Source organism: Strongylocentrotus purpuratus, unplaced genomic scaffold (genome assembly GCF_000002235.5).
Source record: "Strongylocentrotus purpuratus isolate Spur 01 unplaced genomic scaffold, Spur_5.0 spur5_scaffold_13, whole genome shotgun sequence".
Taxonomy (NCBI): Eukaryota; Metazoa; Echinodermata; class Echinoidea; order Camarodonta; family Strongylocentrotidae; genus Strongylocentrotus; species Strongylocentrotus purpuratus.
Genome location: NW_022145598.1, coordinates 26,265,410 through 26,326,357, shown reverse-complemented (window position 1 = coordinate 26,326,357; position 60,948 = coordinate 26,265,410). Strand labels below are relative to the sequence as shown.

The 60,948-nt window shown below is 37.5% G+C and overlaps 3 protein-coding genes and 1 long non-coding RNA gene across 4 annotated transcripts; all 4 read right to left on the bottom strand.

Moving 5' to 3' along the window:
* Positions 1–5,021: 5,021 nt before the first annotated feature.
* Positions 5,022–29,156, bottom strand: LOC593974 (deleted in malignant brain tumors 1 protein). Its single transcript, XM_030983655.1, has 8 exons — positions 29,024–29,156; positions 28,126–28,284; positions 23,585–23,908; positions 15,787–16,079; positions 10,222–10,435; positions 7,698–8,018; positions 6,590–6,664; positions 5,022–5,056 (listed from the first exon to the last, which is right to left on the bottom strand). The coding sequence occupies exons 1-8, from the start codon at positions 29,154–29,156 to the stop codon at positions 5,022–5,024; spliced, it is 1,554 nt and encodes a 517-aa protein (XP_030839515.1).
* A 283-nt stretch (positions 29,157–29,439) lies between these two features.
* LOC115923243 (deleted in malignant brain tumors 1 protein-like) lies at positions 29,440–45,079 on the bottom strand. The gene is made up of 4 exons (XM_030983654.1): positions 45,049–45,079; positions 44,389–44,709; positions 31,982–32,302; positions 29,440–29,582 (listed from the first exon to the last, which is right to left on the bottom strand). Exons 1-4 carry the CDS (start codon positions 45,077–45,079, stop codon positions 29,440–29,442), a joined length of 816 nt encoding a protein of 271 aa, XP_030839514.1.
* Positions 38,303–40,102, bottom strand: LOC115923069. Its single transcript, XM_030983253.1, has 3 exons — positions 39,794–40,102; positions 39,370–39,455; positions 38,303–38,821 (listed from the first exon to the last, which is right to left on the bottom strand). The coding sequence occupies exons 1-3, from the start codon at positions 39,982–39,984 to the stop codon at positions 38,763–38,765; spliced, it is 336 nt and encodes a 111-aa protein (XP_030839113.1). The 5' UTR covers positions 39,985–40,102; the 3' UTR covers positions 38,303–38,762.
* Positions 45,080–51,535: 6,456 nt separating the features above from the next.
* Positions 51,536–57,127, bottom strand: LOC115923070. Its single transcript, XR_004063757.1, has 2 exons — positions 57,059–57,127; positions 51,536–51,624 (listed from the first exon to the last, which is right to left on the bottom strand). It is a non-coding gene; the product is annotated as an uncharacterized LOC115923070 (long non-coding RNA).
* Positions 57,128–60,948: the final 3,821 nt, after the last annotated feature.

The following is a 60,948-nucleotide window of genomic DNA, read 5'->3' as shown; positions in this document are numbered from 1 at the left end:
GCACGACCAGCCGGCCCATGTACTGTTATTTTTAATTAAATAATTAATTAACGGTCAGCGTGTTTTTTCTTAAATGGAGCTGAATTGGTATGCTCGTATTGGCTAAATTTCTCACATTTTGGGGTCTAAAATTACCTTCATAGCAATTTTAGGTTCTAAAAGGGCACTAGAAAATGTCATAGATAAGAATAAAAGCAATAACCATGCACTTTGAAGGCATTTGCGGTCTGAAAACAGAACTCAACTATCCCTTTAAATACCAGTGAAATATTATGAAATTACATTGAATCATAATTACACATAACAAACATCTTTATGATTACTTTTAAACAAAAAATCAAGATGTTTTTGATGGTTACAGTATGAGCTAAATAGAAGGAATACAAAGTATGCCTTACATATGGCGGTTATGCTATGTGATTGATTGTGTACATCTAACCGAGGGTCCATCTTTTCTCACCATTTCAAAAAGCATTTGTACATGTATAGCTGCTGTATATACAAGTTTCATCATAAAGTATACTACCTACATTTCATTTTGTGTTCGTTTAAAATCTTTAACGACAAGACGTATCTACAGTAACTGGGAAACGAAGACTGAAGTAATACCTTTTTAAAATAATCTTTCATAATCTTTTACAATCTTCAACGAAAGGACGTTTCTAGAGAAAATCATGAATATATGTTCTATTGAACGCAATTATACTGAGTTCTTAATGCAACCTTTAATACAAAACTCAAGATATATATATTTTTTTATATAAGAGAACGAACAAGCGAACATGGTATTAACAAAAACGCACACCATCGTTTAGATTAAATTTAAAAAATCTAGAGTAATAATCACACATGCTCCAAATACAATAATTCTCTGCGAGAATTGCGGAATTACAGAATTACGTACAATGTAAATAAAAAAATTGTAAATAATAATTTAACATGTTCAAATTGAACATTAAAAAAATGCAATAAATCAGAGATATAATGCATTGAACTGAAGTTAAATCTTGCAGGTTCAGATAAATAAACATAAAAAGTGAATTACAAAGCAAATGAAAAATATAAGGAACGATTAACATGATCAAAAAATTACGTTGTTTTTCAGAAATGATATCTATTTTCAGAACAGAGAAAGATAACTAAAAGACAGAAAAAATGAAGTAAACATGAAAAGCAGACGGTAGAAAGGTAGAAAGAGTGGATAAGAGTACAGAAATGGAAAGGGGAGAGGTAAAGAGAGGAAAGAAGAGCAAGAGTAGATTTATTACAAGATTTTGTTTCAATTTTTAGATCTGAAGATTTTCGTAAACATCTTCATCGTCGGCATGTCGTGGCGTGTCGTATACTTCATCATGATCTAGTGAAGATCCCTCTGGTAGCTTGGGAGGGACAACGTTAAGTTCCATGCAACCTTCCTCACCATGTTGTGATCCGTTGTAACAGTTCTGATTGCCTGTCCGATGATACCCCTCTTGCTGCTGACTACTAGCCTCATTTGCTGATCTCCTGTAGATGTAGAAACGCAATTACAAATGGAAAATCGATGTGCAGTTCTGGCTTATAATCGGAAATTGTTGTTCCGTGTACTGTATTTTATTTTGAAAACATGTTGATATATTAGATAGAGTTTATAGTTGGATTGGTTGTGATTTAAAATCCCGTTCCCCCTATTCCCTCATACTATTCCAGAGTTACAACACACAGGGTTTATAAAGATCATGGCATTCTGGCATTTATAAGGTCATAGGTGTGTGCGAAAGTCTGCGAATCAGTAATAATACATTTCATATCACCACAATCGTCTGCTTTTCAACTTTGCTGCTCCCCATTGAGGATGCTTTTATTGAAGACACACTCTTACAGAGCACACCATCCAAACAAAACCCAAGTGAGGGAAACTGCTCCCTTGTCAATGACCGAAAATTCTTACGCAGTCGTTATTGTTAAAACAGCTGAATGTTCTCATTAAGATGCACATAATCAGAAGGCGGCGACTAATATTGGATCAAAAAAAGAATCACGTTGAATGTCCATCCGTATTAGGTCCATGGTACAACGAATCGTCTACTTTCTCTAATAATTTAAGAAAACGTCAAAGCTTCCGCGCCACGCGCGGGAAGGGGGAACTAAATTTAGACAATTTGAGTTAAGACTCAAGAACGGTACAACGAATCGTCTTCTTTCTCTAATAATTTGATGAAACGTCAAAGCTTCAGCGCTTCGCGCCGGATGGGTAAACTAAATTCAGACAAGGATTCAGAGTCGAGAACGGTACAACGAATCGTCTTTATTCTTTAATGATTTAATGAAACGTCAAAGCTCCCGTGCTTCGCGCGGGAGGGGTGAACTGATTTCAGACTAGGATTAAGAGTCGAGAACGGTACAACGAAACGTCTTCTTTCTCTAATAACTAAATAAAACGTCATAGCTTCTGCGCTACGCGCGGGAGGGGCGAAACAAGAATTAAGAGTCGGGAACGGTACAACGAATCGTCTTATATACACTGTCGCTCATATAGGTGGAATATTTTTGTTTAACCCCAATTTACGGCATTATTTTAAAAATTATTTAAAAATAATAGATCTAGATAAAAGTATACATTCTCAGATTTTATTGAATAATAATTTGCTAATGTGTGTTTTGCGTGACTGCTAAAGCATGTGTATGCTTTTATGCTTATCAAATAGGGGACATACGCCCTAATAAGTCATAAATGACAGTTATAAGGATTAATGCCCCATAAAAGGGCACTAATATAGCACATCGACACGCTTTTGATCCTGGGACCTCACAGTTACGAGGCCATTGCTTTGTCACTGAACCATGACTGTAAACAGCGGGGGCTAGGGTAGGGGCAGTTTCCATAAATAAAAAAAACACATAAAATGCAATAATTTTTCAATAATTTATTGCATTTTACCCCAGTTCCCAACATAAACAAATCTTCTGTGTGCGTATGCCTTGAGCCATAATGCATGGCCATCCAGAGGATTTGTCTATGTTGGAAACCGGGGTAAAATGCAATAAATTATTGAAAATTTATTGCACTTTCTGTTTTTTATTTTATTTATGGAAACTGCCCCCTACCCTAGCCCCCGCTGCGTGCAGTCATGGTTCAGTGACAAAGCAATGACCTCGTAACTGTGAGGCCCCAGGATCAAAACCGTGTCGATGTGCTATATTAGTGCCCTTTTGTGGGGCATTAATCCTCATTAGTGTCATTTATGACTTAAAGTGACTTGGTAACATTGTTGAAGGTTGATGAAAAAATTGCTTAAATTTTGTATAAAATGTTACTTACTATATTCTTTCTACTGTACTTACCCTCTGACATGCAAAAAATCCTGAAAAAAATTCTCAAACCACGAAGATATCTATGGTTTTCTTTGAAGGCGTCGATGTACGACACCCAACCATTTTTTGAATTTTCCCAACCGTTTGTTCATGAAAAAAAGACATAAAACAGGCTTTAAATAATCTGTCAACACTTAAATGTCTGGAATGGATTGTAGAGCCATTTTTATTGCTTTGCGAGATTTCCATTCACCTAGAATGTAATTAAATTTGAATAATATAGTTGGGAGAATTAGGGAATCGATCAGATCAGTTTTTCCCAATTTGTACCATTCAAACTTTTCAGATTATCTTTAATTGTACATCTAGCATTGAAGTCACTACCTTGGCACCACTATCTCTCATCTGAACAATGTTACCAAGTCCCTTTAAGGGCGTAGGTCCCCTATTTGGTAAGCATAGTAGCATACACATGCTTTAGCAGTCACGCAAAACACACATTGTCAAATTATTATTCAATAACATCTGAGAATGCATATTATTATCTAGATCTATTATTTTTAAATTATTTTAAAAATAATTCTATAAATTGAGGTAAAACAAAAATAGTCCACCTTTATGAGCGACAGTGTATCTAATAATGAAATGAAATGTCAAAGCTTCCGCGCTTCGCGGGGAGGGGGGAACAAAACAATATTTTAGCTCCCGGCCCCGGGTTCATAGGGTAAAATATGTACACATGGGGACATTGGCATTAATATATTTGTCGGTAACTGGTGGCTAGTTTTGTCGGTAATCGGTGGCCTCTTCACCCCCCCCCCCCCCCAATGAAAAATGTCTAGCGACGCCCCTGTTAAGCACATGGTGACGGGCCTACTTACAGTATTTGATTTCCGTATTTCTCTATGCTCATTACTTTAATAGTCCCTATACATTTTCTCTACAAAGATCGTTTGGCTCCGGTCATTTCATTGTTATTTTGAACCTTCACTGTAGGTTTTGTTAGATTCTGTGAAGAAAAAAAAACTTATTTGTATTTATTATCATTACCAGATGTCAAGCTTATCTTAGAGAAAAATGTCTGAGAAGATTTCTCGTTTTGTTTCTAAAATGAGACTTAAGAGTAATTAAAGGGGCAATCTCTTTCCGGTGACATACCTCCGTTGATATTTTTCCAACCTGACATTTAAAAAAATTAGCAAAGCTCACACGTCAATTGTTACCATTTCCAAATCTCAACCTTCTCTTTCAGTCTACAAATTAAAAGCTAAATTAAATCTTAATGTAACGTGTTTTGCTGTGAGGCATACCTGTACTTCAGCATGAATACTGTCATGATGATACAACCCAAAAGGCTACCAAAAAATGCAACGGAGAGGAATCCAATCAAACCTGGGTGAGGAATATGAATGGCATTGATTACATTTAAAAAAACAGTCGCAAAACATCAATTTAAAGAGCATATCAATGTGTACCAAATAAAGTAAGGTTCGTTACTAAGGTTAGGAATGTTTGGGAACCGTACGCAACCCCATTTCTGATAGACCTACAATAATGTGAACATCGTACATGTATGCATTCATTGTATTTGGATCAATAAATAACATTTACATCGTTACAAAATTTACAACTGACTAGTTTCGGATAACTATAATAATAATTGATCCTAAATAATTAAACAAAACTAAAACAGACTGTGTACCTATAAAAAGATAGCTCACTTTTGACTAATTCTCTTCATAGAGACATAATCTATCAATGTCTGAAATGTCAAAAAACAATGTGTTTCAATAAACTACACAAAAATGTTTCCTTGGAACTCTCTCCTTTTTCCCTCTGTATGTTTTCTTACTTTGAAGTTTATATAATGCACCTTTTTAAAAACAAGCACAGTTAACACAATATTATCGAAAAAATAAATAGGTCTTAAATACAAGCTTCTATTCATAAATTAACGAAATCAGACCTCACCATCGACAAAAGACGGCAAAATGGCAACTCTGTCACGAGTTTGTGGTGTCATTCCCTTAGTATTGAAACAAATCTCGTATACTTATATTTTTTATATCTAGAAAGTCCCAATTAAACCTTGTCAAGTGAACGTTCACTATTTCTGTCACTGACCGGTGTCAATAATACACTGGCCATGATGGGAGAAACCTACATGAAATCACTTCGAGGAGAAGTTTATTACCTCAACCTCGTATTTTCAATAGCAATCAAATTCAGATTACGCAATACGTGGTTTTCATGCACGCACGCTCATCATGAAGTAACGCACTAGGCATTAAACAAAGGTTGTTTTGGCAACCCGAAAGCTTGCCCGATGCTTACCCGACATAGCAACAATTCGTCCTTGTTTTCACGAAGTGACGGTAGTGAGGAAAATCGTAACGCAAAGTGAATGCAATTTTTTTCACTACCGTCACTTCGTGAAAACAGTGACGAATTAGTATAAACAGACTGGATTTCGAGTATCGTCCATTCATTAACAACATGTTAAAGGGATAGTTGAGAAGTTGTTTAAGACCGCAAATGCCTTCAAAGTACATAGTTATTGCTCTTCTTATTTATGACATTTCTAGTGCCCTTTTAGAACCTCAAAGTGCTATGAAGGTAGTTTTTAATAAACCCCAAAATGTGTGAATTTAGATTGAATACGATCATACCAATTCAGCTCCACTTTCAAAATATTACGGTGACCGTTTAATTCAATAATTAATTAATAATGACAATACACGGGCCGGCTGGTTGTGCGTTTCCTAACCAACACGAAAAAGCCAATATTGACATTGGCTGGAATAAAACGTATAAAACATCTCGTTTTTCAACGGCTGGTTCAAAATCACCTATTGTTGGGCACCACAAATATTAGAAATGGTTATATTTATGGATATTTCAGCCGTCTCTAAATCGATTTTTATCAAATAAAGATGATTATGTCATTAAAACTGTATATTCTTTCGAATTTGACACTCAGGTTTTCATTATCTCACAGAAGATTATTGTGTGTAGCGCCCTCTGCAGCAAAACTCAACTATTCCTTTAATTAAAGGAATAACTCGTCACTAGGTAAACAGGAAGGAAACATCCATCAATTTGAATATCTTGGTATAAAACTTGTCTATTAATTATCTTGGGGTGATTAATCTGGAGTAATAACGATCGTGTTTCTGACATATAACTTAATACATTACTCTGTCCAAGAAAATGAAAATCAACGGAAATTTAGTATACAATTATATCTACAAAATAAACATTTTGAAGGCTAATAGTAACTTGCAATTAAACTTACCATGTCTGGCAGGCCGGGATTGACCCATTTTACTGCCGTCAGTTGTCAATTTCGTAGATGATTCCTGGTCCACTTCTGTTAATTGAATGAATTCAATGAATTAATATAAACTAGGCATGACTGATTAGGCCTATAAGGAGACCAAAAAGCATTTCCATAATATGATTTAAACAGTTCGTTTTCACTGGCTGCCTGCCGTAGCAATAAGCAGAATTGACAAAAGACTTAACTACGTTTCATTGACAATCAGCCATAGACGAAAGACTTAATGCATGGCGGATTGTCAATGAAACGGAGTTAAGTCCTTTGTCAATTCTGATTGTTGCTACGGCAGGCAGCCAGTGAAAACGAACTATTTAAATCAAATTATGGAAATTCAAGCATCACTTTAAACAAACAGAACTTTGTTATTCCTTGCTCATTTTTTCGGCTTGTGAAAGTCATGGGGTTCATGTTTGACCTAAATGTTTGTAATTATCATTGCAGCATGAGCTAAATCAAGGATTTGTTAAGGAATCTTAGAAAAATATACCCAATGTCTTTAAATACGATAGATGTATATAGCTCGAACTCGAGGGCGGATAGATCGTAAAATGAACTAATTCGTGTGCATCATTATGTGTATACTATTATATCAGTTACAGACCATTTCTTGTTCATGTATTAGTCGAGCTCGTTATGCGACCGTTCATAATTCAACTAGAATGATAATTCACTCGCCGGGGGGGGGGGGGTGGAAATAGATGTAACGTTTAACCGTAACACGGAATGAAGCACGGATGGTGGCCCATATGCGGTTCGGCAGCCCACTAGGGCCCTGAATTAAAGAGAACCAAAAAAAAGTGTCGTTTTCTCTTTTTTTTTGGGGGGGGGGGGGGTTTAGCAATCTTGCCGAAAGATCCACAAACTCTTTTTAATAATACGTACACGGTGTTTCCTTAAAAATTATAAACCTTCAATTTTGAATGCAGGATTGTCTTTAAGAAGTCATTAGCATTACGGAAACTGATTTATCTCCTCAGAAAATTTAACTTCAATATTAAAGGGAAATGTATTGCTAGTAATATATTCATGTTGCTGTTTTGTGCTGTGTTTAAACCACCATTACCATATTCGATGCATGAGACACCAACGTCCTGCAAGTGATCACAGTCATGGTTTTCATAGCCACTTCTTCGACAATGGACTATGTTTGGTTCAGTGCCCTCGCATTTCACTTCATCAAGGACAATAGGTCCTTGTCCTAGTCCAAAGGCGGCGCAGCAGGAGAAGTTCTCCGCCCGTTCGTAACCGAGCATTCTGCAAACGACGTTGGCGTCATTTAGGTCCCAGTTGTCATCACACACTGTCCCCCAAGTACCAAGGTATAGAATCTCGACGCGGCCTTCTTTGTCAGATCTTCCACCGACCAAACGAACCTGAAGATCATCTGAAATCACGTGACAACAATATCAAGATACCTACGTAAAAGGGACTAGCGACACTTTTACTGATTCTATTAATATTGGTTGTATGAAAGAAAGAAAATAAAAAAACTTTTTCTTTCTTAAGAACTACTAACTCCTTGAGAGATTTTCATCATCCACAACAGGTACATCTTAGTGGCTTTGTGGTGAATTTTTACAACAAGTAGACAAGATGAAACATTGGAGGGTATAAATATGTTTGAAACATTGTTCGTTGAATGTTTTAGACACTGTAAACTATGTTAATCGTTGACGTTAGAACTTGATCGAGTTATGGTAAGATACATTTGGATCCATTGGAAAACATGTTGGAAACCTCAATACAGAGTAAGTAAAGGTGAGTTATTCTGTTTGGTTATAAATTTGTGATTTGGGATATAATAATAAATACACCCTGCCTTCCTCTCGAGGTACTGGTTACTATGGACCTCGGTGACTCCAATATTGATATCGGAGTCACCTTTTGCCAATAGTTTTGAAGTATTAAACCCTTCAACCAAAATGTAAGTTAATTTAAATGGAAAGCTGTTGACCTCAATAATTTTTTAGAAAATATTTTTCTAGATTGTTGTTATACTTACCTAAGTCGTAACAACCAAGAAATCATGAATTAGTAATCAATCATTTTCTCACCAAAATTACACAAATAAACAAACAAAAGCTCGTACTATACATGGAGTCTAAGGTTCTTACCGTATAATTTTGTTGCATGTTTAGATTGTTTTGCATGTATGTTCCTTGAATAAAATAAAGATAAAATAAAAAGAAAGAAAGTCTAATGTTGCTTATTACATACAACCGACGAAAGAAAATACACAGATTATAGAAGTCAATGAAAATTAACAGAATATGTAAGTAATAACTATATATTGCCGGTAATCATTCGTACTCAAATCACACTGACCTACAAAACCACCCCAATCGCCTACGTCACCATCGAAGCCGCCCAATTTGGATGATTTCGGTTTCGTTTTGGGGGGTACTATTCCCAGAATCAATGTTAAATGTCTGATTGTGGTCACATATGTGTTTTTAGGGAAAATATATGACACTTTTCACTTTCTTTAGACCATGAGCTTTCATTTGACATACAATATCTATTTGAATCAATGTCTACTTCAACCAAAACATCTCAAGACAGTGTATATGTGTATACTAAAACACCATATCTGTAATGGTTCTAGAGATTGCACCAAACCGAAGTTGATAGCTGGAATTCCAGAAGTTGCTTTGAATCTGTTTACTCCAAAATCTAATTAGATTATATTCCTAATTGATTCATACTGTTATCAAGTTTTAAGTTCATATCTCAAGTAGTTCTTGTGATATCGCGATAATGAAAAAAGGGACAAACAAATCGAACCAAAACCTTCATACTTTGTTACTTGTATTGTGTTGTTGAAAAAATTCTATAAAATAAGTGCAATTTAAAAAAAAATGGGCAAGGAATAAGGTAGATAAAATGTTGAACTTTAACGATTGTCCTCTTTCTCTTTTTGCTGAGTGTACAAGTTTTGTTTTAATACGTTTTTGTTGAAATGCAAGTTCACTTTGAGTACTCAAAGTTGGCTATAATTTTGTTGTCAAGTGAATTCTGAAAAAAGGTGTAACAAACTTGTTGTTGTCGAATGGGAGCTATATTCGTTTCGATCATTAATTGCAGAGCATGGGTTTTGTAGGTTCGCATGGTGAAACAGGTACGTTTAAGGAACTATATTGCAATGAGTACTTAAAAGGAATGTAAGTTATGGACTAAGAGAAGGGTCATTACGTTTCGAACACCATGCTCAGTTGGGAACATTTAAATTCGTATTTCCTAAATGAAATCTTTCCCAGAAAAAAACACAAAAATGCTGTTTAGGACAACGTACACGATGTTTTATATAACGTGCATACGCCTTTAGTTTCAAATACAGTACATAATTATTTAGAAGAAGTCCTTTGCATTAAAGAAACTTATTTATCTCTTTCGAAAATATAAACTTTGATATAATCAAAGAAACAATGATCGCTAGTAACATATTTATATTGTTGTGATTTTGTTGTTTTGTGTTGTGTTACAACCATTACCATATTCGATGCATGAGACACCAACGTCCTGCGAGTGATCACAGTCATGGTTTTCATATCCACTTCTTCGACAATGGCCTATGTTTGGTTCCGTACCCTCACATTCCACTTCATCAAGGACAATAGGCCCAGGTCCTAGTCCAAAGGCAGCGCAACAGGAGAAGTTCTCCGCCCGTTCGTAGCCGAGCATTCTGCAAACGACGTTGGCGTCATTTAGGTCCCAGTTGTCATCACACACTGTCCCCCAAGTACCAAGGTAAAGAATCTCAACGCGGCCTTCTTTGTCAGATCTTCCACCGACCAAACGAACCTGAAGATCATCTTAAATCAATTGACAACAAGTTGACAATAAGTTGCCCATGTAAGAGGGACTGGCGACTTTATTACTGCTACTATAAATATTTCTTGTGCAAAAATCCCCAAGCTGCTATTTGAATAATTAGTAACTCTTTGCGAGATTTTCTTCCTGCAAGAGCAGTAACAAAATATCTTTCCACTTTTGTTTATACACCCTTGAGTTGTAAAACAAGACAAATGCAACTGCGTCTCTAGTATGCCTACACCCTTTATTCATTGTAGGAATTGAATGAAATTATCTGTGACATATCGAGATGAAAACAAAAAGCCTACATTAAATGTCAAATTACGACTTTAATCTTGACCTACTAACCCCAAAATTTAATTTGATCGTCTTTAACTATAGTGTTAATCTCACCATGTGAGGAGGCGCGATTGCTCAGTGAGGAGGCGCGATAGCACAGTCGGGAGAGCAGTGGTCTCGTAATCCGGCGACCCGCGTTCGAAACCAAGTCGATGCGCTAGTGTCCGGAGAGGAGAGGATTTAAAGCCGTCGGCCGTCTGGTTGCTTACTAACAAGCATTAATGCTTTCTTAGCAGTCAGGTAAAATAACCACCACCAACATACATTTAAAGCTTTTATATAACTCAAGAAATTCACGACATATTGTGATAAGGGTAACAACTTTAATTTCCAAAATTGGTCCGTTTGACCTTTGAAAATTGACCTACTTACCAACAATTTAATCAGATTGTCTCCCAATGGTAATACATATCATATACGTCATTCATATATTTTTTTCCATTGATTGGTTAAAAATGTGTCACATGATCACAAATAAACACATTATTTTGCATGAAAACTATTTACAGCTCCCCTAGCCGTAAATAGTACGCCTATTTACGGCTCGATTAACGATGGCTCAAAAATCGATCAAAAATTAACGATCAATATTGCAAAGGTCATTTCCCACGAACGACAATCAGAACAACAGCAGAGTATAAACCTTTTAATCAATCAATAAACAATGAATATGTCAATGGAGTATATTAAACAAAACTATTCTGTTTTTGTTCGAGTCTCTGGATCAAAATTATGGGACCTGAGTCCGTGACTACAAAGCTGCTGGCGCGCGCATGCGCCCCTCAGCAAAATAGCGTCATTGGAGTGGTCACCTTGAGCCCATAGTTTTTACCAGACCCTCTTGAAATCAGTGTATATTTGTATTTTTGTATTGGTATTTGCAGTTTTTAACCTCATATCCCAAGTGGTTCTAGAGATTGCGCGATAAAGAGGTTAATAGCCGGAATTCCAAAAGTTGACCTCTGTGACATTGGACCTCTGATCTACACTGTTGGTCTTAATGGTGGAATAATTATTTTAAGCCCCAATTTATGGAATGATTTTCACAATGATTTATTGCTAACATATAGCTTCGTTTAGTCTCATTTGACAACGCCCCCTATCGTCAGAGTCCAGCAGCCTGTAAACATGTAAGCCTTTGGACTTTTACCCGAAAAATCGTTCAAAAATCTTCTTCTTTTTTTTAACGAAAAGCACATCCACCCCGACGTCCGTTATCACTAGCTCTTTCATTGTAACCCCCATGTCCCATTGACTTTTGAAAGTTTACCCACCGTAATTTGGTCAAAATAGGTCGCCAGCTCGCCATTGCATATATAACACATGTGCAACAAGTCGAACTTTGGACGCAATTTACCAATTGTTAGGTATAAGTCAAGCACACGAAGGATAACAAGCATGAATTATCATAGATCAGTTCTGCTTGGTTCATTATGTCCATTTTAGCCAACCCCCCACCGTACTTTTCCATTTAGTATAGACAAGCATTTTGCCGAGGTAAGCAAAAAAATGAATATTAATGAACACCATAGACTATTCGATTATTAAGTGAGGGGTCCATTTGTGCACCACATCAAACTCCCCTACTTTCAATCAAGTATTTCATTGTATTATGTAGTTTGGTAGGTTTATTTTACTAACTGTTTAATTATCAGATATCAATGATAGTTTAAAGATATGGAAAAGGTTCTTGTATTTTATATTTAGCAAAGCAATCTCACATACAAAATCACAATCAAGTGTCGTCTGATCCGCCGATTGCCGTCTGCTATATACGCAAACTAGCTACGTTTGTGCTGGCGAAAATGAGACAACCGGAGCAATATGTAGATCTAGATAATAGTATACATTCTCAGATTTTATTGAAAAATAATTTGAGAGTGTTTATTTTGGGAGACTGTTACAGCATGTGTAGGCTACTATGCTAATCAACTAGGAGACTTACGCCCTTGAGTCATAACTGACAGTTATGAGGATTAATGCCGCATAAAGGGGCACTAATATAGCACATCGACACGGTTTTGATCCTGGGTGCTAGATCTTTAAGGAATAAATCATTGTCAAAATCATTCCACGCATTGGGGTAAAAATATTAATTCCACCTTCATGACCAACAGTGTATTTATTCCGAAATTTATTCAGTTATCTTCCTATAGTGATTCATACTATTATCAAGTTCTCAAGACGACCCGAAAACATAATGCCTCCATCGGTGGGCGGAGGCATAAATATGTGATCTAACAGAAGTTGTAGTTCAATTGTGGACGGTAAGGGATTATTAGATGTGGTATTCACATATGTACAGGGCATATCCTATCGATTAATGTTTCTCATTGTTTGCATGTCAAATAAAGTGTTCAAATAAGAGTCAAATTGCGTCCCGGAGATCCGATGGCAGATGTGAGGCAAATGATGGATTTTTGGCATGCGAATTGCCAGTGTCGGATGGTAGTTGGTGGCTCTATGCTTAAGTCAAACTCAACCTAGGAAAACGAGTACTGCCGGCAAATGGTCGGAAAACAGCGAACAATGCAAATTCAATTTTCAACAATTCACCGAAAATTTGATGGAAAATTCACTTAACCCTAAAAAGGCCGGGCTATTTTAGGTCTTAATACGACCGGGGGGGGGGGGCATTATGGCCCCCCTAAAGATCTCGGCCGTAAAACGGCCGATCTCCGTAAAAATTTGCACGCATGTCAAGTGAAGTGTATGGAACAAAACAGTTATTTCAATTTTTTGAAAAATTCACGCATTTGCATATTTATAGTAATTTATGCAAATAAGGTCATAAAATCATATTTTTACCCATAAATCATATATTATTCATATTTAAGCATTCTTTTTCACTACATATATTCATTAGACCATTTATAATAATAATACGACAAACAAAAATTGGAAGAGCCAGCTTATTTCTTTTTTTATCTCTTGTTTTGATAATTTCTTATGTATTTCATTGTTTTTCTTTAACTTTTGTATTTTAATGTGTTTGTTATTTTATTTCATTTCTTACTAAAATTCAACTAATTTGACTCCCAAAAAATTCACCTAAATATTAAACAAGACCCAATAACCAATGTTTGATCTATTTTTAGGAAAAATGACATTTCCATTTGTTTTGTACACAAATCACGAAAATGATCGATTTTCGGGCTGACATGCAAATACAAAAGGTCACGTGACCTTGTTACTGTGAGGTCCGATTTTCATTTTTTTTAAAGATGCGCAAGACTCGAAAGAAAAAAACTCAGCGACCGGCGGGGCGCCATCCATATGCGTTCCCGAACAATCAGAAAAATCGTGGAGGGGGGCCATATTGCCCCCCTCCACGGTAAAGGTACTTTGTCCCATTTGCAGGTCAAAAAAATGTGAAGGTTAATTTCCAACGGCATTTAAAAGACAATACATATTTAGATCTTCCCTCAAAACAAAATGGTTGTAAAATGGCTTTTTTGTGGGAAAATAACGACCATTAGCAATCACCTAAGTAATAGTCTGATTTACAGACACTTCTACCGAATGGTCGTAGGTTATATACTGCAAAAAGATTCAGTTTAATATTGGCCATTACAAGTAGTGAGTTATTGATGTAGACAAATGCTCATATACCTGTTACAGCTCAGTTTATATGTGTTATTACCAAAGAAAGAAAAGGGCAGCTAGTCACTCAGTGGTGTCTGACAGGGAAGTCTAGCAAGTAAACGGGTTTCCTTGCATAATTTAAATAATGGGACACTGCTAAAGTTTACATTTCACAGATAGGACATACGTGAAATATTCATAATGCCTGGAAAGTTCTACAGAATTTGATGTTGGCTGCAAACGGGACATATAACCTTTAAATTGTATCATTATGTGATAGAGGATGTCATTTATGACGAAATTCTGCAAAGATTTCCCACCAAAAATCTATTTCAAAAAAAAATATTGATTATTAAAAAGAATACATATTTTGGGGGTTCTCTGTTGTACGCAGAAAACCTAAATTTGGAATTCTTTCATCAATATTCGACTTCAAACACAATCGTTTTGAAAATCCTTGCAGACATGTGTCTCAAATTACATCCTCTTTCACATTATGCTACAATTGAACATCCACAATAAAATGTAACCCAGATCATAACTTGGATCATTCTTAAGAAGACTCGATTATTTTCCAGAGCATCTCCGCTAACGAAAGAAATCACTGCCCCTGTCGTTTGAATATGCTACCTCCCCCCCCCCCCCACACACACATACAAATCCTGTCATTCTGCATACCACTTCCGAGTCCAATAGAAGTCGGTAGGCACCGTATTAGGTCAGCACAAGTTTCTTTCATTCGAGATATATGCATAAACTGTGTAGTCTCTGCATATGCGCCAGAACATCTTTATCTTTGTTTAGGGCATTTTGTTATAAAAGCCTAGCTGCACTACATAACATCTGTATCAAAATGGATGATCATTATTGGTGCAGCTGCCTTCTTTGGACAAGTATTATATCTCGGTCTCTACAAGTAACTCGACGTAAACTCTCTTAAAATGTATTTGTTGATGTTTGCTAAATGAATTGAACGTGCATGTAGATGCATTTTCATACTTTATAAAAGTCTTGATTATTTCACGAAATGGTTAAATTTATGGCTGGCCGTTAACGAATAGGGCGTATGCATATGTGAGGACCTTCACAAGACATGCATGAAGCAGTGGTCCATATTCACTACTGAGGGAGCAGAGTAACATGTAAAACAAGCCATTATGATTAAATAAGAATTATTAACGCGTGAACTAAACACTTCAAAGTATAAAATGATAAATGTCGTGCAGTCAAACTAAAATGACATGATTCATAGGCATATTTTTTTGAGTGGGCTCTAGGTCGTCACCTGTATTACAGTGCCAGTGGAGATTTTAAAATGCACGTCTGTACTAAATTACTTCCAATATTGTTTTGTGGTATTCGTATAATTTTCGGAATTGTATCGGTCTCTTAAATTTACCTTCTTCTCTGCATACCACACCAACGTCTTCGGAATGCCCACAGTTATGAATCTCATAGCCGTCATGTGTGCAATGTGCGATGTGCGTTTCTGACCCATCACATCCGACGTTGTCGAGAATGATATCACCTGTGGCTTCTCCGAAGCTCACCAATGCAGAAGAGACTCCAGGATAACCCAGCATTCGACAAACAACGGTAGCGTCGTTGATATCCCACGAGTCATTACAGATTGTACCCCATGATCCTTGGTAGTTCACCTCGACTCGCCCTTCATTGGCTGAAGCCCCGTCAACAAGACGCACAGGAACTGATACAAAGGAAATAATGTTATAAATGTGGTCTGAATGTATGCCAGAATGATCAGAAATCGATGTAGAACGACACGAAATTAAAGAGAAAAAAAGGTAGACAAATAATTTTTGAAAAAAGTTGTTATCACGTATATAAGCACTTGAAATTGGTTGAATCGGTAACGTAACTTTACATACATACATACATTGCGTTGTGAAGCGATCAGTCTTATCCGCAAGACCACTTTGCCTCACTGCTACTAAGTGGCTCACTTCTTGGTCTTATAGCACTTTCTGCATGTTAACGACTTTAATATGTTGATTTATACGTAGCGTAAGACAATTTCCCATTCGTAAAATGTCAGTTTCTCAACATGTACGTCTCAGAAGGTCTTTTCTTTTTAGAGAACCTAAAATAAAAGGCTGTTCTTAAAGGTAAAGACCAGTTTTGGAAACGCCCCCCCCCCCCCCTCTCCAAAAATAATCTGGAGGCCCTTATTACCAATCATGTGAAAGAATATGTTTTGACTAATACGTAATGATACATTTTGCCGAGAAACCGCCTACTAATTGATATATTAGATAGAATATTATATCTATTTTGACCTGACAGATATTGCGCACGTGTCGCGTAGTCCAATAATATCTGTCTGTGTACAGTGCTTGTAACTTTACCAAGACTGGGTCAAATTTCTTATCATTTCGATGATTCCGGAACCTTGCAGTACACACCAATACTTATATGCTAGATGGTCAACCTTTTCTGATCGATTCCACAACGTTTCTTTCACAATGCAATCACATGACTAGAACTGGTCTTTATCTTTAATACATTTTGAGTAGAGCCTCGAGGGAAAAGGCACCGAGGAGAAATACAAAATTAATGACCACGGACTACGTCACAAACCGCTGACCAAATTGCCAATTAGAGATTTGCCTGTTTAGTGATCTCAGTTTTCAAACAGCCATAATCTCCCTTACTATTGGTCCAATTTATTTCAAACTTTCACAATTCTGGGTTTTTTGTTTCCGACTTTCATACAACTAAGCTTATTTCAAAGGATAGTTTTGCCCTTTAAGCCTAAGCCATACGAGACATACAACTGGTTGTCGACTTCTGACAACGCCCATGCCCCCCCCCCCAAAAAAAAGGCAAAACTATTGACAAGTAATTTGCAAGACTCTATAGTAAGCGATCAGTGGGTTGCCGAATGTCGTACGAAAATCATCCAATCCTCAAATATTTCCGTAAATTAAGTTGCGACCGCTTGTAGAAATGGTTGCCAGTTGATAGGCGAATGACTGCCGATAAAAACGGGTTGGGGATCAATGGCCGATGTTCTTACGACGATCGGCAAGCTTTACGCAGAGAGAGGCGTAGAATCGCTAACGCAACAATGCATAAGAAAATTACATTTCTAGACCTCAACCCGACTTACTCTGCTGCTGATCCCGTCTCGCAAATAGGCGAAAAAAATTGCAGGCAAAAGAAAAATGGAAAGCGATTAGGCAAATGAAGAAATGAGAGAGGGAAGAAGGAATATGGAGTATTGTAAAGCAACACAAAGGCTACCATACAAAGTAGAGTTCAGAGGCGATGCTGTGGGGGTGGGGGTACTTTTTCAGGTTCTGCCAAAGTGCCTCTTTTTACATATGAAAAGTCCCCATTTCCCTTTGTAAGTACTGCCCCTTCCCCCTTCTAAGAAGTGCCCCTTTCCTTGTTCATAAGATCCCTATCACTTGTTCCCTTTTCAGGTCCCTTTTCACCTCTGATAAATGTCCCTATTAATATGTGATAATTGCCCCTTTTCCTGCGACAACTGGCCCTGTACATTAGTAATACGTGTTCCTTTTCGATTCTTATCAATGCCTTTTTTTCATCTCTGGTAGGTGCCGCTTTTCCTTTTCCCTTTACAACGTCTGATAAGTGCCCTCTCATCTTTTGTAAATGCCACTATTCAAATCTGAGAGGAACACATTTTACTCAGACAAGTGCCCCTTTTTACTTTGTAATAATTGCCCCCTACCCTTTCTGATAATTACTCTTTTTCTTCTTTGATTAGTGCCCCTGTTCACCTCTGATAAGTGCCTCTTTTATTTTGACACCTACCCTCTTTCCTTTCTAAAAAGTGCCATTTTTCCTTCTCATAAGTGTCCCTTTTCCTTCTCATAAATGCACGTTTTTTTACCCACAAAAATTGCCGCTAACAAAATCTGACTTGTTCCCCTTTTCTTGAATAAACCTCTTTTCCTGTTTAACTTTGATAATTTGCCATTTTGTTTGTACTTTGCTCCTTCTCCTTTATAAAAAATGCACTCTTTCATTCTGTATAAGTGCCCTTTTCCCTTTGTAATACGAATCACTTCCTTTCTCTTAAATTTGACTTTTCACCTCTAATAAGTGCTCCTTTATGTTGATACGCGCCCCTTTTCCTTTTCTAAATGCCCACTTTTACATCTGATGAGTGTCCCTATTAAAATCCGATTTGTGCCATTTGTCTTTAACAAAAGCCCCATTTCCATTCTCACAAGTTTCCTTCTGATAAGTGGATAAGTGCCCATTTACGTTTTTTTATAAGAGCCCCGTTCCCTCTAGTTTTAAATGCCAAATTTTTACAAGAGATAAATGCCCCTATTAGAATTTGATAGGTGCCCTTTACCTTCAACACGTCCTTTCTATTCTCACAAAGTGCCCTTTTTTATCTGTTGAGTGTCCCTTTTCAGGTGCAAGAAGAGGCCCACTTTCACCTCTCATAATTGCCCTCTTTATTTTGACACCTGCACCTTTCCTTTTCAAATAATTGTCCTTTTCCCTTTTGATAAGTGCCAAATTTTCCTTTGTCCATTCATGCAACCCTAATTTAAAGCGACTTATGCCCCCTTTTTTAAATTTTCCTAGACATCGCTCGCTACAGTGGAAAATGTGCACACATTGTGTGCGGGTAAGCCTGAATCCGATGACCGGGGTAATAATATATCTGTAAAGCGCTTAGGTACATCGTTGGATCGGTGTGATGAGCGCTATATAAAAAACCGGATTATTATTATTATTATTATCAGGTTTTTTTTTTGTCCTGTTTATAAGATGTTTTTTTTTCGCAGTGTGAACTCACAAATCTTTATTTTGTTTTAGCTCGCTCGCTTCGCTCACTCGAATATCAATAATCAAACCATCACACCCGACTAGAAAGTATGGTGCTTAAGCAATATCTTGTGCCAATTAAAAAGAGAATCAAATATTGATGTCATCCTTGGTAGTGTAATCACATCCATGCCGATTTAGGGGTATTTACCAATGTCTAAAAATGGTGTATATTCACTGTGAGGTTTCCCTTTAAAGGTGCCCCTTTTTCCAGAAAGTGTCCTTTTTTGCTGCCCCCCTTCCCCACATACACACAACTTTGGAAGAAGCTCCTGCCGCCCCTGGTACGCTTTGTTAATACTTTTGAATTCTAATAAAGGTCTAATTATCTGTTGGCCAATCGAAACATATTAGCTAATTGCACTTCGCAAAGTTGTGTACATGTACTTTGTTTAAAAAAAACCCTAGTATTGTTTAAAACTAGCTTCCCGCATTTTTCTCATTGTATGTGCTTGGTTAAGGTATTGTTTACATTAGAGTACGGAAGCTGTGACATCATAAAAATCTATTTTTGGACTTTCTCAATCTTTTTCTTTATTTTCCAAAAGAGCATCAAGAATATTTCCGAATGCCGAAAACCAATTGAATATGTTAAGTATTGGCCGAGATATGACCATCTGAATAAATAGATGTCCTATAGGAACTCAAGGTTAATTGCTCTGGCTCGTAATATTTAACCAGAGCAATATAACACTGAGTTCCTATAGGGATTTTTTTTTGATGACGTCACGCTTCACCACTCTATAAAGACATATGGCCAGGGTGGTAGACCAAGAGAGTAAACCTCGCGTCGAGCTATAAACAGAATTTCACGAGCCGGCATCACAAGCAAAATATTGCCAAAGCAAGTGCTAGTTCCCCTATGTAAGGTCTAGGGTTTTAGGCATTTAATTACGGTCAGATGAGCATCCAGGGCCCCGCCTTAGGGCCCTTAATTGGTGGGGTCCAAGGGGCAGAGCCCCCGAAGCTCAGGGGTTTTAGTTATTTAATAACGGTCAGATGAGCATACAGGGGACTGCCTTAAGGCACTTGATGGGGTCCGGGGGCGGAGCCCCCGTAAGCTCTGAGGTTTTAGGCATTTAATTACGGTCAGATTAGCATCCAGGCCCCCCCCCCCTTTGGGCCCTTAATTGGTGGGGTCCAGGGGACAGAGTACCCGGAAGCTCAGGGGTTTTAGGTATTTAATAACGGTCAGATGAGCATACAGGGGACCGCCTTAGGGCCCTTGGTTGGGTGCGGGGGCGGAGCCCCCGTAAGCTCTGGGGTTTTCGGCATTTAATTACGGTCAGATGAGCATATTTTGATACCTCATTTGTGACTTTGGCAGGTCACCCATTTTTTCTTTCTCTCTTTCTTTCTTTTTCTCTGTAACAAACTTTTTCAAAAAGTGAGGTCGAGCCCCCGAGCCCGGCTGTTCTGCATACTCTGACATAAAGGCTTCTAAATAAGCATATTTTTCGCCCGACTGTTAATTGGGGAATTTCAAATTTTCCAACAAACGCATAAAAAGGTATGACTTACAACAAAATTGAAAAAAAATACCGGAAATCATGTCATTTCAATCTTGTAAATCACTGGTATCGAATAAAAATTACCCCCCCCCCCTCCCCGCATCAGTACGCCAGCGTTCAGGGGCTCATGAGCTTCTCACCCCTATAACAAAAAATAGACACGCTTTCCCATTCTCTCACAATATGTCCACGATATGCGCGTATCGCTATTATTGAAACCTCCATTGATAAATATAGGTAGCATGCGCAATGTTTAGGAAATTTAATTCCTGTCAACTTTCCTTTTCTTTGAATAGAATTTTATACGTCATTTAAGTCAGGTTTTTATTATTGTTATGTTTTTGGGGGTTAAAAATATAAAATACAAACCATCTTAACTCTTTTACTCCTTTTTTTTTGAGGGGGTGGGGGCGTTTTTTTTTTTTTGGTTTTTTTTTTTTTTTTTTTTTTTTTTTTTTTTTTTTTTTTTTTTTTTTTTTTTTTTGGGGGGGGGGGGGGGGGGGGGGGGGGGGGGGCAAAAATGCGTTTTGCCCCCCCCCCCACTTTTTTGACTGGGGGGAAACTGCCCCCCTGCCCCCCCCCCCCCCCCCCCAACCCCCCCCCCCCCCCCCCCCCCCCCCCCCCCCCCCCCCCCCCCCCCCCCCCCCCCCCACTTTCGGCGCCTATGTAGATAGTAGTACTATCTACACAGGGCAACGCACTTTCACTGAAGATGGAAGTCTTATCTACACAGGGCAACGCACTTTAATTGTATACGCTGCGTATTGCTCTCCTCTTTACGCGCTTTTAGTGTTAGTACATGAACTTTCGTCACGCGCGAACAATAATATGGTCACACCACTATACTGCATACACTGTACGTATCGTAAACTGTTTGCTAGCTTTTAATTGATGACTTGTTGCTCTAAAATGACGGAAAAAGTGCCAAATGTTTCCGATGTAGAATATAAAGCAAATAATCACCTTTTGGTTTCAGGCGATGGCAAACTATCACTTCCTCGGCAATCAAAATGTATATGCTATCTTTACTCAGCTTCGCTTCGGAAAGATAGCTACATCCAGATCGCCTCGGAAGTGATAGTTTGTCCCACGACTCCAATTTCGACCAATAAGATGGCTGGATTCCTTAAGTGAGGTATATAATGTTATTTATATCCTGCATACAAAAATTATTGGTTTTTGATTGGTTGAGAGCTCGTCACGTGACTAGAAATATGTTAACTATTTCAATGGTGCTTTGAAAAACTTGAGTATTATTTGGAAGTACTATTTGGGAGTTCAATTTTTTTTTTTTTTCATTCTTTTTTTAATAAAGAATATTATTTTTCTAATTTTTAAATTTTGATAAGAATTTTCCCCAAAATTGTATTTTTTTTTTGATGTAGGATATAAAAACAAATATACCATGCCTTCTTTCCGAGGTACTGGTTACAACTATAGGCCTTGGTGACTCCAATAGTATACAAATATACACTGTCTTGAAAGCTGTTCTGGTTAAAAATATGTGCAAGAGGTGACTCCAATAGTACTATTTGCTTGAGGGGCGTAGCCTCGAAGCAAATGGTACCGACGGAGTCACCAAGGCCCATAGTTTTAACCAGTACCTCGAAATGAAGACATGGTAAATTTTTTTTTATATCCTGCATCAAAAATTTATCTGGAAACAAAAATGAAAAATTACAATTGTTATAAAAAAAAACTATTGAAAATTAAAACAATTATTAGTATTTTTTTTTTTAAATATAGGATTTCCCGGCCAAATTCGCGAGTTTGTCATTCGAATTCATTTACTTTGCATTTAAGTTAGCGCAGATCAGCTTTGCCATGCCAATTATCATTCAATTTTCCCGATTTTGTATTTAATTTAGGATTTTGGTCGAAGGATTTCTTTAAGTGCACAAACTGCTAATTTGAATGCTACAAATGAATTAGAATAGTAAAAGTACACCGTCGCGATGTCAGAAAATCGTGTTGCGCTAAATCGAATGACCAAATAGCGAAAGAAGCAATTTGTTCATTAATTGGAATGAAACATACATAGATTCTAACGAAAACTTCATAGATTTAAAATCTAGAAAAAGGAATATAAACCCGAGATATACCCGACAGCACTAAAACCGTCGAATTTGAACGCAAGACAAATGAATTTGAATGGTCGGGAAATCCTATATAAGAATAAAATAAAATAATAATACTATCATATAGTACTTCTACTCCCAAATATTACTCCCAAATTGTACTTTTTCAGAGCAACCTTAAAATAGTTGAAATATTTCTGGTCACGTGACGAGCTCTCAACCAATCAAATTTGTTGCAGGATATAATACCCTTAGCTTCGGGGCTGCGTCCTTCAGCAAATAGTACTATAGGAGTCACCTCTTGCGCATAGTTTTAACCAGAACCGCTCTCAAGACATTGCATATTTGTATATTACATGCAGTTTTTGAGCATAAATGCCCCACAAAAGGGCACTCAGCACATCGACACGGTTTTGATCCTGGGGCCTCACAGTTACGAAGCCATTGCTTACATGAAAATATATTGGCATGTGGTACAGTGAACATATCCATTGTTAACTTCACGCGCAACCACTCCGTCCTCGTGTTGCATAATGCGCGCATGTAGAGCTATGCCAAATAGATATATTTTGTTATATCCTGCCTCAAAAATGTATTGAAATTTTGATGAGTTAAAAGTTTGTCACATGATCAAAAATAAACACACTTTTTCCCCAAGGCGTAGTTTAGACCAATACGAGACCTAGAATCTTCATATGGGTACAAAGAATGACAAGTTTCACTCAGAATCAATACCATCCCCTTCCTCCGACATAGTCAAACACCCTCGAAAATGAAATTTATTGAGTTACCGGTGCCGACACACGTGACCCCGGCATCTGCAGCATGCCCACAGTTGTGAGTAAGGTAACCTCTGTGGTGACAGAAAGCGATGTTCGACTCAGATCCCTCGCAATTCACATCATCCAGGATAATTTCCCCTGTGCCTTCGCCAAAGTTTGCGCCGTGGTAATAAGCCGAAGCACGTGGATATCCCAGTGTGTGACAAACGACGTGGGCGTCATCTAAATCCCAGCCGTCGTCACAAACTGTACCCCATGCACCTTGGTAGTAAACCTCAACTCTCCCTTCAAAGGATCCACTAATTCCTCCAACCAAACGGGTCCTCAGAGGTTCTGTATTGATTAAACAATAAACATTAACATTAGCGTGTGCAGCATCAAATGATCATCTTTAAAGATACCCCAGTCTCACCAACGAAACCTACACCAGGCCGAAAAAGGAGTAAACTTCACTCACAAGAAATTGCAAAGCCTCAAATGGCCAAGAATCTGTTGATTTGGAATCGGTCTGGCCGTGTGACTATAGTATCCAGTAGGGTCACTTTCTAGCTTGACGTCGTATGGTCAATTATGCATTATCGGACTCGTGAGTCAAAAGCAGAATTTTAAACATTGAAAGTATGAGTTGTCCTGAAATAAATAAATAATAATAATAATAATTGTGATTTTATAGCGCATAATAATCATCGAAGGTAATAGTCTCCGCGCTTTACATTTTTACATTCATACAATTTTCAATTATCACACACAAATTACATATAAGGCCTAAATTATTACATACAAATTATCGATAATTGCATTATTACATACAAATTACAAATTAAATTACATCAAATGATATTCCGCTACAACAAATAATAATTACTTTTAAAATAGATAAGTTTTGAGAGCATTCTTAAACATTGGAAGTGAGTCAATTTTTCTTAATTCTAAAGGTAGATAATTCCAGAGTACAGGAGCGGAGAATGAAAATGCTCTGTTGTCATATGTCTGTGTGTTAGTAGGCTGAACAGAAAGAAGATATCGTGAGGAGGATCTGAGGTTGCGTCTTGGTGTGTACGGATGAACAAGTTCTGATATGTAGTGTGGAGAGATGTAATTCTGAGCTTTAAAACATATGCGCTTATAAAACATAATTTAACCCTTATTGCACAGCATGCCTATATAGCGACAAATGCGTACATTTTGTACGCATTATTTAACCAGTCGAAGAGACAAGTTTCTTTATATATCCTCTAATATACCTAAACACTAACCCTTGGGGCGCAGCAGTAAGTATCTTTGCATAACGGGCTAAGACCTATTATCGCTGGCCTTGAAATATTCCTGAGTAGTATTTGTTTTTCTTCCAATTGAAGCAATGGTCATGGATTTCGTAGAATCAATATCATTAATAAGTATGTTCAAGTTTATCTCCCAGCTGGAATGTATTCCAATTTGAAGTGTCGGTGGATATTCTGTTTTGAAACCTAGTCATTTTAACAGGAGATTTACATTGCGAACAAATTTTCATATCATCGCTCACATATGTGTAACAATTGCTAAGGCAGGAGGCGCGGTGTGTCAGTGGTAGAGCAGTGGTCTTGTAACAGGGAGGTCCAGGGTTCGAAACTAAATCAATACGTTTGTGCACTTTGGTAAGGCATTAATCCTCTTTAACAAGTCCCTCGGAGAGGACCTAGAGCCATCGGTCCCTTGGTTGTTTATTAACAAATATACACATGCTTTCTTAGCAGTCAGGGAGAAAAAAAAGATAAATCAACAATTATAAGCAAGTCTTTTTGCAATGTTCTTGTTGATTTAGAGCGCCCCCTTGATTGTTTCAATGGAATACCTTCTAAATTTCGGACATTAACTTTTTTAAAGACTTCACTGTTTATGTTTCGTCTTTACCACGGCGAATCTCCTCCAGCCCTTACTAACCCTTTTTAAATAATACAAATACGTACATTTTTATCCAATTAGACCATCAAATATATTTCTCCAATCCAATTCCAAAACTGATACGGCACATAAATCAATTATACATAGTGGCCAAGACGTATGGATTATTCCCTGCCTTTGGATCAAACGAATATTCCCTCAGAGTTTTCATTCAAAGCAGCTGTGAAAAGAAACCTGCTCTCCCATATTTTGTTCTATCGTGAATGCGTATGTCTTCTTTAATATCAACAATATGTACAATCACCTGTAACTCCTTCTCACTTCATTCCCCCCCCCCCTCCTGAGGACAATTAGCCAAACCCTTTCGAATTACCCCCCCCCCCCATTAAATTTATTAAAGGCATCGTTTAACAATGTTAAATCTGAGATGCATGGCCCTACCCCTACGTGTTATCAGTGTCTGTGATATGGTGTAATATTGAAGCCCTAAAATAATTGCGCTTCAAAATTATAATGAAGTGCTTCAAAAAAGTAAAAAACTTTGACGGACCAGTTTTACCATAATCATTTTCCCCAATAGACTGTAGTGTTATAAAAACCATTAAAGGGCAAGTTCACTCCAGAAATAACTTACTTTCAATAGAAGCCGATAATATAAATGTCCTGTTTTCCCCCTAAGAATCTTATTTCTTCACACCAGCATCAAAGCTAGATTGATAGTATAGGTTTTCCCGGCCAATTTCGTAAAAGCAGCAATCCATTTCATTAACGTGCATTCATGTTCGAGCAAATTTTTCTCCACTCGTTGCTCCCCTGTTTCATTTTTAAACTTGTTGCTTTCAATTTCGTTTCGAGTCACTGAATTTTCTAAACATTCAAATTCAAGCTTGGTTCAATCAATTTGGAAATGCGTAAGGGTCATTCAATTTCGCCAATGTTGAGTGGGAGGTGAATTCTTTGGCGAATTGCGGTTTTATTTTCGTCTATGGGCAACCTCTTTCGCAATCGGGTCATTCAAATTAAAACTAGACCTCATAATCATAATATGAGGGGATTAGATCTCTTGCGCACCAACGATGATGTGACTAAAGTCAGCGCCTTAGACCGCTCGGCTATCGCGCACTGTTACCATATTTAGTAGTTTTCTCTGATTTATACATTAAAATGGATTGAAAACGGCTTCGCGTGCTGGATACTTCGCGGCAGCTCCATTAAACGGGCCCTTCTTTTACTTTTTCGATGCATTGGCACGAACTTAGATCAAAATCTATCGGCAGATGTTGTTTTAGGAAGTTTATTTTCGTCTTCATGTCAACAATGCAAGAAAAAATTGTCGGTAAGATCGATCGAGATTCAATTGTATTGAAATTACCGACCAATTCATCGCACACGTACGGTATCCTCGCTCGCTCAGACCATTTTTTAACATGTCAACCTATGGGTATTTCACCAAGACTGAACTATTTTCCCGGTAACCATGGTTACTGGGATTTTAGAACTATTTTTTAGAATTATTACATGGGTTTGGAATTTTAAAGGAATAGTTAAAGTTTATGAATGCAATTTCGACCAATCAGATGGCTGGATTTCTTTAATGAGGTATACATGTATAATATTAGGCCAAGATCATTAGTTTTAACATGGAAATTTTTGGTAACAAGCTGATTTTTTCAGGATAGGTCCAGGAATATGTCTAGAATAACATACTAAAAGTCCTCATAAATCCTCCTTGAGCGTTTTCCGCAATCCAAGATGGCGTCCAAAATGGCCGCCATGTCCTGAATTTCTTCTAACTTTGCAACGAGAAAACCCAAATACCAAATTTAAATGTCTAAATATATGTTTTTCAGCATAAGGAACTCAACCAAATAGTTATTAACAAATTTTGAAACACAAGGAGCAGTAAAACCACTTGAGCCCTTCCCGAAATCCAAAATGGCACCCAAAATGGCCATTATTTCCAAATTTATCTCATTGTAAGTAGATACGTAATGAATATAATCAAATGTCTAGACTAGAAAAGCACCATTGAAATACATATCAGTGCAACAATCTTTTAATTAAAAAATACTTCTTATGCATAAAGTACACACACACACACACCCACATACACATATGGCTGCTTCCATCATCCTCAACGATATCAGACTGACAGTGTGCAACCGTGAAGAGTACTCAACATTAGATGGAACTGAAAATGTAGACACATTAGTACCAAGGTCGCTAAAGCTTTTTATACATAATGACTGTGAGAGGTGCGGTATGGATTTTTTAACTTTTTAACTGAAAGAACTGCGACCAATTGCCCGTTTAATTGTATGCTGTGACGGTAGTCATCAAGAACTGCTGGCCCCATAAAGGCTTTCCCGGCTCTTTTTTTACCTCGTCATGGGTGCTTCCACTGCGAATGTATCAAGCAAGCCATAGTCAAGTTTCTTGTGGACCATATTGAAAGTTTTACGACTGCCCTGACGGTAGATTGCAGAGACCGTATCACACCCTGTCACAGCTTAAAGAAACATCAGGCAATTTCTAGTGTCCCCTATGGCGTGCTGAATTTCATGAATGTTGAAGAACGTGACAGGATTCTGCGGCATAGCATGTGCATATCTGTGGAAGTGGTTGCCGAAGCAACTATAGCATGACCAGTAAATCTGTGTCCTTACCAACGACAACAACGGGCACCTGTTCTGACTCTGCTACTGCTTGTGCTGCAGAGACAATCAGGTTAGTGGCATCCGTTTCTGTCTGCTCGATACCGGTACGTATTTTGTCACGTAGAGTTTGTATAAGTCTCATCTTATTGTTGCTGTTGGCAAGGAAAGCTGTTTTGGGTTGTGCTTGTTGGCATATAATATATTATCATCAAATAAAGAGGTACATCTTTGGGCTATTCGTCTCTGCTCAGCTACCTTTGTCGAAGTTGCACTTCCATATCCATCGAACACCACCTTCAAATGAGCTCCATAATGCTTAAGGGTGCAGTAGGCGACCACCATCTTAAACAAAGAGACCATTTCTGGCACGTTGGCTTCTTTGTTGGCTTCCGCATCACCCCACCTTTGAAAGGGAATGTGCGTGGGAATATATTCATAAGCAAAGACCGATTCCATCTCAGTGTTGTTATTCAGGACACATGTTATTCTGTTAAACAGTAGTGTTGGGTTGACTTATGTGCTTTGTCCCCTGATTTTCACTCTCTTACTCTTGGCACCAATGGTCTTCACCTTGTCCTTACGATGTACGTAGCTTGAATTCTGTAAACCATGCATTCGTTTCGGATGCCGCTACTAGGCCAATTTATACAGGTTAATCACAATTAACAGATAAGCCAGTGACGATGCCAGTTGACAAGGAGACCAGGCAATTGGTTTCGTATCAAGCAAATGGTGATGTGCCTGCAGCCATCCAACAAAGATACATTTTTCTTTATTGTCTCTTGACCTGCTGTATGTCTTTATGCTGCTCTGGTGTACAAGTGTGTACTCCGGTGAACTGTTCCAGTTCATCACAGGTAGGAACACAGTGAGGAAGTGCATGAACCCACTTTAATAGCCAATGTACTGTCTGTGATTCCACGTCCACGAGTCATATCTCTAGATGTTTTCAGCTGCCGCATCAGGAACTTTTCAATGGTCTGATCAGAGAAGTTTCCACCCCAGAATGAATCCACACGGCGGATGGTGAAGTATCCCATTTCTGCAAATTGTGTATATTCATTTCCTGGCATGGTTCGCTCCCGAGCTACCAACTGTTGTAAAAACAACCTGGCATATTTGAACTAGGGAAGATTTCCTGCAGCATGGAAATGTTGTATCATTTCCCTCACACAGCTGAGATGGAGCTTCCAGTCCCCTGTCCTTTCAGCTGGAATGAAACCTTGCAGAAGAGACACATAAATGTCGGATTTACTGCAACCAAAATTTCCCTGTCCTACTGTGTCCTGCTGCCCGGTCAACGAGTTGTGAAATGATCTGACTTTAACTGTTTGACACACTCTTCTCAGGTACAGCAGTCACCTTCTTGTCCTGGTTGAGGAGTGCACGATACAGATTCGCCAAGTGGTCCTTATATATGCTGTCTAAGACGCCAGGTTTACCCATCAACACGCCAATGAGGGCAGCTGATGTAAGAATGTGAGCACGAAGAGAAGGGGAAATGCATGACCAGTTATTGCATATGTATGACAGACCCTTTGGCGTACACTGTCTCCCATAGCTCTACAAGCATACTTCTGCCCATGACGTGGACTATTATGCTGCCGAGATATGACATGAGGAGGTGAAATCCACCAAAACGGACGATTACTTTTCCTAGGTCTTGAGAAGAAGCTAAAATCTCTGCTGCCTTGATGTACGAGGGCTGGTTAAATGTTACTGCACATATTCTTAAGTTATATGTTTTTCACATTTATGACTGTGCAAAGTATAGTGCCGTGTAGATAGTACTCGGATTGGAGGGGTCTAAATTTATGATGGGCAGAGTTTCAATTCTCGTACTGGTCACTCTGCATGGCCACTTTCATGAAACCAATCCATGAAGGACAAAGCTCATATTGCTCAGCTCAAGATGTATATCTGTTCACGTGAGCCACACTTCGGTGTTTATACGAAGCCATTCCAACAATATTGGCGACAGAAATGACCTGGTCTACTAGCAGAGATGACATGGCTATTGAGGTGCATTTCCTGTTTGAAACCTTTTGACTTTTGCCTTTGCGACAGTAATTGGTACTAATGTGTCTCCATTTTCAGTTCCATCTAACATTGAGTACTCTTCACGGTTTGCACACTGTCAGTCTGATGGAAGCAGCCATATGTGTGCATGTGTGTGTGGGTGGGTGGGTGGGTGTGTATACATTATGTATAAGAAATATTTAATTATTTAATGAAAGGTTTATTTGTACTGACATGTATTACAATAGTGCTTTTCTAGTACAGACATTTGATTGTATTCATAACACACCTACTTTAATACAGTGAGATAAATTCGAAATAATGGCTATTTTGGACGCCATTTTGGATTTCGGAAAGGGCTCAAGTGGTTTTACTGCCACTTGTGTGTTTCAAAATTTATTGATAAGTATTTTGTTGAGTTGCTTATGCTGAAAAACATATATTTAGAAATTTAAATTTGGTATTTGGGTTATCTAGTTGCACAGTTATAAGAAATTCAGGAAATGGCAGCAATTTTGGGCGCCATTTTGGATTTCGGGAAGGGCTAAAGTGGTTTATAGCTACTTGTGTGTTTCAAAATTTATCAACAAGTATTTTATTGAGTTCCTTATGCTAAAAAACATATATTTAGACATTTAAATTTTGTATTTGGGTTATCTAGTTGCAAAGTTATTAAAAAATCAGGAAATGGCGGCCATTTTGGACGCCATCTTGGATTACGGAAAACGCTCAAGGAGGATATACGAGGACTTTTAGTATGTTATTCTAGACATATTCCTGGAGCTATACTGAAAAAATCAGCTTGTTACCAAAAATTTCCAGGTTTAAGCCTATTTTGACCTAATGCTCTTGGCCTATATACAATATTCAGAATATAGTATCAATTCTTCAAAGTTCATAAAAGATTTTGTGAAATATAATGCACGCAATATTATACAAATCATATAACCTGCGCAAAGGCATGGGGAAATAATAATAATAATTATAATAGCTCGTTCTTATATAGCGTTTTTCAGGACCGGAAGCCCTCACAAAGCGCTTTACTGATAAGTATATTATTACCCCGGTCATTGGATTCAGGCTTACCTGCACACAATGTATGCACACCAAGTTTTGGGGATAAAAAGTGAAAGTAATGTAATTAAAATACATAAAGCAATTGATAAATAGGAGGTCATGACGTCACCAACTGATATTCAAATTCGCAATTTGTGTAGTGATTTCTATTGTTCCATGGTTTTACATACTTTTTCAAAAATCCATAACTTTCTTATTAATTATCCGATTTGGCTAAAACTTTTTTTTATTAAGTTGTCTGATTTTTCTGCTTCTATAGTAAGTAAGTTATTTATGGAGTGGACTTGCCCTTAAAGAAAACGAAAAACAACATTTTGATGTCCAATCCTTAATATCTTGATAATCAGAAAGGTGATCGGCTTGTAAAAGCCATGGGATCCCTGACTGACCTAAAGGTTTATAATTATGATTATAGCATGTGCTAAATCCAGATTTTTTTTCTTCAGAATCTGAGGCAATGTTACTGAGTCACTTTATTAAAGGGGAAGTCTACCGTGACTCTAGGTTGGTTTTGATAAAGCATAATATTTTATCCAGGGGGGGGGGGGGGTAATTGTCCTCGGAAGGGGATGAGGTTGTCCAAGGGAGTAATTTCTAGGGAGGGATAACTGTCCTCGGAGGTCGGGGCTACTTTTCTGAGGATAATTTTCCAGGTGTCGATTATCCAGGGCGTAATTGTCCCGATACGTTCCTATGGGTATATAGAATCAATACCATCCCCACCCCCAATATACACACATACCCTCGAAAAAGAAATGTATACAGTTACCAATGCCGTCACACGTGACCCCGGCATCTTCAGCATGCCCACAGTTGTGGGTTAGGTAAGCTCTGTGTTGACAGAAAGCGATGTTTGACTCAGATCCCTCGCAAGTCACATCATCCAGCATAATTTCCCCTGTGCCTTCGCCAAAGTTTGCGTTGGTGTTATAAGCAGAAGCACGTGGATATCCCAGTGTGTGACAAACGACGTGGGCGTCATCTAAATCCCAACCGTCGTCACAAACTGTACCCCATGCACCTTGGTAGTAAACCTCAACTCTCCCTTCAAAGGATCCACTTCCACCAACCAAACGGGTCCTCAGAGGTTCTGTATTGATTAAACAATAAACATTAACATTAGCATTTCATTCAAATGATCATCTTTAAAAATACCCCAGTCTCACCAACGAAACCTACGCCAGGCCGAAAAAGGAGTAAACTTCACTCACAAGAAATTGCAAAGCCTCAAATGGCCAAGAATCTGTTGATTTGGAATCGGTTTGGCCGTGTGACTATAGTATCCAGTAGGGTCACATTCAAGCTTGACGTCGTATGGTCACTTGATATGCATTATCGGACTCGTGAGTCAAAAGCAGGATTTTAAACATTGAAAGTATGAGTTGTCCTGTAATAAATAATAAATAACAATAATAATTGTGATTTATATAGCGCATAATAATCATCGAAGGTAATAGTCTCCGCGCTTTACATTTTTACATTCATACAATTTTCAATTATCACACACAAATTACATATAAGGCCTAAATTATTACATACAAATTATCGATAATTGCATTATTACATACAAATTACAAATTAAATTACATCAAATGATATTCCGCTACAACAAATAATAATTACTTTTAAAATAGATAAGTTTTGAGAGCAGTCTTAAACATTGGAAGTGAGTCAATTTTTCTTAATTCTAAAGGTAGATAATTCCAGAGTACAGGAGCGGAGAATGAAAATGCTCTGTTGTCATATGTCTGTGTGTTAGTAGGCTGAACAGAAAGAAGATATTGTGAGGAGGATCTGAGGTTGCGTCTTGGTGTGTACGGATGAACAAGTTCTGATATGTAGTGTAGAGAGATGTAATTCTGAGCTTTAAAACATATGTGCTTATAAAACATAATTTAACCCTTATTGCACAGCATGCCTATATAGCGACAAAGGCGTACATTTTGTACGCATTATTTAACCAGTCGAAGAGACAAGTTTCTTAATACAGCCTCTAATATACCTAAACCCTAACCTTAGGGGCACAGCAGTAAGCATCCATGCATAACGGGCGAAAACCTATTATCGCTGCCCTTGAAATATTCCTGAGTATTTGTTTTTCTTCCAATTGAAGCAATGGTCATGGATTTTCGTAGAATCAATATCATTAATAAGTATGTTCATATTTATCTCCCAGCTGGAATGAATCACAATTTGAAGTGTCGGTGGATATTCTGTTTTCAAACCTAATCATTTTAACAGGAGATTTACATTGCGAACAAATGTTCATATCATCGCTCACATATTTGTAACAATTGCTAAGGCAGGAGGCGCGGTGTGTCAGTGGTAGAGCAGTGGTCTTGTAACAGGGAGGTCCAGGGTTCGAAACTAAATTAATGCATTTGTGCACTTTGGTAAGGCATTAATCCTCTTTAACAAGTCCCTCGGAGAGGACCTAAAGCCATCGGTCCCTTGGTTGCTTATTAACAAGCATACACATGCTTTCTTAGCAGTCAGGGAAAGTAAAAAACTTTAACGGACCAGTTTTTCTATACTCATTTTCCCCAATAGACTGTAGTGTTATAAAAACCATTAAAGGGCAAGTCCACTCCAAAAATAACTTACTCTCAATAGAAGCCGATAATATAAAGGTCCTGTTTTCCCCATAAGAATCTTATTTCTTCACACCAGCATCCAAGTTAGATGACAGTAATATGTTTTTGTGTGGATGCACTAATATTAAGTAATTTCTGTCAGTTCATGAAAAATGTGAATTTTGTATAAAAATCAATAATCATTAATAAACAATATTCAGAATTGGTGTCAATTCTTCAAATTTCATAAAAGATTTTGTGAAATATAATGCACGCAATATTATACAAATCATATAACCTGCGCAAAGGCATGGGGAAATCGAGTTTTGGGGGATAAAAAGTGAAAGTAATGTAATTAAAATACATTAAGCAATTGATAAATAGGAGGTCATGACGTCACAAACTGATATTCAAATTGGCAATTTGTGTAGTGATTTATATTGTTCCCATGGTTTTACATCCTTCTTCAAAAATCCATAGCTTTCTTATTAAGTTATTTATGGAGTAGACTTGCCCTTAAAGAAAGCGAAAAACAAAATGTTGATGTCCAATTCTAAATATCTTGATAATCAGAAAGGTGATCGGCTTGTAAAAGCCATGGGATCCCTGACTGACCTAAAGGTTTATAATTATGATTATAGCATGTGCTATAAAATCCAGATTTTTTTCTTCTTCAGAATCTAAGGCAATGTTACTTAGTCACTTTATTAAAGCGGAAGTGTACCGTGACTCTAGGTAGGTTTTGATAAAGCATAATATTTTTTCCAGGGGGAGGGGTAATTGTCCTCGGAAGATGGTGAGGTTGTCCAAGGGAGTAATTTCCAGGGAGGGGTAATTGTCCTCGGAGGTCGGGGCTACTTTTCTGAGGATAATTTTCCAGGTGTCGATTATCCAGGGCGTAATTGTCCCGATACGTTCCTATGGGTATATAGAATCAATACCATCCCCACCCCCAATATACACACATACCCTCGAAAACGAAATAAATACAGTTACCAATGACGCCACACGTGACCCCGGCATCTTCAGCATGCCCACAGTTGTGGGTTAGGTAACCTCTGTGATGACAGAAAGCGATGTTCGACTCAGATCCCTCGCAATTCACATCATCCAGGATAATTTCCCCTGTGCCTTCGCCAAAGTTTGCGTTGGTGTTATAAGCAGAAGCACGTGGATATCCCAGTGTGTGACAAACGACGTGGGCGTCATCTAAATCCCAACCGTCGTCACAAACTGTACCCCATGCACCTTGGTAGTAAACCTCAACTCTCCCTTCAAAGGATCCACTAATTCCTCCAACCAAACGGGTCCTCAGAGGTTCTGTTAAACAATAAACATTAACATTAGCGTGTGCAGCATCAAATGGTCATCTTTAAAAATACCCCAGTCTCACCAACGAAACCTACACCACACCGAAAAAAAGGAACGAACAAGAACTCAACGCAACGTCTTTTGTATGGTCAGATGTGAATTTATGTGATTAATTTTCGATTTTTAATTCAAATCTCTAGAGATCAACGATACAATCATTTACAATAACACAATTAGTATATTCTGCTTTGATTTTGGAGATTTACTAAAGGAATAAAGTGGGAAAGTGTTAACATTGTTGTGACTGGTCTGGTGGTCATTGTATGTGTCAGGTCATTACAGTCCCATACTTTCATCTACGGCTGGTGAAGTATACTTGAACTTATCAACTTTTGGGAGTTTCACTCCCATAAATAACATTCTACACCCATTCATGGCTTCTACTTTTGTGCATGTATATCATTATCTTACTGTATATTCACCATTCATCAACCTCATTTAAACTGATTTAGATTCTACATATTTGACTACAACTTTCAAAATGGCGCCTGGTCCAGACAAAATGGTGCCATTCATCGACGAGAGCTGATGTTACAGGCAAGATTACAACCAACCAAACCTTCCGAAGATCTATTCAGGAAAGTTCAGAAAGAGCTTGCTTCTTTGAATGACACAATTGAACAACAAGAGGGGCGTATTCTTGACCTTGAAAAGACAGTCGAGACAAAATCCAAGGAGATTGTCGCACTGTCTTCAGAGCTGTAGAATCTGAAAGGGGAGATAATGGATATGTAGAGGACGGGAAACGAGCTTGAACGATACTCAAGGTGGAATTGCATCCGGCCCTTCGGCGATCCTGAGAAGCAGGAACAGAATACGACTGATATTTCATGCGCTCTTTTATCTGACCACCTGGTCAACAGTTACAGATTAGCGCATAACTTTTTGGCGGCTCGGAGAATGGGGTCAAAGGAGAAGGGGCTTAATTCCACTCCTTCTCTATCACATCCCTGCAACAACCAACGGAAAGACAATAACGCGAGGAATCACGGAACTGTTATTAAACATGGGTTTTAGACACTTCTCAGAAAAGTGTTAGGGTGCAATAACTTATGTGTGCCTTTTTTTTCTGACATATTTTTCCCCTTCATATTCACATCAATGTTCGTTTAAGTTGGTGTTGTTGTTGCTGTTTTTTATGAGAATATGCAATGTCCCAATGTTTATTTTGTAATTTACCGTTTAGGGATAAGAGTCTTGTAGCTATCAAGATGGAGATGAAGAAGTTAGTAAAATATATGATGTTAATTCTATTAATAATATTTCTGATATTCATGTTCCAGATTTTCCAAAAACAAAAAGGAATTAAAATAGCCCATTTGAATATAAGAAGTTTGAAATATAAAGTGATAGATTTGCATGGATTCCTTTCTGATAACCCGTATGATTTGTTAAGTTTGTCAGAAAATGGGTAGATGAGAATGTTTCAGACCTAATAATACCTGTACGTGGCTAAAAAATTAAAAAGAAAGGATAGAGGAGATAAAGGTGGTGGTGTAGATTGTTATATAAAAGATAACATGAAATACATTAGAATGTCAGATTTACCCCAGTCGTAAAAAAATAGGAAAAAAATAGGGGAAAAACAGGGAAAAAATAGTCCCGAAAATATATTTTTTTTCTATTTTTTCCCTATTTTTTTAAAAGGAAAAAATAGGGAAAAAATAGTTTTGGAAATAGGAAAAAAATAGGTTTGAAACAATTTTTTCTATTTTTTTCCTATTTTTTTCCTATTTTTCAGACGTGAAAATAGGAAATAAATAGGAAAAAAATAGTGTAGAAAAAAGTGAAGAAAATAGTAAAAAAAATAGTGATAACTAGGTGCTTAGTGAACAGTGAAAAATAGTGAGGAAATAGGAAAAAAATAGTGAGAAAATAGGAAAAAAAATAGTAAGAAAATAGTAAGAAAATAGGGAAAAATAGTAAGAAAATAGGAAAAAAATAGTAAGAAAATAGGAAAAAAATAGTAAGAAAAAAGTAAGAAAATAGTAAGAAAATAGGAAAAAATAGTAAGGAAATAGGAAAAAAATAGTAAGAAAATAGGAAAAAAATAGTAAGAAAATAGGGGAAAATAGTAAGAAAATAGGAAAAAAAATAGTGAGGAAATAGGGGGGGGGGGATCACTCATCCTTTACTTTCATGGATTTCTCAAGCACTACCATCTCACACATCCAGTCAATGACTCTGTACATTCAACTAAATCATACAGTGCAAACTTGATATAAAGAGATCAGTTATACCTGAAATGACAAGGTAATTTACCAGCTTTTGGGGGTTAAGATTTCTTGGTTGCACATGACCTCATTGTCAAAAGTTTCCACTGTAGAATAGTCACCCTACTCCTACATCTCTTTTCTCTGCATCAATGCACCTACTCAGTTTGCCAAATTCACTTCATCCTTTCAGTCCAATCCATTCAGTAGAACATTTAAAATAGTCAATGGGTATATGGAAAATGTTATACAGTCCACTCCTATTATAACAAACATGGATACACCAAGATTTTATTATCAGGCAATTCTCATCAATCCCAATTTTAAACAAACCAATGTGTTCAGTAACTTGAGTATAACATGATTTCATTTTAACAAGGAAATTGGCTTGGTCCCGAGCACCTCGTTATAATGGCAGTGGACTGTAACAAACAAAAAGAATAAAAGGGAATGTGTCAAATAAAATACATGTACTTTATTTTCGAGAGGTAAACACAATGACATGAGTTTAGTATAGTATGTGTGTTCATATAAGCAAATAAATAAAAGAACTTAACTGATATTTACAATCTTTGGTTAAGTACTGTAGTGTACTGTTGTAGTAATAGAGTTATTCATGGTTTGCTATGATTATACTCTAAAAAAAAAGAAGACAAAGGCGACTGCGTCTCCTATATGCCTCCGCCTTAAAACAAATATCATCCACCTAGAATGTAGCTTTCTTTTTTTGTTCAAATAAAGTATTCAGGTGAGTTTCAGGACTATTACTGAGCCGATGCGGATATGCCAGGCGATCACAAGCTCTCTCCCTCACTAGTAACCAAATAAAGCAGTATTCTGGACATGAGAGTGTTGTTTTCTGTCTCTTTTATTACAATTTAATATTACAAAGTGCTCTTAATAATGTAATAACATTTTAAAACGTCAAGAAAATCATGACAAATAATAATTTTTTCTCGTTTTTTACAAAGATAACAAAATAAAATAAATCATAAAACAGATTTTTCAACAATGCATGCATGCTTTATAGTACAGTTGACATGTTACATAATTTTCTCAATCTCAATTGAACTGTCAAAATCTTAATACAATCATCATAATCTAGAAACACTTACTACAAAATCAATGACATGTCATGTCATTGAGATATATATAAACAAGAAAATGACAGACTTACATGCTACTATTTTCAAATAGTATACCATCATTACCATGTATCATAAGTAATGGTCTTATGGTCCTTTATCTTCACAAAATGCAGGCACTCATTGTGTACACACACATGTTGTACTTGCCTATGAATCTCAATGATTAGACATAAGAATTACATAATAAAATGGAAACAAATACTAATGTAAAGGATACAGATGTTGGTCTTGCTGTTCACAGGCATCTAATCAAATGGTGGTTGTACGTTACATGTACATTGTAGCTTGATTAGTTTCAATGGACCTGTAAAGATATAAATGAAATGTGAGTTAGGGGTTAGAATAATCATGCATTGGTACATTTATGAACATGCAATTAATACTTAGTACAAGTATTTATGTATTTCATAATGAAAAATTCAAAGGCACAGAACATGTGTGTACAAAAGTATGATAGCAAAAAAGATGCCAGGCTGACGACGAACGGATGGTGAAACAACGGAGTCATCAAAGAGCTGTCAAGGTGCATGAAATGTAAACCACTCAGGTAGGCAATTAATTAGAGTTATTTTATTCTTAGATATATCGGGTGAACATACATAAAATAAAACATAAAACACAGAAAAGAAAATAGTAAAGAAACAATTTTTTGAAGAAAAAAATTAAAAGGAAAGAGAAAAATAATGTAGATCTAGGTAGAACTTGTGCCACCTGCAAATTATTGTTCTAGCATAATGATGAGGTAAACTACTCTAATATTTTGATGTCAGATCTTAACTAACAAACATGAAATAAATATACCCAAACAAATTATCAACAATAGATTTAGATTTCTACTTAGTAAGGACATACCTCGCAGACGTGCAGACACACTCTCGGACTTGGAAGACTTGCTCTTCTTCTTGCGTGGTGCTTTAGCAGGTTGTGTTTTCCGATTCCTAGAAAAAAAATTTGAGATACAATTTAGCCTAAAACCACATCAAAACATTATATCATGCAAGGCAATATAATTGACAGACGTAGTAATGGTAAAAAATCTGAAATTTCTACGTGAATTTATTGTAATCACGTTTGTTTACATTCACTCATTCACTAACAGACACTACGTACTGCACTTGGGGATTCACTACACTTCACTCAGCAGTACATGGGAATATTGATACGTAAAATAACATTCTATAAGCCTACTATGTCTATGAAGTAGCATTATATTCAACAACAGACACAATAAAAATATATATATCATAATATAAGTAAGTTTCAGAAATAAACGTACCTTTTCAGCTGTTTTCTGGGGCCAGTTCCGCTCGTCGATGATCCGTCATTCGACAACAAACACGTTTCTCTACGAGTGGGACTAGTAATATTTTGAAAATTTGTCGGGCTCATTTTCTTGGGAAGAATAACTAAAATGGGATAAGGAGGCATCGGAGTATGAGGAGTCACTATCTCTTGATGAAATTTCATCGCTAGAATAATTGCTAGAAGACATTTTGGTGTGATTTGGAGACGTTTGATGAACGAAAATCAGTAAAAGTCCGATGCGCACAGCTGTGCCAGTGGGGACAAAAAAATAACGGGTAATTTTCAAACTACTATATTTTTGTAAATAAAATCAAGAATATTAATAAAGGAACAAAATTGAAATTTCGTACATTTTCTTTTTACACATTGTTTATTTATGGTTATCTTTGAGCTCATTGCACTATTCAATATGTGACCCCACAGCTAAAAACCACCAATAAGTCGCAAAATGAACAACAGAGATAATGGCAGGAGAAGCGGGCTTTTTTAATAGGATGACAGTCATAAACAATGAAATATGCAAGTTTAGAAAATAGACAAAACATAGTTTACAAATTTGTATCATGTCATAAAAAATGTAAGTGCAAAAAATAGGAAGAAAATAGTACTCGCAAATAGGTAAAAAGAAGTCTGAAAAAGATAAAGGTGAAAAAATAGGGAAAAAATAGTCTGAAAAAGATTAAGGTGAAAAAATAGGGAAAAAATAGTCTGAAAAAGATTAAGATGAAAAAATAGGGAAAAAATAGTCCTATTTTTTCCATATTTTTTTGGAGAAAATAGGTAAAAAATAGTCTGGAAAAAGATGAAGGTGAAAAAATAGTTTGGTACTCGAAAATAGGAAAAAATATAACTATTTTTTTCCTATTTTTTAAAAAAAATAGGAATAAAATAGTCCACAAAAGTTGAAGGTGAAAAAAAATAGTTTGTGCTTGAAAATAGGAAAAAAATAGGACTATTTTTTTCCTGTTTTCTTATAGGAAATAGGAAAAAATAGTCTGAAAAAAAATATAGTTGAAACAAAATAGGGAAAAAATAGTTTGTACTTAAAAATAGGAAAAAAATAGCCCTATTTTTCCCCTATTTTCTTGAAGGAAATAGGAAAAAAATAGTCTGACAAAAAATAAAAGTTAAAAAAATAGGGAAAAAATAGTTTTTACTTAAAAATAGGAAAAAAATAGCCCTATTTTTTTCCTATTTTCTTGAAGGAAATAGAAAAAAAATAGTCTGAATTTCCAGAAAATAGGGAAAAAATAGGGAAAAAATTTATTTTCGCAACACAAAAAACTACTAGGGTATGTAAGGATTTCGAGTTAACGTGGCTTGAAATAAATAGTATAAATTCTTCTTCACTTTTTGTAGGTATCTTATATATCAAATTCCAAGACTGCGCTTGTAAAATGGCGACTGGCTGGAATGCTCCCCAGTGAATGGCAAATGTGCATATATTGTCTGCGGGTAAGCCTGAATCCGATGATCGGGGTAATAATATATCTGTAAAGCGCTTAGGCTCATCGTTGTATCGATGTATTATGCGCTATACAAAAGAATTTACATGTTTCAATTCAATTCAATTCAATTTAATATTTTTTTAAAAACCGGAATATACTCAACATTTCATATTACATGAATATATAGAAACACACATAGTTAAAATGTTTACCCAGAATATAGCATACAACAAATTAAAATATTTAAAAAAAGTCCCATTTCTTGTTCCAAGAGTCAAGTCTATCAAAACCAAGAGCAATTTGTTTTTTAATAGCACAACTTATTTGTAATTTTATGATAAAGTGATAGATTTCAGGCAATATATATATTATTACATCGGCAGCAAAAGAGATAATATTTGGCATGAAGAATTACAAAATTAATTATGACTAAAGCGGGATCCTTGATACCAGAATTCCATCTTTATTGGTAATAATGAAACTGTAATGCATTTCCTTGTGCAGTATATTTTTCTGCGCTTCTGATCAAAAGGAATCAGCAATTCTACAATCGTAAAAAAGATTTTGAAGTGTCTCGTTATCATTTTTACACTAGGGACAAAGTTTTGAATCAATGACATTAATATCAAAAATATTTTTTTTCAGAGGAAGATATCGATGAAGAGATTGCAATTGCAAACATCTTGATTTAGTGGACAAGATTGCCTTGAAAAAAAATGGTAAATGGTAGTCCAATCCAGGTTTGCCTCATTCATATGCATGGCCATTTCGTTTCTGAATTTGGTGTCTTAAAAGTTCGATTGACAAAAGCTTTTGAATGAATCTGCAAACTTTACTAGCTTACACATTTCATCAAATAACTCATTCTGCAAACTGTTTTGATTCACTCTATCAACAGTATTTTCGATATCCCCCCCCCCCCCCCTAAGTAGATGGGATTGCATGAATAAAAAAAGAAAATCCATAAAATTATATTTTACCCCAGGGTACTTTTACAATGAACTCATTAAAAATGAGTATATTACCATTATCATAAAGTGAATCCTTATAGTATAAAATACCATTGTTATACCAGTTGTGCTTATACTGAATATTGTTCTTTGTTTTGCTGGAGGAGTTATTCCAAATAATCTGGTCATGAGATTTATTAATAGCTGTTTCATAAGCAATTGAACAATTGAACACCATAAACTGACAGCATTCAGAACAAACATATTGTTGATTTTACCAACGCATATCTCGGACTGATTCATATTACGACGTCATAGGAGATTGCCACCAAAGGGCCTCAAATCGTAATCAAAGAAGATTTTCTTTTTGCGATAAGAAGGAATATGGCGCATACGAAGCCCTACCTCCGAATAATCACCAATGATAGTGAGTCTCTAGTAACTTTCTCCGGCTTCCTAGACCAAATTAATGTATAAACCACGGTATCGCGCTCTTTAATGAATTGGGCAGGGGTCAGTACAGGGAGAACTGAAAGAAGAAAGATACGTTGGGAAAGGCCAAGAGATTTGATAATTGGAATTAGCTCTTCAAATGCCTTAATATTCTAAATATGGCATGTAACAGCATAGAAATCGAGACGGATTTTTATGCCACATGTTTGTGTAGTCCCATATACATCTTTCTGTTTACAGTGCTTGTAATTTTACTGAGACTGGGCCAAATTTCTTATCGTTTTGGTAATTCCAGAACCTTGCAGTTCACCTTTGCTGATCGATTTGACATCGTTTCTTTCGCAATGCTGTTGCATGACCAAAACTCAACTTTATATTCAAAATTGAATTTTAAACATTTCCATGATTAGGCAAAAATTCCTAATAACAATTAAACAAATTATTATTTTTTTTTTTTGACGAGTTAGTTTTCACTTCATATATTCTTTAGACCATTTGGAATAATAATACCAATACAAAATTGGAAAAGTGGCTTTATTCCTTATGTTATCTATTGATTTGATAATTTCTTATGTATTTCTTCGTTTTGTTTAATTTATGTATTTTATTTTTGATGTTGTTTTATTTTAATTTTAACTATTATTTAACTATTTTGAAACCCAACATAAACACCTAAATCAAAAACAAGACCCAATAACTAATTTTTTTATCTCTTTTGTGGAAAAATGAGATTTCTAAATGTTTTGTACTCAAATCGCGAAGATGAGCGATTTTCGGGCTGACATGCAAAGGCAAAAGGTCACGTGACTTTGTAACGGTTGGTCCGATCCTCGAAAAAATTATTTCAAAAAAAAAATCGCGGGGGGCCATAATTCCCCCCCCCCCGGCCTTATTAGGGTTAAACGAATCAGTTTCATTGGCTGTCTGCCCCTAACAACAAAGAAGAAGAAAGACTTTATGCTGATCATCAACGAAACGGAATGGTGAGTAAAACTCTGTTTGTTGCTATGGCTGGCAGCCAGTGACTGTTCATTGCTTGGTTAAAAGATTTTACTGTGAAAAAAAATCAAAGAATTCAAAATTACCCGAAATGCCCTCTGCACTATCGGTCAGCCGACATTGCCCAGCCGTAAAAAGTCTTTTTAGTTAGAGGTAATATAAATGGCTTGGGAAAATAGTGTGTTAATTTTTGATCCTGTGACACACTTTTAACCAATCACTGAACAAGAATATGGAATGACGTATATAACCTTTGTTATATCCTGCATACAATTTTTTAAATTTTTTTTATTGGTGTGTCACATGATAAAAAAAAATAAACTCATTATGTTCTAAAGCCGTAAATAGTACCTCAACTATTTTAATGAAAAAAAAATTAGTTTTTGACTTTTTATATTTAACAAATATACCCTGCCTTCTTTTCGATGTATGTTATATAACTATGGGCCTCGTTCACCTCTTGCCTATAGTTTCAACCAGACCCTCTCAAGACAGTATATATTGGTAAACTATACTACCAAGCCTTTTAAAGCAATTTTCTATCCTGCAGATTTGCCCAATCAGAGGCCTAGGATCTTTATATAGGTATATAGAATGAAAAATGTCATTCAGAATTAATACTACCCCACAAACACAAACAAACACACACACACACAAACACACACACAAACACGCGAACACAAACACATGCACGAAAAAGAAATGTATACAGTTACCAATGCCGTCACACGTGACCCCGGCATCTTCAGTATGCCCACAGTTGTGAGTTAGGTAACCGCTGTGTTGACAGAAAGCGATGTTCGACTCAGATCCCTCGCAATTTACATCATCCAAGATAATTTCCCCTGTGCCTTCGCCAAAGTTTGCGCTGTGGTAAAAAGCCGAAGCACGTGAATATCCAAATGTGCGGCAAACTACATGGGCGTCATCTAAATCCCAGCCGTCGTCACAAACTGTACCCCATGCACCTTGGTAGTAAACCTCAACTCTCCCTTCAAAGGATCCACTTCCACCAAACAAACGGGTTCTGAGAGGTTCTATATTAATTAAACAATAAACATTAACATTAGCATTTCATTCAAATTATTTATTTTCTTCTCCAGTCACACCAATTACCAGGCCTACACCAGACCGAACAAAGGACCGAACGAGAAATTGCAAAAGCATCAAATGGCCAAGAATCGGTCGGTTGGTGTCGGTTTAGTATTGGCTTGGCGGTGTAGTGTCACTTTCCAGCTGAACATCGTACGGTCAAGATAAATTATATACATTGGAAAGAATTGTAAGATTGATAAGCTTTGTACCGTAATTTACAAACAAAAAATATTAGTTGTAACTCACCAACAGCATAATCACATGCATAAACAGAAGCAAACCAATAATTCTGAATTCATCAGGTTCCTTCATCTTGTTAGGATTAAAGGGATAGTTAGGTTCTTGTTTAAGACCGCAAATGCCTTCAAAATGCATGGTTATTGCTCTATTTATGACAGTTTTAGTGCATTTGTGGACCTAACATTGCTATGCAGGTAATTTTTTACCCCAAAATGTGTGAATTTAGATTGAAAACGATCATACATGTACCTATTCAGCTCCACTTTTAGTTAGTGACCTTTAATGAATTAATTAATTATATATAACAAGTAACGGGCCGGCTGGTTGTGAGTATTATAACAAACATGAAAAAGCCAACAAAAAGCCAATATTGGCATTGGCTGGAACATATGGCTCCGTTTAGTCTCATTTCACGACGCCCCCTATCGTCAGAGCATGGTCAGCGTCAGCAGCCTAACATGTTAGCCTATGGACGTTTTTTTTAAAAATCGTTAAAAATTCATTTTTTGTTTAAACGAAAAGCACATCCACCCCGACGTACGTTATCACTAGCTCTTTCATTTGAGCCCTCATGTCTCATTGACTTTTGAAAGTTCACCCACCGTAATTTTTCAAAATAGGTTGCAAGCTCGTCATTGCCTATAATACACATGTGAAACAAGTCTAACTTTGGACTCAGTTTACCAAGCGATTTGAAGATTATAGGTCGAGCACACGAAACATAAAACGCATGAATTATCATAGATCACTTCTGCCTATTTCATTATGTCCATTTCATCCAAACCCCCACTGTAATTTTTCCATCTAGTAAAAGCAAACATTTTGCCGAGTTTAGCAAAAACATGAATATTCATGAACGGTCAGACAATACAGCCTTTTAGTACGTAACGTATAGTGAATGGGAATGGGCGATGATCCGTTCAGGAGGTAGAGGTCAGTGGTTTGTGCTGGCAATGTTCACGCGAGCGAAAATGAGACAATCGGAGCAATATGTAAAACGTATTTTCAACGGCTGGTTCAAAATTACCGAATATTTGTGGGGCAACACAAATATTAGAAATGGTTATATTTATGGATATTTCTGAATCGATTTTGATCAAACAAAGATGATTTTGTCATTTAAATTGTATATTCCTTCAAAATTTGACACTCATTTTTAAATTATCTCACAAAAAACATTTTGTCAAAAGCGGGTTTCATGATACCAGAATTACATCTTTATTGGTAATAGTGAAAATGTTGTGCAGTTCCTTGTGCAGTCAAATTTTCTGCGCTTCTGATCAAAAGGAATCAGCAATTCTACAATCGTAAACAAAGATTTTTAAGTGTCTCGTCATCATCTTTACACTAGGGACAAAGTTTTGAATCAATGAAATTATATCAAGAATAATTTTTTCAGAGGGAGATATCGATGAAGAGATTGAAATTGAAAACATCTTGGTTTAGTGGAGAAGGTTGCCTTGAAAGAAAAATGGTAAATGGTAGTCCAATCCAGGTTTGCCTCATTCATATGCATGGCCATTTCGTTTCTGAATTTGGTGTCTTAAAAGTTCGATTGACAAAAGCCTTTGAATGAATCTGCAAACTTTACTAGCTTACACATATCATCAATTAACTCATTCTGCAAACTGTTTTGAATCACTCTATCAACAGTATTTTCGATATCCCCCCCCCCCCCCCAAGTAGATGGGATTGCATGAATCAAAGAAAAAAATCCATAAAATTACATTAACCCCAAGGTAGTTTAACAATGAACTCATTAAAGTGAGTATATTACCATTATCATAAAGTGAATCCTTATAGTATAAAATACCATTGTTATACCAGTTTTACTTATACTGAATATTGTTCTTTGTTTCGATTGAGGAGTAATTCCAAATAATCTGGTCATGAGATTTATTAATAGCTGTTTCATAAGCAATTGAACAATTGAACACCATTGAACTGACAGCATTCCGAACAAACATATTGTTGATTTTACCAACGCATATCTCGGACTGATTCAAATTACGACGTCATAGGAAATTGCCACCAAGGGGCATCAAATTGTACTCAAAGAAGATTTTCCCTTTGCCATTAGAAGGAATATTGCACATACGAAGCCCTACCTCCGAATAATCACCAACGATAGTGAGTCTCTAATAACTTTCTCCGGCTTCCCAGACCAAATGAATTTATAAACCACGGTATCGCGCTCTTTAATGAATTGGGCAGGGGTCAGTACAGGGAGAACTGAAAGAAGAAAGATAAGTTGGGAAAGGCCAAGAGATTTGATAATTGGAATTATCATGAAAGTAATATCACTTCTTGAAGAGAAGGTTGAGTTCTGGGAAGAGGTGAAAGATAACTAATTTTTAAGCGTTATCATTGTTATAATGCAAGTGTGGAAGAACATCAGATCACAAATGTTACCTGAAAAGCATGGCTCTTCAAATGCCTTAATATTCTAAATATGGCATGTAACAGCATTGAAACCGAGACGGATTTTTATGCCACATGTTTGTGTAGTTATATACATCTTTCTGTTTACAGTGCTTGTAATTTTACTAAGACTGGGCCACATTTCTTATCATTTTGGTGACTCAAGGACCTTGCAGTTCACACCATTGCTTATATGCTAGATGATCAACCTTTTCTGATCGATTCGACGTTTTTTTCACAATGCTATCGCATGACCAAAACTCAACTTTATCTTTAAACTTGAATTTTAAACATTTCCGTAATTAGGCCCAAACATTTTTTTTTGTTTTTTTTGTGGACAAATAAGAAAAGGACAAAGGAGGGTAAACTAGTTGTAGGAGAAGAATTGATTACCGATGGTGCCAAAATGGCTGACACATTCAACGAAGCATTTAATGATGTAGGTAATCAATTGGGAAATGGAACTGAACTACCTGTTACAGATATAGTTCTTGCATAGTATACATCACGGGTGGCCAACCCGCGGCCCGCGGGCCGCATGCGGCCCGCGAGCTCTTTTGGTGCGGCCCGCGGAGCAGTGAAAAAAATACTTCATAAATGAAATGCAGCCACATATAGCAGCGATGAAGTAGGGTAAAACATTTACACGCAGCTATCTCTAATATTTCCATAATTTGATAATTGGTGATACACTGACTCCTCAAATTCCCTCTTATTACATTATATTAACGACATTAATACCCGCATTAATATCACTCGCCGTGCAAATTTCAGTTTCTAATTTCCGCACGCAGTAACAACTGTTGTGATACACTGACTCCTCAAATTCCCTCTCATTATATTATATTAATGACATTAATACCCGCATTAATATCACTCGCCGTGTAAATTTCAGTTTGTAATTTCCGCACGCAGTAACAACTGTTGTGAATCGAGAAATAATGTTTGAAATGCCATACTTGTTTTCAAACTTACAACCCTTTTCTCCCGCCGTACAATTTTCTCATGAATCTTAATCGTAAACTTTATAGTCAGTCCCCTTCCTTCTACACCGCGTTCAATTAGATGTACAGTGTACAAGTAATACATTTAGGATATTCTTTCTGCTGTGTCCTTGATTTTGATTGAAATAACAACCAACATGGCAACGACCTCGAGACCTGCGAAGAAAAGGAGAGTTTCTGATGAAGGCAGAAACTTTAAATCAGATTGGTCTCTGAAGTATTTCTTCATAGAAGAGAAAGGTGGACCACTTTACCTCATTTTCACCAGAGTATGTAACGGAGGTTAACAACATAGTAGAAAAGTGCAAGCCACAGAAATCACACTAAATGTAAGCCTAATATGTTTTTCTCACTGATCTTGTTGTTTGCTTGTTTGTTTTTGCAGAATTTCAGGTGTGTACACGTATTGCATGAGTGTGTGTGTGTGTGTGTGGGGGGGGGGGGGGGGGGGAGACTAGCTAGGCCCGCCAAGTTATGCCAATCGTTAGCTGTGGCCCGCGAGCTTTAAAAGGTTGGCCATCCGTGGTATACATGAATCACAAGAGGCGTTTCGGTTCAAAGAGATACCTGTCGATTTTGTGGAATATGTAAAGTATATTGTAAAATAGCTGCTGGGGTTGATGGTCTTCATTCGAAGCTTTTGAATACCGGGCATGGTGAATCCGTGGTTAGAGCGTCCGCCTCTTAAACAGGAGGTCGTGGGTGCGAACCCCGGCCGAGTCATACCAAAGGGGGGGGGGGGGAAGGGGGAAGATTTTTTTTTTTGTTAGAAAAAAAGTGTTCCTCCCCCCCCCCCCCCTCCCCCAAGCCACTGAAAAAATATCTAACCACGTAATTTTTCCAATTTTCGGGGCCCCCAAAGAAAATGTGCTTTTGCCCCACCCCCTCCCCCCTCCGCCAAAAAAGAGGGAGAGAAAGAGAGAGAGAGAGAAGGAAAAGAAGGGAAAGACGTGAGAAAGGGAAAGAAAGAAGAGGAAGAAGAAAAGAAAAGAGGGAAGGACGAAATCGAAGGGGGGAGGGTGCGAAAGGGCTTTGCCTCCTAGGCTGTTGCCTCCCCTCCCCCCAATAAAAAAATAAGAGAGAAGGAAGGAAATGGAAAGAAAAGAGGAGATAAAGGGAAGAAAAATGGAGGAAGAAGCGAAGCGCGGAAGCTTTGATGTTTCATTAAATTATTAGAGAAATAAGATGATTTATTGTACCGTTCTAGACTCTTGATCCTTGTCTGTATTTCAAAAATGTGTTTCGTCTGCTCCTTTTTCTTCCTACGTCCTCTTCCTTTTCTCTCCTCTCTTTCTGTGGCCGGCGTTTTTTTGTTTTTGTTTTTGGGGGGCGCCCCCAACGCCCTCCTGGCTACGCGCCTGCGGTCAGATATATTTTGATACCTTGTCCGCCCCCGGAAACTCAGGGGTTTAAGGCAATACATTACGGTCAGATAAGCATTCAGGGGGCCGCCTTAGGGCCCCTGGTGGGGTCGAGGGTGCGGCAACTCCGGAATCTCAGGGGTTTTAGGCATTTGATCACGGTCAGATGAACATATTTGTATACCTTATTTAAACATTAGTTATCACTACATATATTCTATAGACCATTTGGAATAATAATACCAATACATAATTGGAAGAATGGCTTTATTCCTTATGTTATCTATTGATTTGATAATTTCTTATGTATATTTTTGTTTTTTTAATTTATGTATTGTATTGTTGTTGTTGTTGATTTATTTTTATTTTAACTATAATTCGACTATTTTGAACCCCAAAATAAACACCCAAACTATAAACAAGACCAAATAACCAATCTTTTATCTCTTTTGTGGAAAAGTGAGATTTCTTTATGTTTTGTACACAAATCACGAAGATGAGTGATTTTCGGGCTGACATGCAAAGACAAAAGGTGACGTGACTTTGTAACGGTAGGTCCGATTTTCGAAACAAATATTTCAAAAGATGCGCAAGATAAAAGTCAGCGAGCGGTGGGGCGCCATCCGTATGCGTTCCCGAACAATCAAACAAAACTCGCGGGGGGGCATAATTGCCCCCCCCCCGGCCTTATTAATATAGGGTTAAACGAATCCGTTTTAATGTATGCCTGCCCCTAACAACAAAGAAGACGAAAGACTTGATACATAGCTGATCACCAACGAAACGGAGTGGTGAGTAAAACTCTTGTTTGTTGCTTCGGCTGGCAGCCAGTGACTGTTTATTGCTTGGTTAAACGATTTTGATGTGAAAAAAAAATCGAAGAATTCAAACTTACCCAATATGCCCTCTGCACTTTCGGTCGATCGATCGATCGTCTGCGCGTAGAGTCAAATCACACAGCCGACATTGCCCAGCCGTAAATAGTCTTTTTAGTTGAGGTAATATTTACGGCTTGGGAAAATAATGTTTCAATTGTTGATCCTGTGACACACTTTTAACCAATCACTGAACAAGAATATAGAATGACATATATAACTTTTGTTATATCCTGCATACAAAATGTGTTGGTTTTTGTTCTTTTCTAAAGCCGTAAATAGTACCTCAACTAATTTAATTTAAAACAATTTTTTTTTTTACTTTTCATATTTAACAAATATACCCTGCCTTCTTTTCGACGTATGTTATATATAACTATGGGCCTCGGTCACCTCTTGCCCATAGTTTCAACCAGACCCTCTCAAGACAGTATATATTGGTAGACTATACTACCAAGCCTTTTAAAGCAATTTTCTATCCTGCAGATTTGCCCAATCAGAGACCTAGAATCTTTATATGGGTATATAGAATGAAAAATTTCATTCAGAATTAATACCACCCCACACACACAAACACACCACATACACACACGCGAACACAAACACATACACGAAAAAGAAATGTATACAGTTACCAATGCCGTCACACGTGACCCCGGCATCTTCAGTATGCCCACAGTTGTGAGTTAGGTAACCGCTGTGTTGACAGAAAGCGATGTTCGACTCAGATCCCTCGCAATTTACATCATCCAAGATAATTTCCCCTGTGCCTTCGCCAAAGTTTGCGCTGTGGTAAAAAGCCGAAGCACGTGAATATCCAAATGTGCGGCAAACTACATGGGCGTCATCTAAATCCCAGCCGTCGTCACAAACTGTACCCCATGCACCTTGGTAGTAAACCTCAACTCTCCCTTCAAAGGATCCACTTCCACCACTCAAACGGGTTCTGAGAGGTTCTATATTAATTAAACAATAAACATTAACATTAGCATTTCTTTCAATTTTTTTTTTCTTCCCCAGTAACACCAATTACCAGGCCTACACCAGACCGAACAAAGGACCGAACGAGAATTGCAAAAGCATCGAATGGCCAAGAATCGGTCGGCTGGTGTCAGTTTAGTATTTGCTTGGCGGTGTGCCGTATAGTATCCAGTAGCATAGGCACCGGAAGCGGGGGGGAGCAGTTGCCTCCCCAACCCAAAAATTGGGGAGGGGGGGGGGGGGCAAAACGCATTTTTGCCCCCCCCCCCCTCCCAAAAAAAAAAAAGCAGTAAAGGAGTAAAGATGGTTTGTATTTTTAACCCAAAAGAACAAAAATACATTTCTGAATTAAGTCACATAAAAAGTTCCATTCAAAGAAAAGGAAAGTGAACAGGAAAACATTGCACATGCCACCTATATTTATTAAAGTTATTAATGGAGGTTTTTATAATAGCGATACGCGCATATCGTGGTCATATGAGAGAGAATAATGTGTCTGTTTTTTGTTAAAGGGGTGAGAAGACATGAGCCCCTGAACGCTGGCGTACTGATGGGAGGGGGTGTTATTTTTTATTCGATAACAGTGATTTACCAATGTTGCTGAAATGACATGATTTCCGGTAATTTTTCTCAATTTTGTTGTAAGTCATAGCTTTTTATGCGTTTGTTGGGAAATTAGAAATTCCCATATTTAAAGTCGGGCGGAAAATATGCCTATTTGTCAGGGTTTGCAGAACGGCTGGGCTCGGGGCCTTGAGCCCCCCCCCCCCCCCTCACATTTTGAAAAAGTATGAAGAAGATATTAGAGATCTTCAGAGCGTATGGAATACCACACACAATAGTTACAGCAGTAGGAGTGATGTTCAAAGATACCACAGCTCAAGTACGTTCACCAGATGGAGAGACTGACTCCTTTACCATCTTAGCAGGACTGGTTCAAGGAGATACCTCAGCAGCATACTTATTCATCATAGCATTGGATTATGCTCTAAGAATGGCTACTGAAGGGTTCGAGGATCTAGGCTCCACCCTACAGGAAAGGAAAAGTAGCAGATATCCTGCTGAAATGATCACATATACCGACTTTGCTGATGATATTGCACTAATTTCAGACAATCTGGAAAAGGCACAGAAGCTCCTAGAACAAGTAGAGTCTGCAGCAAGCCAAGTCGGTCTACAAATAAACAGTACTAAGACATAATTCATGATGTACAACCTTCGTGAAGGCGAGATCTGTACTACTGACAGGACAAAGCTGAAGCAGGTTCAAGACTTTCAGTACCTTGGCTCGTGGGTTGATCAGTCAAAACAAGACCTGAATATCCGAGAGGCGAAAGCCTGGACGGCTTTGAACAAGCTTACAGCCATTTGGAAATCAAACCTCGGTAGAAAACTGAAAGTCCGTTTCTTTAGGGCTTCAGTGGAAACTGTACTGCTCTATGGTTCAGAAGCCTGGACATTGACGAGTAGCCTGGCAAAACAACTGGATGGTTGCTATAAAAGACTCTTGAGAGCAGCACTAAATGTCAACTGGAGTGACTATATGACCAATATTGAACTGTATAGAGACATTACACCGATCTCAGCCAGACTGAGAGACCGTCGCCTCCGTTTCAGTGGGCACTGCTGGAGGAGCAATAGAGAAATCATTTCACAAATGCTCTTCTGGGAGCCCTCGAGGGGCAAACGCATCAGAGGGCGCCCATCAGAGAGCACTGACTTACTTGACCAGTTAGAAAAAAACACCTGTCTACCAAGACAGGAGCTCCCAAAGATCATGGAGAATAAGTCGGTGAATATTGATGTGCATCCCCTCTTTCTTTTCTCTTCTTTTTTCTGTCTTTTCCCCCTTTTTACCAATATTTTGTTCTTCCATATTTGTATTATTATGTATCCTTTGAGGGTAGTCATACTATCAAGCTTTGCTTATTTTGTCAACCCTCCTGTTTGATGTTCTCGATTAGTTACACCCAGCCTTACCTTATTCTACATATATTCTTTTGTCATGTGTAAATTTGCAATATTTGTTTGTTATATATTTGTAAAAATGCAAAAGAAAAAGAAAATCAAACAGAAATAAATAAATCAAATCAAATCAAATCAATAGAACTGTATGGAAAAAGCTTGTCAAATCAGTGAGATTACGCTCGACCTGGTATACTGAGAAAAAGAAAGAAAGAGAGAGAAAAGCTTCCGGGGGCTCTGCTCCCTGGACCCCACCAAGGGCCCTAAGGCGGCTCCCTGGATGCTCATCTGACCGTAATTAAATACTTAAAACCCCCGAGCTTCCGGGGGCTCTGCTCCCTGGAACCCACCAAGGGCCCTAAGGCGGGCCCCTGCATGTTCATCTGACCGTAATTAAATACCTAAAACCCCTAAAGCTTCCGGGGCTCTGCTCCCTGGACCCCACCAAGGGCCCCAAGGCGGCTCCCTGGATGCTCATCTGACCGTAATTAAATACTTAAAAACCCCGAGCTTCCGGGAGCTCTGCTCCCTGGACCCCATCAAGGGCCCTAAGGCGGGCCCCTGGATGTTCAACTGACCGTAATTAAATACCTAAAACTCCTAAAGCTTGCGGGGGCTCTGCCCCCTGGACCCCACCAACGGCCCTAAAGCAGGTCCCTGGATGCTCATCTGACCGTAGTTAAATACCTAAAACCCCTAAGCTTCCGGGGCTCTGCTCCCTGGACTTTCCACCAATTAGTGTCCTGCCAGTGTCATAAATAAGGTATCTAAATATGCTTCTCTGACCGCAATTTAATGCCTAAAATCCCTGAGCTTCCGGAGTCAATTTACGCTCTACCTGATCGTTAATATTCCACTTTGAAGAACGTTCCGCGGGGCCTCCATATAACATGTAGGAGTGGCGGTGATGCAGATTTTTCTGCTCCCCCCCCCGGCCCCTTCCTAACGTTTTTGCTCATTACGTCATTGCCCCTGGAAAGTGAGCCCCCTGGAATGTTTGCCTCCCCAATCCCAAACTGCTTACGGCGCTCCTGTCAAGTAGTGTATTTTTTAAGCTGAACATCGTACGGTCAAGATGACTGATATAAGTTGGAAGGAATTGTAAAATTAATAAGCTTTGTACTTTACTTTGTAATTTACAAACAAAAAATATTAGTTGTAACTCAGCAACAGCATAATCACATGCATAAATAAGATCAAACCAATAATTCTGAATTCATTAGGTTCCTTCATCTTGTTAGGATTAAAGGGATAGTTAGGTTCTTGTTTAATACCGCAAATGCCTTCAAAGTGCATGGTTATTGCTCTTATTCTTATTGATGACCGTACTAAATACTAGTTCCTTTTTGGACCTAAAATTGCTATGAAGGTAATTTTTTACCCCAAAATGTGTGAATTTAGATTGAATACGATTATACAAGTACCTATTCAGCTCCACGTTTAGTTAGTGACCGTTAATGAATTAATTAATTATAAATAACAAGCAACGGGCCGGCTGGTTGTGTCTATCATAGCAAACACGAAAAAGCCAACAAAAAGCCAATATTGGCATTGGCTAAATTAAAACGTATAAGGCGCCATCTCGTTTTTCAACGGCTGGTTCAAAATTACCGAATATTTGTGGGGCAGCACAAATATTAGAAATGGTTATATTTATGGGTATTTCTGAATCGATTTTGATCAAACAAAGATGATTTTGTCATTTAAATTGTATATTGCTTCAAAATTTGACACTCAGTTTTTAATTATCTCACAAAAAATATTTTGTGTAGCGCCCTCTGCAACATAACTCAAGTATCCCTTTTGATGAAGCCAATTCCGAAATACTAGATACTCAAGTATCCAGAATTCTGTACTGGCTATTTCCTTGTTATTGTGTGTCACAAGGTAAGAGCTAATTTTATAATAAAAAAAAACATCGGTGATGTTTTAAGGATACAGCCTTAAAACAAACAGGAATATTAATTTCAATCCATTCTAAGAGTATGCGCAGTTTGCCAATAACCTTTGACCGCAGCATGGTGTTTTTGTTCTGAATCACATGATTCGTATTCTCATCTTTTGATTGGTTCAGCGGTTTGTCAGCGGGCTATGCAAAATTTAGGTGCAATTTTTTTAACCGCACCCTGCACGATTTTTTTGTTTTACTTCCCCTATGCTTTTTATACACACCGTACTTGATTTTCTTTTTTTGCAGGCAGTCTGCACAACTTTTGCAGCTTTTTAATTTGTCAGTGAGAGAGGCGAGAAATGGACCAAAGATTCAGAACAAAACAAAGGGAAAGAAGAAAGGTACACGGAGAGAAGAAAAAGAGGAAATAAAGAAAGTGGGGAAAAAAGAGAGAGGCAGAGACAAACAGACAGATAGAACACAGGGGAACATGGAGATTAGAGGGAGGGAGGACAAAGAGGAAGGGAAGTAACGAGGGGAATGAAAGAGGAAGTAAGAGACTGGAATGGTTCCGAGCGTAAGAGAGAGGGGGAGAGAAAGGATGGATTGAGAGACAGAACTATTGTTGGAAGAAGAAGAACAGAGAAATTAAAAGAGAGAAAGAGAAGAAAGAGACAACAAATGTGGGAGATTGGGGTCAGATGAAGAGAGATAAACAGATCGAGAAAGAGAAAGGAGAGAGCGATAGAAAGATAGAGAGAGATAGATAGATAGATAGAGAGAATGAAAAACTTGGGGGAGAGAAAAAGAGCGGGAGCTGGAGGGGAGAGGCATGCGAAATATTGAACCCATTAGAACACGATTTTTGCAATGAGGACTAGACACTTCCGGCATAAATAATAGCTGAACGCCCCCCCCCCCCCCTCCCCCGAGTACAAATAAATGTATATTTTGTTAACGCCGACCCCGATTATTTACAAGATTAGGTATTTATATAGTTTGTTCGGTTTGTCGACTTAGCATTGCTTTTTTCAACATAATTTTTGGCATGATTTTCTACCCCATCAATCTTGGGAGGATGAAAAACAGTTCAGGTGAAACGTAAATAATTATCTTAATAGCAATAGGTTTCATTCCTGTCAATCGCTAATCATTATACTTTTTTCATATTCACTTAATTGCTAACCGTAATTATGCATGAAATATTGCTTGATTTGTTAAAAGAACATATTGTGTCTCATTCTGCCTCGCCCTATGCATTTAAATTATATATAAAAATATAAGCTTGATCTTCATCCGATTGAAAACAAGAAAAAGATTTGTTTTTAAAGAAAAAAGTTAGAAGAAAACAATAAGATTGTACTCAACGGTGATCTTGTATCCTTGCTATTTTGTAACAAAATTTGAGGAAGTAACTAGCAGTGTACATTCGCCCCTAATAATAATACACATGGGCAAACCATGTACCAATGCTCTGTACTTCCATTAAGAACAGTAAGATTAGTAAGCTTTATACCATACTTTACAAACCAAAAATATTAGTTTTAACTCACCAACAGCATATGCGGATGCCATCACTTGCATAGAAAGGAGCAAACCAATCATTCTAAACACATCGGGTCCCTTCATCTTGTTAGCATTAAGTGAAGCCAATACCGATATACCAGATTTTCGATTATCTAAAAGTACGTGCGGGTTATTTCCTTGTTATGGTGTGTCACAAGGAAAGAGCTAATTTTATTTTTTAAAAACATTGTTGGTGTTTTAAGGATATGGCCTTGAAACAAAACAGGAAGATTAATTTCAATCCAGTCTATGAGTATGGGCAACTTGCCGATATCCTTTGACCGCAGCATAGTGCTTTTGTTTTGAATCACATGATTCGTGTTCTAAACTTTTTAAGGGTTCGGCGATTTGCCAGCCCCCCCCCCCCCCTCCAAAAAAAAAAACATAATATGTCTCATTCTACCTCGCCCTCCCTTATAATTACAAATGCATTGAAATTAAACATAACATTAAAGGCTTGATCTTCATCAGATTAAAAACAAGAACATTTTTTTTTTAATAAAACAGTTAGCTACAAGAATGTACTAAACGGTGATCTTGTATCCTGGATATATGGTGCAACAAATTATGAGGAAGTTACTTGCAGTGTGCATTCGCCATTAATAATAAAACACATGGGCACACCATGTTCCAATTCTCTGTATTCCCCTTACACGCAAAAAACTGAGGTGCTAAATGTTGGGTGCTGAGTGAGATTCTGCACTTGAAGTGCCAAAATCAGCACTTGACGGGTTAACTTTAACAAGGAAACCGAAACGTGCTGAATATTTGAGTGCAGAAAACGAGTGCTATAACAATATGCAGCACTTAACATCGAGTGCTGACTGCATAACCTGATCTGATTGGTCGGTTAGTATAATAGCTGTTACCTTGTGAATATTTGTTTTTGAATCAAATTCAGCTAAGAGATTCTTACATTCTTCATTCTCCAGGTCAATACCCAAGGCCTCAAAAGTCTGAATAACTTTGCTCCTTAAACTGTCAACAACATCAGTATTCAAAGCTGTTGCAGCAGATAACACTCTGTTTGTCATAGCATGGGTCATGTTGGTGTTTGATAAAAGAGAACCAATGAAAATGCAGCTGGTCTCACTATGAACATGACAGACAATGAAAGCGGACAAAATATACAGTTCCTCAGGTAGACAAAGGAACATCCCTTGACTGCTATTATGTAAAATGTGTAGAACAGGTGAATATGCATGTGACACCTGTTCTACACATTTTTACATAATAGCAGTGAAGGGATGTTCCTTTGTCTACCTAAGGAACTGTATATTTTGTCCGCTTTCATTGTCTGTCATATTCATAGTGTCTTGTACTGTCATTATGCATTGCTCCATCTTGTTCTTGTAGTAGGCCTATCCCGGGGCCTATCCTATCATCATCATCATCATCAAATGCATCATCTGCTGCAGGATTATGCACTTCACCAACAGCAACACCCAAATCAGCATCAACTAGACCCTCCATACCCTGTACAACTTCAGGTTCAGGTTCTTCTTGTGGATGTTGGTTTAATAAATGTTTCCTGTAAGAGTTGAAAGTGGTAAATGACGAAGGACATCCACCTTGACCACATACCAAATGTAGATGGGGCATGTCAAACAACGCATGAGTTAGCACTTGCACAAGGGCTATTCTGCTAGCACCCAAAAGAGAGCAAAACTTGGCACTTTAAGTGCACAACAGTCAGCTCCTTTGGGTGCTAGCAAAGTAGCCCGGGTGCAAGTGCTAACTCAGCACTTCGAGTGCAGTCACTATGCGAGCTCCTAAAAAGTGCTAAAATTGAATCTTTAAGTGCTAAATTTAGCACTTTTTTTTTTTGAGTGTAAGAATTGTAAGATTGATAAGCTTTATACCATACTTTACAAACCAAAAATATTAGTTTTAACTCACCAACAGCATATGCGGATGCCATCACTTGCATAGAAAGGAGCAAACCAATCATTCTAAACACATCGGGTCCCTTCATCTTGTTAGGATTAATTGAAGTCAATACCGATATACCAGATTTTCGATTATCTAAAAGTACGTGCGGGTTATTTCCTTGTTATGGTGTGTCACAAGGAAAGAGCTAATTTTATTTTTTAAAAACATTGTTGGTGTTTTAAGGATATGGCCTTGAAACAAAACAGGAAGATTAATTTCAATCCAGTCTATGAGTATGCGCAGCTTGCCGATAACCTTTGACCGCAGAATGGTGCATTTGATCTGAATCACATGATTCGTATTCTAATCTTTTGATTGGTTCAGCGGTTTGTCAGCGGGCTATGCCAAATTTAGGTGCAATTTTTTTAACCGCACCCTGCACGATTTTTTGTTTTACTTCCCCTATGCTTTTTATACACACCGTACTTGATTTTCTTTTTTTTGCAGGCAGTCTGCACAACTTTTGCAGCTTTTTAATGTGTAAGTGATAGAGGCGAAAATGGACCAAAGATTCAGAACAAAACAAAGGGAAAGAAGAAAGGTAGACGGAGAGAAGAAAATGAGGAAATAGAGGAAGTGGGGAAAAGAGAAAGAGAGAGGCAGAGACAAACAGACAGATAGAACACAGGGGGACATGGAGATTAGAGGGAGGGAGGGCGAAGAGGAAGGGAAGTAACGAGGCGAATGAAAGAGGAAGTAAGAGACTGGAATGGTTCGGATCGTGAGAGAGAGAGGGGGAGAGAAAGGATGGACTGAGAGACAGAACTATTGATGGAAGAAGGAGAACAGAGAAATTGAAAGAGAGAAAGAGAGGAAAGAAACAACAAATGTGGGAGATTGGGGTCAGATGAAGAGAGATAAACAGATCGAGAAAGAGAAAGGAGAGAGCGAAAGAAAGAAAGAGAGAGAGAGAGATAGATAGATAGAGAGAATGAAAAACTTGGGGGAGAGAAAAAGAGCGGGAGCTGGAGGGGAGAGGCATGCGAAATATTGAACCCATTGGAGCACGATTTTTGCAATGAGGACTAGACACTTCCGGCATAAATAATAGCTGAACCCCCCCCCCCCCTCCCCCGAGTACAAATAAATGTATATGTTTTAACGCCGACCCCGATTATTTACAAGATTAGGTCTTTATATAGTTTGTTCAGTTTGTCGACTTAGCATTTCTTTTTTCAACATAATTTTTGGCATGATTTTCTACCCCATCAATCTTAGGAGGATGAAAAACAGTTCAGGTGAAACGTAAATAATTATTTTAATAGCAATAGGTTTCATTTCTGTCAATCGCTTATCATTATACTTTTTTCATATTCACTTAATTGCTAATCGTAATTATGCATGAAATATTGCTTGATTTGTTAAAAGAACATAATGTGTCTCATTCTGCCTCGCCTTATGCATTGAAATTATATATAAAAATTTAGGCTTGATCTTCATCCGATTGAAAACAAGAACAAGATTTGTTTTTAAAGAAAAAAGTTAGAAGAAAACAATAAGATTGTACTCAACGGTGATCTTGTATCCTTGCTATTTTGTAACAAAATTTGAGGAAGTAACTAGCAGTGTACATTCGCCCCTAATAATAATAATACACATGGGCAAACCATGTACCAATGCTCTGTACTTCCATAAAGAACAGTAAGATTAGTAAGCTTTATACCATACTTTACAAACCAAAAATATTAGTTTTAACTCACCAACAGCATATGCGGATGCCATCACTTGCATAGAAAGAAGCAAACCAATCATTCTAAACACATCGGGTCCCTTCATCTTGTTAGCATTAATTGAAGTCAATACCGATATACCAGATTTTCGATTATCTAAAAGTACGTGCGGGTTATTTCCTTGTTATGGTGTGTCACAAGGTTAGAGCTAATTTTATTTTAAAAAACATTGTTGGTGTTTTAAGGATATCGCCTTGACACAAAACAGGAAGATT

Excerpts from the sequence above, each read along its gene's own strand:
- LOC593974 (XM_030983655.1), bottom strand. The coding sequence starts at position 29,156 with ATGGGATACTTCACCATCCGCCGTGTGGATTCATTCTGGGGTGGAAAC. Across the intron at positions 28,285-29,023 it reads TGGACGTGGAATCACAGACA|CTTTCCTTGCCAACAGCAAC; the intron begins GTACATTGGCTA and ends AACCCAAAACAG. Across the intron at positions 8,019-10,221 it reads TGATGAAGTGGAATGTGAGG|ATGATCTTCAGGTTCGTTTG; the intron begins GTACGGAACCAA and ends ACGTGATTTCAG.
- LOC115923069 (XM_030983253.1), bottom strand. The coding sequence starts at position 39,984 with ATGAAATTTCATCAAGAGATAGTGACTCCTCATACTCCGATGCCTCCT. Across the intron at positions 39,456-39,793 it reads CCCAGAAAACAGCTGAAAAG|GAATCGGAAAACACAACCTG; the intron begins GTACGTTTATTT and ends TTTTTTTTCTAG. Across the intron at positions 38,822-39,369 it reads TGTGTCTGCACGTCTGCGAG|GTCCATTGAAACTAATCAAG; the intron begins GTATGTCCTTAC and ends ATATCTTTACAG.
- LOC115923243 (XM_030983654.1), bottom strand. The coding sequence starts at position 45,079 with ATGAAGGAACCTGATGAATTCAGAATTATTG. Across the intron at positions 44,710-45,048 it reads TGATGAATTCAGAATTATTG|AACCTCTCAGAACCCGTTTG; the intron begins GTTTGCTTCTGT and ends TAATTAATATAG. Across the intron at positions 32,303-44,388 it reads GGTCACGTGTGACGGCATTG|AACCTCTGAGGACCCGTTTG; the intron begins GTAACTGTATAC and ends TAATCAATACAG.